Source organism: Thalassophryne amazonica, chromosome 22, assembly GCF_902500255.1.
Source record: "Thalassophryne amazonica chromosome 22, fThaAma1.1, whole genome shotgun sequence".
Classification (NCBI taxonomy): Eukaryota; Metazoa; Chordata; class Actinopteri; order Batrachoidiformes; family Batrachoididae; genus Thalassophryne; species Thalassophryne amazonica.
The window spans coordinates 21,200,180-21,272,268 of NC_047124.1; the positions used below are offsets into that span (position 1 = coordinate 21,200,180).

At 42.8% G+C, this 72,089-nt stretch overlaps 1 protein-coding gene across 1 annotated transcript; it reads left to right on the top strand.

Annotated features, from left to right (window-relative positions):
• Positions 1–17,203: 17,203 nt before the first annotated feature.
• LOC117503767 (leucine-rich repeat neuronal protein 3) lies at positions 17,204–47,244 on the top strand. Its single transcript, XM_034163006.1, has 2 exons — positions 17,204–17,352; positions 43,691–47,244. The coding sequence occupies exon 2, from the start codon at positions 44,104–44,106 to the stop codon at positions 46,231–46,233; it is 2,130 nt and encodes a 709-aa protein (XP_034018897.1). The 5' UTR covers positions 17,204–17,352; positions 43,691–44,103; the 3' UTR covers positions 46,234–47,244.
• Positions 47,245–72,089: the final 24,845 nt, after the last annotated feature.

The following is a 72,089-nucleotide window of genomic DNA, read 5'->3' on the forward strand; positions in this document are numbered from 1 at the left end:
CCTTGACTTGGGCAGTAAGCTATGATCTACTGGTGTCCCACCCAGAGGGAATTGTAGCCCATCAATTCATGCTACAGTATCTGCGGATAAGCACCAGCATCAATGGGCCTCAGGATCTATATAGGACTTATATGGTCAAGATTTACTATATCAACTTTGACGTTGTGTATTTATAAAGAATTGTGGTCAAAATTGTATATGTTGGAACAAGGTTTTACAAAATGGGCTCATGTATGAGTTATTTTGTGTAATATCACGTTGGCATACTCACTTTCTCATTTAGTAAAAGTGTCCACATTCTTCAGTTTTAAATCACTGCAAAGCCTCACAGCCTTGAAAGATGTTGCTTTGGTTGATTTACTGAACATTTCAACACAAAATATTAGCACTGAACAATCTGTGTATATTTAAAAGGATATGGTAAACAAATAGTAAGAAAATCATGCAGTATGAGCTGCATCTGTATCACTTCTTAGCTTTTGCCTATTTTGCAGTGATTTTATATTTAAATGTAAGCTGGCTCCGAGTGAATAACACAGTTGTTTACTTTGTGATTTTTCTATACAAAAGAAATAAACTTTCCGCAGACTATGCTCTTTTCTCCAACTGTTCCATTTTGCATTCAGCAAAGCTCACAGTGCACTTCAACTTGCCAAAACATGAGAACAAGAAGAAAGCATTTTCACCATTTACACACTGGATTTACAAAAGCAATGTAAACACACTCGCCAACTTAAAAGTGCACATGTAGCAGTTAGAAATGCACAGCAGAAATATAAAATGACTTCACTAACAAAGTGTGTTTTCTCAATCTTGACAAAAGGGTTTCTCAGTCTTAGTTAACAACACTTGGTCTTAGCTAACAAAATGGGTTTCTTGGTCTTAGCTAACAACTTCTTGGTCTTTGCTAACAAAATGGGTTTCTTGGTCTTAGCTAACAACTTCTTGGTCTTTGCTAACAAAATGGGTTTCTGTGCCTTAGCTAACAAAATGGGCTGCTCAAACTTTGCTAGCAAATAGGGATTCTGGGTCTGGGTAATACTAGGACTAGTGGACCCGTGGCCTAGTGGGGCCTTCCCTCTGGGTCTTAGCTAATAAAATGGACTTCTCTGTCTTAGCTAACAAAATGGGCTTCTCTGACTTTGCTAACAAACAGGGCTTCTGGGTGTTAGCTAACAAAATGGACTTCTCTGCCTTAGTTAACAAAATGGGCTTCTCAGACTTTGCTAACAAACAGGGCTTCTGGGTGTTAGCTAACAAAATGGGCTTCTCAGACTTTGTTAGCAAATAGGGCTTCTGGGTCTGGGTAATACTAGGACTAGAGGACCCGTGGACTAGTGGGGCCTTCCCTCTGGGTCTTAGCTAACAAAATGGGCTTCTCTGTCTTAACTAACAAAATGGGCTTCTCTGACTTAGCTAATAAAATGGACAAACTTTTTTGTTCAGTTTACTTCACTTATTTTGCCTAAGTGCCTAACTTGGAACTGTTCTCGTCAAACTTGGTCAAACTTGTTGTGTGATTCTCTTATCTCAGCAGTGCCATTCATGTCTCTGGTTCTTTGGCCTTTGAGGTTGAGAACTCGGAAGTTCTATATTACATAGGCCCTAAGGCCCATTGGTGCTGGAGCTTAATCACGAATTCTGCAGCATGAAGCATATGATAAGGATATCAAGAGGAGGTTGTTGGACAGAAGTGCGTGGCAATGCCTATACTTTTGAAGGATGACGAAGATCCAAGTCTTTAGGATCCTGGGGCTTCCTGTCTCACTGTATGATTGCAAGACTTTGATGTCAGCCAGTAAATCAAGCAATGACTATCCATATTTGTCTTTGGTATGAGGACCAAAAGATGTTTGGGTACCACTGGAATGATATCTTGCCAAATGAATAGTAGACTCAGATGAGATATTATTTTCATTGCAAGGGTACATCATCTACAACATTTTGGTATGTGGCACCCTTCTTTGGGTGTGATCCACACAAGGGCTTCAGCATTGAAGACCACAGCAAATTGAAATGGCCAAGGGGATCCCCATGTATTACCTGGCTGTGGCACTTAGATGTCTACCGTCAGAAGTGGAGATAAACCAGATGACTACCTGGGTGGTTGGCGGCATTCAAGATCTAGAGTGGTTCCGTGGGTTGGTGGGTACACTACAGGAATCTCTACTGCATGACCCAACCAGTTCACTTACGTTGCATTGCTATTTGTACATTGTTAAATTCTTGAAATTTTTTTCCATATTTGGAAAAATTTTAAAGATGTGGTTTGAAATATGAAATGAAATATGCTACTTTTGCTTTTGGAGAATGAGTCAATCTGGTGCACCTATACATCTGAGTATCTAAATTAACCCACCAATAGCCTACATAATTGACAACATCTGGAAGATGGAGAATAAATTTTATCTCTGTATGTTTGACTTTTTAAATCTTGAAATTCATGAATTCTTTCTGCTTCTTTTTTGGGGGGTCACCACAGTGGATCAGATATGGATCTACAGGTTGATAGGCCACAAGCGTTACACCGGACACCCTTCGTGACGCAACTCCACTTGACATGGAGAATGGGTGCAGGTGGTCTTGAATCAGGAAGCTTCTGTTTTGAGAAGAAGTGCACAAACTACTTGGCCGCCTGCCGCACTGCCACTCCTGTTCAATCTTGAAATTAATTATCCAACATAAATAAATATGTTAAATGTCCAAGCCGAGCACCCTTACCGCATTAATTTCCTGGATCCTACAGGACTGAAAGAACCTTCTCGAGATTCCTTGCAATGCAATTTTCTAAACCAATCTAGTTCATTTAGAAGGTAGCACATTTCTAAAGGCAGGATTCTTGAGAAACAAACATGCCTGTAAACTACCACAGAAACAGGTTTTTAATTATTCTCCGAGAGGTTAACTCTTGTGGGAATCATTTGAAATCCAGGGACAAATTTGTATGTTTGTGTATTTTGTCTATTTATTCATAAAGGTTATATGTTTCCATGGATACTTGATTCTAGTTGAAGATGATTTCATGCAATTTAAATAACATTAGAGATATGAAAAATAGCATGAGGTGATACCGATGCAGTAAATCTTTAAATTTCCACAGTGCTATATTGCAGACACCACGTAGAGAAGAACACGTGCCGGTGTTTAAAAAACACACACACAAATATAAATGAGATAGATGTAATGTCCAAAAATGTTCAGTAGCACAGTGTCTGAGAACCCTTTGGGCTGACAGATGGGGTATATATCTTTTCTCCAAGGTAGCGGATAACCCTGTCTGACCTCCAGGAACATCAGTTTGTAGAACATTGTGTTAGAAATCCTCCTGGGATCTGAGTCTGGAGCTGTGGAGGTAATAGGTACAGATATCCATTTTCTTTCCTCCCTCATTCCCCTGCACTGCAAAAAACTGTCCATCTCAGATGCACTTGCACATCCAAAGTGGCAGGGGACGGGCCGGGCTCCCGGTTTGCAATGAATTCAACTCCGTCCACTGCAGCAGTAAGCAAGTGGAACACCTGCACACCTGCAAGGAGTGCAACCGCCATGAAGTGGTGCCAAAAAAAATAAAAAAATACCCTTTCTTAATTTTTTCTAAGTCCTGTGCAAAATCGTACGACGGAGTTTTAGGGCCACATTGAATTTCTTTTTTTTGGACTTCGAGAATAAGGTCGTAATATTACAAGAAAAAAGTTGTAATATTACAAGAATAAAGTCGTAATATTACGAGAAAAAAGTCTAAATATTATGACTTTATTCTCGTAAAATTACGACTTTATTCTCGTAAAATTATGACTTTTTTCTCGTAATATTACAACTTTATTCTCGAAGTCTTAAAATTATGACTTTATTCTCATAATATTATGACTTTATTCTCGTAATATTACGACTTTATTCTCGAAGTAAAAAAAAAATTCTATGTGGCCCTAAAACACTGTCGTAAAATCGATATAGAGCAGAACAAAATCACAAATAGACAAAATGCTATGAATGTCCCTCCATCCCCAATCTTCAGCTTCATTCTTCATTGTGAGCAAAAGTTAAAATAATGTACGTGGCCATGTTTTACCGAGATTAAAGCTAATGTTGTGATGTCATGAATGCAGATCAGGTCTGGGAGCAGGTACTGGTATCACACTACCAAATCCTCTTAGGTCCATGTAGACAACCAACCCACCTCTCGAAAATAATTTTTGAGTATAATTTTGAGAGGTAAAGATGGGTTGGTTGTCAAGAAACACGCAACACTAAACAAAATTTCATATCTGATGTTTTGTCACGTCTGACACGTCTTCCTAAGTAACTGCTCATTTGACACAAAGTCATTCTAAAAATCACAAATAACAAATGCTATGAATGCCTCTCCTCCTCCAGTCTTTCTAAGATTCCAAGGATCCTCAGAACTGACCTAGTACCAGAGACAGCTCATCATTCCCTAGGGCAGTGATTACTCTCCAAGTCTCACAACTGTACAATGAGACAGGAAGTGCAAGGTCCCAACAGACCTGGACCTTCATTCTCCCACAAAGGTATTGGTATCGCCAAATGTCTGCCCAGCAACTTCATGACTCTTTAAGCTGTTCCAGACACATGAATGTCACTGAAAGTCAGGATCTTTGTCTTGATCCAGGATCATCTCCAGTGGAGGGCACAGCTAACCAAAAACTTAGCTTTGATAACCATTAATCCGATAACTGAAAAGTCATCTTTTATGACGCTAAACCGATAAACTACTAAAAAATGTATCTCTATTACAGATAACCGATAACTTTTAGTATTGATTTGGACGTGGCCACATCAGATTACACTGTCAGCTTCTGATAAACCAGTTTCATTCTAACCGCTGCAGGGGCTGCTGGGTAAATTCAAGGATCACAAACACAAAAAGAATGCACCTAAAATGAATGAATAAAAAAATAAAACCCCAAACAGTCATCATCTTTCAAAAGCAGTAAAACATAATATTAGAAGTCACAGTTTATCTCGTTATTATATACACGGTCATTTACGAACTAAAAGCTCCTGCTTTTTTCACACACTTTGAACCCTGCAGCTTAAACAACCGAAATAGGTCCATTAACGCATTGATTGGCAGAGTAAAAGACATGTAGTAAATATAAATTCTTACCTGTTAGTAGTGTCTAAACAGTGAAGAAAGGTCCCTCTGTACACAGCTGTGCCATGAGAGCTCCTTTCCCCCACCAAGTCTTGGCGATTAAATTATGCCATCAGCCACAAAGAAATAAAATAAAATAATGTTAAAATTAGTCTGTTTTGTTTCTGCATCGAGCAGATGGTAACACTTACTGTAACGTCCAAAGTAAACCTGAACTACACTACCCACAATGCTCCCTCCGTCGACTGGCCAATCACTTTTTGCACTTAATGATGATGTCATCAGCAAGCGACAGCCACAAACACACAACAGACGGACTAAAATGTTTTTGACTGTTAAATTTTGCTCACTTTACCAGCAAAAAAAAATGTTAGCGGACTGAAAGTGACCAGAACTAAATTTATCTGAAGATAATTGGTCCGCTGATGGTTTTAAAACTTATCCGAAAAGCTAATCCGCTAGCAAAAACATTAGCTTTGATAATTATCGTTATCGGATTAGCTGAACTGTGCCCACCACTGATAATCGCACACTCAGACACTCTGAGTCCTCACACAATTTTTCAAGTATTGCACTCAGGGTAGCCGTTGAATTGGCAAACATCAAAACATTGTCCGCAAAGTCAAGGTCAGGCAACCTTTGGTGCACAATCTGGGGACAGATGGTCAAAGTACAACTGTGGTACAGTGTGAACTGCTCATGACGGACAGTTATTTGACCTCTATTTAGGCCTGTCGTAGGCATGGATGGCCGAGACATCAGAAGCAGATATAGAGAGCGCAATCTGGAACAATTTCAATAAGTTTCTCTTATTAAATAAATAATGCCTTACAGTTCATTTGTCTGTGGTTGTCTGTAGCTATCAAAATGTAGGACATCACAATTTCATCAAGAAGAAAGGACACTGTGTACAAAATGCCTTACATGTTTGACACGTACCATGTAAATTATTTTTTTATGAATCAGGGTTCCTATAATATGGTTATGTGTGGCCATCAGTTCTGTCCAAAATTAACTCACTTTATCATTGACGAACACATAATGAGTTCACCATATTAAACCACATTGGCTCCAAAGTGTGTTAGTTAGAACTGTGATTTTTAGCTTTCTCACTAAAGGTAAAAGGTAATGTGACAGATAGATAGGTGATATATGACTTTCAATTTTAATTTATTTCATTTATATAGCACCAAATCACAACAAAGTTACCTCAAGGCACATCACACATGTAAGATCTAACCTTACCAACCCCCAGAGCAAGAACACAGGTGACGGTGGTAAGGAAAAACTCCCTCTGAGGAAGAAACCTCAAGCAGACCAGACTCAAAGGGGTGACCTTCTGCTTGGGCCATGCTACCGACACAAATTGCAAAACAATTCACAAAATGATAATACTTTCTATTAGTGTTTGTAGTAACCATATGTGTATCTTTGACCATTTCATTGGAATAGCCATTCTAAATAACCCCTCTATACTAGACAGTACACGTAGCAAAAAGAAGTTTATTCAAGTGTACTGAGTATACTCATTTTTTACTAAAATTGAGGAAGTATACCTGAAGGTGACTTCTTATAAACTATATTTTATATACTTAAGAATAGTATAGTGAAGTATACTTGGCTTATATTGAAAAGTATAAACAAAAGTCTAAGTATATTAATACTAAGACTTACACGTTAATACTAAAACTTATACTTTAGTATACTTTTTTATGTCTTTCTGCCACAAAGTACTAACACTTATTATGCACTTGGAGCAAGATATACTAAGTCAAGCCATTGACTCAAGTAACTGAAAAGAAGTCATAAAAGTACAGGTTTTTTTTTCTATGTACAAGCAGTTATTTATTTTTGGTTCCAAAGGTTCACACTTTTCTTTTACCTTTTTTTGACAAGGAAGGATTTTAGTTCTCAGTTGAAAAGGCTATGTTTACATTTTTACAAATAAGGACTTGATCTTGGAGAGACCATTATGTTTACATTTTACATGCACTTTTTCCTTTAATTTTCTCCACAAAGGAAGGACTTGATTTCATAGGTCTTTGTTTTTGAAATGTTTGGAAATATATCAAACTTGTTTTCAACATTCTGTCTTGTGATTTTTTTTAATGCATCACACGCTTGTGTACATACAGTATGAGTAAACTTTAAGAATACTTTAAGGAGTATATTTTCAGTATATATCCATGAATTGTTCTGTGAATTGTGTCTGTAATTTATGTTTGTAGCATGGCCCAAGCAGGGGGTCACCCCTTTGAGTCTGGTCTGCTTGAGGTTTCTTCCTCAGAGGGAGTTTTTCCTTACCACTGTTGCTCTGGGGATTGGTAAGGTTAGACCTTACCTGTGTGAAGCGCCTTGAGGCAACTGTGTTGTGATTTGGCGCTCTATAAAGAAAAATAAATTTAAATTTAAATAAATATAAATACCAAGCTCCAAGTAATATGCCAAGCAAAATTAAAGTATAAAAAGTAAAATAGTGAAATAACCAATGTGTATAAAAGTATACTTTAAGTATACAATAATAAACTAAAAATAGGGACTCAAAGTATACAACTAGTACAATGGCTGGATATCGATAAGTGCACTTGTGGTATACTTTAAGTATACAAGATGGATATAGCAAGTACATTGATAAGTGTACGTGTGGTATACTTTAAGCATATAAGAGGTATAGATGAGTGTACTTGTTGTATACTTTAAAGTGTACTTTTGCAAACTTAAAACGAACTTTAAAATACACTTTTATAAACTTGAAATGTTCCAATTTAGTCCGAAAAAGTATTAAATTTGTGTTGTTGGCAGTTTCCTCGCTTGTGAGGATAGTGGGAAGGCCCTTTTTTTTTTTTAGTTTATTTTCTACAAGCCCTCTGGTGGCTGAAAAGTCCGATGCGGGATGCACAAGACCTGTTACACTTGGGGCAAATGAACACTTGAGTAGGCTGGGCTTGTGCTGCTGCCCGCTCTTTCTGTCTTTGACGCTTCTGGCGTGAGGCCTCACTTCTTTCTGCCTCAAACTTCAGGCTGGCGGATTTGATGCTGGAATGCCAGCTGAGTCTATCTGCAGCTAGATGCTGCCATGACTGATGCTGAATGCCTGCAAGGGAGAGCTGTTTCTTCAGCTGGTGCTTATAGGGCCTTTGGGGAGGCCCCTTAGTTTCGTCTCCCTTCCTTGAGGTTGCCAAAGAGAATTCATTTCGGCATGCGTGTATCCTGGCTACGTGACCTGCCCTACGAAGCTGTTGTTTGAGTATAATAGACTCCATGCTGGGCAATTTGGCTCTAGTAAGGATGTCCTCATTTGAGACGTAGTCCTGCCACTTGATCCCAAAGATGTTTCGGAGACAACGCTGATGAAAGCGTTCCAGTAATCTGATCTGCTGGTGATACAGAACCCAGGTTTCAGCTCCATACAGGAGGGACCACAATGGCTCTGTAGACTTGCACTTTTGTGGAAAGGTGCAGTGCATGATTCTGCCAGACTTTCTTAGAGAGTCGACCAAAAGAACTGCTGGCCTTGGCAAGGCGACTGTCTAGGTCCTTGGCAACAGATGCGTCGTTTGAGATAACACTACTGAGATACGTGAAGTGCTCTACTGCATTCAGGCTGGTACCCATGATGTTGATTTGGGGTGGGGTATATGCTGTATAGGGGACCGGTTGATATAGCACTTCTGTCTTTCTCAGGCTGATGGTGAGGCCGAAGGCTCTTGCTGCTTCAGCAAAACAGTTGACAATGTGCTGCAAGGCTTGCTCCGTATGGGCGACGAGGGCGCAGTCATCTGCGAAGAGCAGCTCCATGATTAGCTGTTCTGTGATCTTAGTGTGGGACAGAAGGCGCCGCAAGTTAAACAGACTTCCGTCGGTTCTGAAGTGGATATAGATGCCGTCTGTCAAGTCTTCTTTGGCCTCACGAAGCATCATGCTGAAGAAGATGGAGAACAGAGTGGGCGCGAGGATGCAACCTTGTTTGACGCCATTTGAGATGAGGAAGCTGCCGGACAGAGTCCCGTTGTACTTCACTTGTCCCATCTGGCCTTCATGCAGCTGGCGGATGATGGTGAGGCGCTTTGGAGGGCAGCCAAGGCGTGCAAGAATCTTCCACAAACCCTCATGACTGACCGTGTCAAAAGCCTTCGTTAGGTCTATGAAGGCTGCATAAAGGGCCATGTTCTGTTCTCTGCACTTCTCCTGGATCTGTCTCAGGATGAAGATCATGTCGGTGGTTCCCCTGTTGGCCCGAAATCCGCACTGACTCTCAGGAGATTTTCATGCACTATGGTAGGGGTAAGCCTGTTGAGCAGCACTCGAGCCAAAATCTTACCTGCTATTGCGAGGAGAGTGATGCCCCGGTAATTAGAACAGTCGGACTTGTCGCCCTTGTTCTTGTACAGGGAGACAATGACCGCATCCCGAAGGTCATGTGGAACCATTCCCTTTTCCCAGCAACTGGAGAAGAGAATCTGAAGCTTGTCGAGGACTGCCTCACCTCCATTTTGGTACACCTCTGCTGGGATGCCATCTATGCCAGAAGACTTCCCTGGATTCAGCTGCGTGGTGGCCTTTCGGATCTCTTCAAGTGTTGGGGGGTCATCAAGTTCCCATTTCACCTCCACCTGGGGAATCTTCTCGATTGATGACTCTTGCACAGTGCGCTTGTCACTGAAGAGGTTTTCAAAGTGTTCTGACCAATGCTGCATAATGGTTTCCTTGTCCGTCAGAAGGGTGGAGCCGTCTGAGGAGCGCAGGGGTGCTTGCACTTGATGTGCTGGCCCATGGATGGTCTTAAGGGCTTCATAAAAGGAGCGCATGTCTCCGGCATCGGCATGTTGTTGTGTCTTCTCCGCAAAAGCTAGCCACCAGTCGTTCTGCAGTATGCAGAGCTTGCTTTGCAGTGTGGAGCAGGCATTTCTGTAAGCTGTCTTGGCAGAGTGGTCATCAGGTTTAGCTAAAAGAGTCTTGTGGCATGCACGTTTCTTTTCTAGTAGTTCCTGGATCTGTGCATCAGACTCATCAAACCAGTCTTTATTTTTCCTGGCTGAGAAGCCCACTACTTCTGCTGCCGTCTCCTGAAGGATGGTCTTTAATCTCATCCACTGTTGTTCAGGGTCGTCAGGCAGGCCTTCTTCTCCACCCAGTCTCTCCTCTAGTTTGGCCTGGAACTCCATTTTTGTGTCTATGTCTTGCAGCTTGTGGAGTTGTAGCTTCTTAAACTGTGAGCCTTTCTTCTTAGGAGGAGGCTTGAAAGTGAAAGCAATCTTGGAACAGACCAAGCAATGATCCGTATAGCAATCCGTGCTAGGCATCACCCTGGTATGTAGTATGTCTCTTCTATCACGCTGTCGTGTCAGAACGTAGTCCAGAAGGTGCCAGTGTTTGGAGCGTGGGTGTCTCCAGGTTGCTTTGAATCTCTCTTTCTGTTGGAACAGGCTGTTGGTGATCGTCAAGTCATGTGCAGAGCAGAACTCCAACAGCAGGTGGCCATTGTCGTCACAGTTGCCTATGCCATGTTTCCCTAGCACGTCCTTCCATACATCAGAGTCGCGGCCCACTCTGGCGTTGAAATCTCCCATGATGAGGAGCTTGTCCTGGGTGTCGACGCACTGTAGAAGGCTGTGTAGATCGCTATAGAAAGCCTCCTTAACTCTGATGTCGGTCTGCATAGTTGGGGCATACACACTAACAATAGTGGTAAAATCCTTGTTGTTGATGGGGAGCCGGAGTGACATAAGTTGGTCAGAATGTCCAACTGGCAAACTGTGTAACATATGTCCTATGGCGCTCTTAATCATGAACCCGACCCCTGAGAGTCGACGATCTTCTTTAGCCTTCCCTGACCAGAACAGTGTGTAGCCTGTGCCTTCCTTGGTCTGCAAAGCGCACCTCGCTGAGTGCAGCAATGTCTATGTCAAGCCTTGCTAGCTCTTTGGCGACTAAGGCTGAGCGTCTTCGAGGGCGATCACTATTGTCTGAGTCCATCATTGTGCGTACATTCCAGCACGCAATTTTCAGGTTCTTTGTTTTTCTTTTCGCACCGCGTGTAATGATGCCCGTTGGCAGCGGTGAGCCAACTGGGTCTAGTGAGACAAGCCATGTTTAGACCACCTTTTCTAGGTCTGTCTCCATGTGGAGCAAGCAGGGCTATCCCTAAACAGGGCTGCTTGGTCACCCAGGGCCCTGCCGGATGATGCTGTTTTCTCGGGTCAGCAATCAAACAACCATAGCTCCTGAGCCGCCTGCATGCAGGATCGAGACTGCAGCTCCCAGTGCCATCATGCACCTGCTGTTTTCGCCTCTTCCCATCGCTGCAGGACTTTCCTTCCCGCCTGTGCTCGTTGCTTAAAGTGGGGATCAGCTCGCGCACACCAGTTCCACTTTTTAGGCAAGGTGGCACTCCACAGTAGCACAGACAAGCTGAGATGGCTGTGGCAACCACCAGGCTGTAGGTTTTACATCAGAGTGACCTTCTCCTAGCCTCTGGCTAAAGAACCTTCCTCGGAGGCACGGGGGCAGTAACCCAGGCTGGGGGTTTAACATCAGGGTTTTCCTTCCCCTAGGTGGACCGCCTTAACAGGGCTAATGAGTCCCATCTACCCACTGCTATAACCCATTCAGCTGGGAGGCTCGTGATGGCGGGAACGCCTACATCCCGTGTAGGTCATGGACCTACCACTGCCATAAATTTAAATTTGTGTTAATTAAATTAAAAAAAAAATTAAATTTGTGTACTTTCTAGTATACTAACAGCACACGGTCTGTAGTATACTTGCTATACTTATATGTAAGCATTGAGCCAATGAGCTAATCTTGGGGCATGTGACCTTGGTTGGTAACTGAGGTGTCACTACATCGAATGACTTCAACCTTGGCTCACCCTCAAACATTTCACCAAGCTTGGTAGAAATCCGATGAAAACAATATATCTGCATTGTGCATTTTAATATCACATTTTAATATCAAACAGGCTGAAGGGGCCGGTTCCATTAGGAAGTCTCAATATGAGTTTGCAGCTACTTATTTACTGTCCGTGCGGAGCTCATCCACATCCAGAACTTGCATATCTGAAGGGAAGGGGGTGGGGTACTTACCTAATGCTAGCTAATGCTAGTTGAGCCAAATGGTTGCATTCGTAGCTAATGTTAATTAAAGCGTGACGTGAACAAATGCTAGTCATTAGCAAATCCATATAAGAGGCATGATGGCTCTGTGTTCAGACCACTGCATTCTGTGCAGAAGGTTGCCAGTTTGAGTCCCAGCTGGGTCTGGCACCTAATGCTCCCTATTGATCATCTAGGATACCTGCCTCATTGTGCCATGGCCCGGCACATGTGAAACTAACTACCACATCCCTGAAGCTTAGTAAAGAGAGTACTGGACTCACCTAGACACTTGGAGGGGGTGATGGTCTCGGGGTTAAGTGTTGGGCTTCAGACCAGAACATCCTTGGTTCAAACCCCCGTCTGGCTGGAAAATCACTAAGGGCCCTTGAGCAAGGTCCTTAATCCCTAACTTGCTCCCAGTATGTAGTGGGCACCTTGCATGGCAGCACCCTGACATCGGTGTGTGTGGTGGGGAATTTGAGGCATCAATGAAAAGCACTTTGCGCTTCCAATATGGATGGAAAAGCACTCTAGAAATGCAGTCCATTTACCATTTACTTGACAGAATGTCATTCAGAACCTCGAAATGTAAGAAAGTAAAGTATGTTAAGTTGCCTTCATTAACCTACTGTAGTATCGTTTGACTTGCGCCATGGATTAGACCACAGATGGCAAGAGTGGCACAGGTCAAGATGTTCAGCTCAGGTTAAGTAACACTTTATAGGTGTCTGAAATCGTATGACAAGGTTTTTACAGGCATGAATAAGAGAAATATATTGTAATATTTACAATTACATGCGAGGATATGTAAATATTTTGCCTCCACCCCACCAAAACTAATATTTTCACCTATTTTGAAGGACTCCAAGTATTAATGGGGTCAGAGCCCCGGTACTCCCTGGAATTTGAACCATGACCATAATGTAAGTTAAAGAAGATGAATGTCCTGGTCACACGGCACTTAACGAAGGCCAATGAAGCCCTAATGAAACAAGAAATCTGGTCTTTCATTGGCATCGTTTAACCTTCGCTCAGCTTCGTTCCTGCAGCGGGCGCTTCGTCAGAATTTTTAAACTGTCGAAAAATTTGAACAAATGCCACTGAAAACCTCAGTTCCTCCGTATTTCGTTTTGCTGTCATTATTGCCATTTTCTTATCGTTTGCTTAGTTTTTGTAACGTTAGCTTGGATTTTGTCTCATTCCTTTTGCACTCTTGATTCCCAGGCTATTCGGCGATGGGAATTCGTCGGCTCATTCATTGACGTTTTCTCGACGAATTGTGACTTTGTGGGGTTTTTTCCCCTTAGTTCAGGAATCATTCGGGAATCGTTCGGGAATAGTTTAGGAATCGTTCAGGAATCATTGTTGCTGTGTGACCGGGGCATTACGTTACTTTGTACTCTACAAAGAACGGTGTAGAAAAATGCTGATCAGGTAACTCAGCGGGACAGTAGTTGATCGACCAATATGCAAACCTGAATTCGATTCCCAGTCATTCCCTGTCTGTGTCATCGGACCGCACAATAGTGGCAATTTTTGTTTGTTTTTTGATGTCCTAAAAAAATTCAAACGTAAAAGCTCAAGGGGGCACTACTGGAGTCTCCGATCAGAGATTCTCCGAGTAGAATCTCCAATTCTACCAAATCGCAGACTCAGCTTTAACACATATATGTCCATTTTTTTGCATTACTCCATTGTTTACATTATATATATATATATATATATATATATATATATATATATATATATATATATATATATATATATATATATATATGCAGAGGGGAGGTGATGGTCTAGTGCAGGGGTAGGCAACCTGTTCCAGAAAGAGCCATGAGGGTGCAGGTTTTCTTTGCAGCCACTGACTCCACCAGGTGATTTCACTGATTAACTGATTCCATCTGCTCAAAGTGATATTAATCAGTAAAATCACCTGGTGGAGTCAGTGGCTGCAAAGAAAACCTGCACCCTCATGGCTCTTTCTGGAACAGGTTGCCTACCCCTGGTCTAGTGGTTAAGTGTTGGGCTTGAGTCCAGAGGATCCTCGGTTCAAATCCCAGTCTGACTGGAAAATCACTAAGGGCCCTTGGGCAAGGTTGCTCCCGGTGTGTAGTGGGCGCCTTGCATGGCAGCATCCTGACATCAGGGTGAATGTGAGGCATTATTGTAAAGCACTTTGAGCGTCGGATACAGATGGAAAAGCGCTATATAAATGCAGTCCATTTACACACACACACACACACACACACACACACACACACACACACACACACACACACACACACACACACACACACACACACACACACACACACACACACACATTAGCTGAGTTACCTGTTCTATGCACGGGTAATAGAGATGCAGTTCAGCCATGTCATTGTATATTTCATGTCACTTTAGTTGAGTTGTAGTAAGTTGCATTGCATTGTGTCTATTAATTTTCTTAGAGCAATTTGTGACATTTATGAGACTCAAGTGAATGATGATAAAAGGTGACAGGGTGTCATATCACTGCAATGCTCTGGCGTGCAGTACACAACAGGGACATTTTAAGGGAAAAAACGCACACCGTGTGCCAGTTAAAGCGTGCGTTTTTTTTTCAATGGTCCGTTCGGATTGTGACTAAAGTGCACCCTAGCCAGCCGCTACTACGTAGTAAGTAAAGCATTATGCTTGATACCTGACCAGAGTACCACATGAACTGTGAAAATAAGGGCTCCAGTGAGCGGGTCGTGATATATAAGCCTGACTTGTGTGTGTGTTCACACATACACTTTCAAACCTAAAGGCCCCAGTGACCTCCCTCTTACCCCTAGTCACCATAGTAAGTTTGGTGTGGATTGCTTCATTACTGTGGCTGTGTATAGCAAACACACACACGGTCAACTTCATATATTAGGTATATATATATATATTGGTATACAGTCCATATTTCATATTTAAAAATTTTGTGGTGTGCAACATGCCTTTTTCTCTTTTGTTGTGTACAGTAGCTCTGCGGGGGCACCCCCAATTTTGTTGCCCACCCCCACCCCCACCCCGGTACATTGACAACAACTATTTTATTGTACAAACTTTGGAAGAACAGTCTTTAAGCAGGCCTGATTGGAATCCCCAGCCACAATAAATGCTCCCTCTGGATGAGCCTCTCGCTCCCCGAGGATAGTGTCACAGCGCCCAGGGAGAACAATGCTAACATTAGCTTCAGGCGGCACGTACACAGCGGTGATTAGCACTGTTGTGATCTCTCTTGGTAGATAATAAGCCCGACGAGTTCGGGAGAGCAGTGGCTGTATATGACTCTGCTGTTGGAGCACCAGGCTTGGTGAATGTAGCTGCAGAGTCCTCCTCCTCTGCTCTTACCGGAGCCGTCGGTCTTGACGAAGCGGGACATAGTGCGGCTCGTTATCTGGACAGCCAAATCTTGATCGGGCAGATGGAGCCACGTTTCCGTTCTAATAGTGATGGTCAACCAAAGTGAAAACAAGGGAGCAGCCAAAGGGTCTTACTTCTTTATATGATCAAATTTATGAATGTGTAGGATTTAGTGTGGATCTGGGGTGAAATACCAGTTTACAGGGAGGCTAGGAAACACCTAAGAGTGCGGCTTTACTGCAGACTGTATACATATACTGGATAAACGCTATGTGACATCACTCATAGGTTTCCTGAAGACTCCAGCGGGCTCTAGATGTTCGCCATCTTGGCAGCGCCACACAATGCTAACTCCCAGGCAACCTAAAAGTGTGCAAAAACGTGCACCGTGGCCAACACTGGTGCAATCTGAATAAAGCCCAAACATGCTCTCTCACCTCAAAGTTACCAAACGAGTTAAGGCTAATAGGATAACAGGCTAATCATGATTCATTGTTTGAAAATTACATATTTTTACGTACTGGTCAGTGGATTGGGTGAGGGTGTAAAAACGACGAAAGGCATATTGTCTCAGTAAACGGCACCATCGATATAGCTAATGTGACTGAGTTATCAATACTGATTAGCGCCAATGCTAACATTTTACTCAACAGAAATACTGGAGCACAAACATCTTCTATGGTGTGTTACTGTAATTAACCACAATCAAGCCATATTATCCCAGCTATTCATAACAAAATGCTTAGAAAAAACAAACAGTTGAGTTCACAGCAGCTAGCAAGATCCCGAACCTGCGACTACATTAGCCATCACTCAAAGTGACCACACCCATAGTAACCTCCATACAGATGTCATGAATGGGAAACATTAATAGAGATGCAACCATTTATTTATTTATTTTGTACCAGGCTGTAACTGTTTATTTCTGCTGTAAAGCTGGAGATTTTAACATGGGCATCTACGGGGAGGGGCTTGATTTTGCAGCCAGCTTAAAGCGGCCATTCAAGGAAGTCATCAATTTGGCACTTCCGCTTTGGTTTCAGTGTTCTGCCCCTTGGTTTTTACATTTCGCAGAGGACTGCGCTTTCTGGTGCCATTCTAGTTCCTGTTTGATTTCCATGCAGATCACACCAGTGACATGCATAAGGGTTTTTTTTTTGTTTGCAGCATGCAGTAAACTATTTATTGTGGCGTCCTCAGATGTTTAATTTAAGACCTGCTGAAATTAAAAGCCTTGTTAGAAGCAGATGCTTTTTGCAGCGTGCGTTCCCTCCGACAGTAGACGCAGACGCGAACAGGCTGCTGCCACATAACTGACGGATCCTCTCAGCCAATCAGAGCGCGAAGGCTGCGAGCGCCTCGCCACCTTCTCTGACGCTATTGGCTGCTCTCTGGAGAGATTTGGGTGGGGGGGCTCGTTCTCATATTAATGACTGCCGAGGAGACGGCGGCGCGTCTATGTGGTCCGTCTTGGCACTCGATCGCGTGGAGAGATGCTGTGAAGAAGCCAATGGGAAAACAGCGCACGAACCTCTTTGCGCACTCCGGACGTTTGGTTTTCTTCCTATTTTTAGGGTCCCGGCACGACTGACTTGTGATCAGCTGGGAGAAAAAAAAAAAGAGAAACACAAAAATCAGAAGAAAACACGTTGTTGTTGTTGACGACTGATTTTGCGTTGCGCGCTGCGCGTTTGGAGCTGCGCACTTAAGGAGGAATACAGACGACGCGCACACACGCTTGGATCGGAATAGTACCATCAGGTAAGTTGGCTCTGTTTAATCCTGGCAAGGATGCGTCGGCGCAATTACGCATTTGCCAAATTGATGGATAACGTCACAATCCGGCGATCCGCGCGGCGCATTTTCTGTTATATTTGTATTGTAACCATGTCACGCGATAAATGCCTACAAGTCGTGCGCGTTTGCACAAATCAGGCACATGAAGTGTTTTTGTGTGGTAATTATGCTGATCACTGGCCTTGAGCACTTGCGTGGAGACGCGTTTTTGCGCAACTGTGCCAGATGCGCCTTCCGGTGAGGCTGTTCGACTTTTTGTTTTTCAAATAAAGAAAAATATTAAAGTATATTCTGTTTTTCTTTCTTTTGCACTGACAAGCTGCTAATTTCCCGTGCGCGCACGCCTGGTAATCCATAGAATAGTGGATACCCATCATCCATATATATAGATATCATTTTTTTTTTTTTTTTTTTTTGCTCCTCTTTCACGTTTGCTCCATTTCACACGCCACGAATTCGCATCCTCTGCTGCACCAGCACGTCGCCGCTTTAAAAGCGACGTGCACGCCCGGTCCTCGCCGCCGCCGCCATGACGGCGCGCTGCAACCGTTGGCGTTTTTGCGTAAAAGCGTTCTGGAGCGCGGCGCGCATTCGCCATCGTCGCCTTCACCTGCTCGTGCGTGCACGCCCACGCGACCTGGTGGTGGTGGTGGTCGGGAGAAAGTGGGGGGGGGGTGTGCACATGACGGGTATCAAGCCCCCTCCCCCTGTCGAAACACCCCCAAAAACATATGTCAACCAGCACATAATTACAGAAAATCACGGGGAATTTGGGCGGGGGGGGGGGGGCAGACTGCTGCACACACTGCGTGTGACTGGACACAATTCGACTTTTTAGACATGACTCATCCAAAGCAGCTGTTTAATATGAAAAGCACAACGTCAGATTCATATTGAACCCAAAAGCAGGCAGCCGAAGCTCTGTGCGCCACCCCCCCTCCCCATCAAGGTTATTTACCACTTTATTGTCATCTTTGAAGCCTTCAGTGAGGGTTCCATGTATGTTTCGCAGCAATTTATATGACAACATGGAAATATAGTTGCAGTTCAGGGGTGTAGCCACAATTTTCTGATATGGGTGCTGCCATTATATAATACATTAGATGTTGCATTTACATAGGTGCATGTTAATTATTAGGCGATATATCTGCACTGCAGGCATTTGAAGATCGATATGGATTGCCATGTGTCTTTGGCTCATGCCTCTTATCAGATCCATATTTTGTACGAAACCTGTTGGAATCAGGCAAAGACTTCAACTAGAAGTTGCCTAAACCAGAGTTAACAGCCAACAATTATGTCAACCAACTGGTGATCTTTGTGATGTCATAAGGCAGTTCTTGAAATACAGAAAGGGAAAAAAAAAGTGTGTGTGGGGGGAAGATTTTAAATTTCATAATTTATTCAGCATCCTTCGGCTCTGAGGGCTATAGCTTCTAAAGATAACTTTTTTTTTTTAGTTATGGTGTACATTTAGAGACATTCTGCACTCAGACAGAGGGCACAGTTCCATTATTACCTCCTCCAATCCACAGATGAGTGATTTCAAACTCAGCTCTACGGGGCTTTGTGACTTCACAGGGCAGGCTGAGATGAAAGGAATTCTGAATATCAGGATATATACCTGTGTGATGTCATAAGGGCAGTTCTTTAAATTCCGAAAGAGATGAAAGGATTGATGAAGGAAAATTTGGTGAAATGGACTCCTATCCTTAAAATGTATTCAAATTGTTACTACCCCGACTAACAGCCACCTCGTCACAAAACTAGAAGTTATAATGTATGATATAAAACAGACGCGTGATCACATAACAGTTCTGTTAGTTGGCAGAAGCAACAAACAAGATACTCTAATTTTGGGAAGAGGTGCATGCACAGTTTTCTGCCTTTTGTCCTTCTGGTTGACAGTGAGATCAAGGAGGTGCACTGGTTCCTTGTGTCCTTGCATTCATTCCACTATGCATCTACCTTGTCCTGGAATGCAACCATCCTCACCTCTTGAAAGTACCCATTTGCAGGTGAAATGTAGGTGTCCACTTGGGCTTCTTCAGTTATTGGGGTCCTTATGACTGAGGGACCTGAATTCTGGATCCAACTCAATTTCACGCCAGTTCGTGATGGCATTATGAAAAGTGATTTAATCTATTGGATCCTGATACTGTTACGAAATGAGGCACATTTTAGTGACTGACTCATCCAAAGTTTGGGATAGATTTTCTTTTTTTTGGGGGGGGGGGGGGGGGGGGGTCTCTGTATTATAGACCCAAAATATACCCAAAAATCTGTATGTATACCCAAAAATCCTCCGAAGGAGCTCTGACAGAGTGACCATCAGGTTCTTGGTCACCTCCGTAACTAAGATCCTTCTCCCTTGATTGCGCATTTTAGATGGGCGACCTGCTCTAGGAAGAGTCCCGGTAGATCGGAACATCTTTCATTTGCGGATGATGGAGGCCACTGTGCTCATTGGGGCCTTCAAAGCAGCAGAAATGTTTCTGTACCCTTCCCCAGATTTGTGCCTCCAGATAATTCTGTCTCCAAGGTCTACAGACAATTCCTTTGACTTCATTCTTGGTTTGTGCTCTGACATGCACTGTCAACTCTGGGACCTTATATGTAGACAAGTGTGTGTCTTTCTAAATCACGTGCAATCAACTGAATTTACCCCAGGTGGACTCCAGTTAAGCTTAGAAACATCTCAAGGATAATCAGTGGAAACAGGATGTATCTGAGCTTAATTTTGAGCTTCATGGCAAAGGCTGTGAACACTTACGTACATGTGATTTCTTAGTTATTTTATTTTTAATAAATCAGCAAAAATCCCAAACTTTTTTCGCTGTCATTATGGGGTGTTGTGTGTAGAAATTGTTAGGAAAAAAAGTGAATTTCATCCATTTTGGAATAAGTTTGTAACATAATATAATGTGGGAAAAGTGAAGCGCTGTGAATACTATCTGCATGCACCGTAAGTGCACCGTCATCGCACTACAAAGTGGCTACATTGCTGCAGAATTCCTACGGTGACAAAACAGTAAAGCAATGAGGTAATGAGTTCCTTCATTAATTTGGGCACATTTGTTCAAAACAAATCAATATGACATGTCCACAAGAAGTCATTCGCTTAAAGTGAGTGGCTTTGCGAATTGTTTATTGATCTGCGTGTGAAATGGGAGATGAAAAAGGTATTGTACCTGCAGTGGCCTTGCTGAGGCTTGGAGAGCACGACAGGCAGCAGAGTGTGGGTGTTCCATATTAATTTTACTATAGGCAGAGGGCAGCTTCTTCTTGTGTGGTGAGAGGATGAGTGGGTGTCGAACACTACTGCTGTTTCAATGTCAACACGAGTTCAGGGAGCCTACGACTGCGAAAACCAAATTAGTTTCAAGATTTTCTTCTCGTTTTCTACCATGATGGTAACAAGGTGCTTCTACAATCCCTGGCAAAAATTATGGAATCACCGGCCTCAGAGGATGTTCATTCAGTTGTTTAATTTTGTAGAAAAAAAGCAGATCACAGACATGACACAAAACTAAAGTCATTTCAAATGGCAACTTTCTGGCTTTAAGAAACACTATAAGAAATCAAGAAAAAAAAGATTGTGGCAGTCAGTAACGGTTACTTTTTTAGACCAAGCAGAGGGAAAAAATATGGAATCACTCAATTCTGAGGAAAAAATTATGGAATCACCCTGTAAATTTTCATCCCCAAAACTAACACCTGCATCATATCAGATCTGCTCGTTAGTCTGCATCTAAAAAGGAGTGATCACACCTTGGAGAGCTGTTGCACCAAGTGGACTGACATGAATCATGGCTCCAACACGAGAGATGTCAATTGAAACAAAGGAGAGGATTATCAAACTCTTAAAAGAGAGTAAATCATCATGCAATGTTGCAAAAGATGTTGGTTGTTCACAGTCAGCTGTGTCTAAACTCTGGACCAAATACAAACAACATGGGAAGGTTGTTAAAGGCAAACATACTGGTAGACCAAGGAAGACATCAAAGCGTCAAGACAGAAAACTTAAAGCAATATGTCTCAAAAATCGAAAAATGTACAACAAAACAAATGAGGAACGAATGGGAGGAAACTGGAGTCAACGTCTGTGACCGAACTGTAAGAAACCGCCTAAAGGAAATGGGATTTACATACAGAAAAGCTAAACGAAAGGCATCATTAACACCTAAACAGAAAAAAACAGTGATGAATCTCGAATCTGCATTGGGCAAGGTGATGATGCTGGAACTTTTGTTTGGTGCCTTTCCAATGAGATTTATAAAGATGACTGCCTGAAGAGAACGTAAATTTCCACAGTCATTGATGATATGGGGCTGCATGTCAGGTAAAGGCACTGGGGAGATGGCTGTCATTACATCATCAATAAATGCACAAGTTTACATTGATATTTTGGACAATTGAAAGGATGTTTGGGGATGATGAAATCATTTTTCAAGATGATAATGCATCTTGCCATAGAGCAAAAACTGAAAAAAACATTCCTTGCAAAAAGACACATAGGGTCAATGTCATGGCATAGGGTCAATGTCAATGAGCAGATCTGATTTGATTTAGGTGTTAATTTGGGGGATGAAAATTTACAGGGTGATTCCATAATTTTTTCCTCAGAATTGAGTGATTCCATATTTTTTTCCTGTGCTTGGTCTAAAAAAGTAACCGTTACTGACTGCCACAATCTTTTTTTCTTGATTTCTTATAGTGTTTCTTAAAGCCAGAAAGTTGCGATTTGAAATTACTTTAGTTTTGTGTCATGTCTGTGATCTGCTTTTTTTTTCTACAAAATTAAACAACTGAATGAACATCCTCTGAGGCCGGTGATTCCATAATTTTTGCCAGGGGTTGTAGATCTATCGCTGGGGGATGCGGGGGAGGTCCGTGAGTGAGATGTATGTATACATATTCACACGATGACTGAAGGGGATCAGCATGTGCAACTGAGCGGCTCTCCGATAGCATCCTGTTTCCAAACAAACACAGGCGCCCATTAAAATGGAGCGAACGGAGGCAGAGGGCAAAAGGAACATGGGAAAGAGACTGATGCACACGTTTTTTATAGTATGTGCTGTACAACGCCCAAGTCAGCTCAAAAGAAAAAAGTACTATGCTTTTCTTGTACCATTGGTCCCATGTTAAACATTCGGGTTGTCATCACCGCAGTATGCAACAGGTTACGTAAAACGTGATGGATCACATAGAACCGCAACGCCACGGTAGAAGGACACTCAGAGTGTGGACTGTGGGAAGTGTTGAGATTAAGGTGACAAATGAAACTCAAACACTGACTAGCTCAGCTAACAGGCTGACTTTGGTTTGGGTGTTCATTTTGGGGGCTGAGTGATGGTTCTCATAACTGTTTTATTTTGTTGTGGATATTAAACATATGACCCACTTATTTCCTTAGTTATCATGGATTAAGTCGACCCAACATGCTCAAGCTTCCGGTAAATTCTACAAGTGCTAATGCCATTAGCATCTTACTGACTAGCTCAGCTAACAGGCTGACTTTGGTTTGGGTGTTTATTTTGGGGGGCTGAGTGATGGTTCTCATAACTGTTTTATTTTGTTGTGGATATTAAAAAATCGACCCAACATGCTCAAGCTTCCGATAAATTCTACAAGTGCTAATGCCATTAGCATCTTACTGACTAGCTCAGCTAACAGGCTGACTTTGGTTTGGGTGTTTATTTGGGGGGCTGAGTGATGGTTCTCATAACTGTTTTATTTTGTTGTGGATATTAAACATATGACCCACTTATTTCCTTAGTTATCATGGATTAAGTCGACCCAACATGCTCAAGCTTCCGATAAATTCTACAAGTGCTAATGCCGTTAGCATCTTACTGACAAGCTCAGCTAACAGGCTGACTTTGGGTGTTTAATTTTGGGGGGGCTGAGTGATGGCTCTCATAACTGTTTTGTTGTGGATATTAAAAAATATGACCCACTTATGTCCTTAGTTATCATGGATTAAGTCGACCCAACATGCTCAAGCTTCCGATAAATTACTGACAAGCTCAGCTAACATGCTAACCTTGGTTGATCAGATTTTTTCAGGCAAAGCGGTGGTTCTCATAATTGTTTTGCTTTGATGTGGACATTACAAATTATGACCCGCTTATTTCCTCAGTAATTCAAATTCATATCAAATTTATTAATTTATATAGCGCCAAATCATGAGGATGCCGCCTCCATGCGCTTCACAAACATCATTTAAAAAGCAGAAGAAAATGAATGAAAAGTTTACAAACACAATAAAAAATTAAAACATAAGTAAAAAGAATAAAAGAAGACACACAGTAATATAAAATACTAGTGATAAAACAAGGAAAAAAGTGTCTTCAGTCTAGACTTTTTTTTGGTTAGCATGCTAGCTAACATGCAAACCTTGGTTCAGGTGTTAATTACATCAAATTTTGGGGGCAAAGTGATGGTTCTCATAATTGGTCTGCTTTGATATGGCTATTACAAATTATGACCTTCTTATTTCCTCAGTAATCGTCGCTTAACAACGTAACATCAGGAAGCAACCGATAGCTGCCACAAATGTTGACATGGTTAGCATCCGAAATTACGTCACACAATTTCACTCTATGCAAATACTGGCGCACACACTTCTTAGATGATCAGTTTTTAGTAATAATGACACAAGAAGCTGTATTATTACAGATATTTGCAACAAAATGCTCCAAAATAAGACAGGCCTTCACAGTGGCTGCAGCCTGACTCGGCCTCTCGCCGACTGCAGCATCAACACACGAACTGTCACTCAAAATGGCCACGCCCCTTATGTGTTCAGAGAAGTGGGCTTCAGTGAAGAGGATCATGAACACGAATGTCTGAAATACAATAAATTCATATTTAAATTATATCACATGCTTTGATCTCACATATATTTTGATCTAAGATGTTTTCATATGTTCAACTTCTTTTGGTTGCCAACAAAAAAGAAAGAAAGAAAAAATACAGTACTCATGGCCAGTATTTACAGGGTCTTTTACAAACAGTTCATTCTCGCAGTAACATCATATGACCACTGCATTCATTTACTGTATTTATGTTTTGATTTATGATTCTCATCAGTGGACATTTCTACTGGTATTATGAGATTAAAGAAATCATAAGAGATAAAACCTATCTCACAATTAAAGCTGAGTGGACAGGCGTAGAGCTGAAACAACTAATCAAGTGAATCAATTAAAATCGATTATTAAAATAGTTGTCAACTAATTTAGTCATCGATTAGTTGCTAAATAACTTTGTTTTACCGCAAATGTTTAATTTCTTCCATATAATCAACCGAGCTTTGCTTTGAATCTTGAACCAATGAAGGAGTGCTTCGAGCTGCTGCTTCGTTGGTTTCAATTGTTTTATTTCGCTTTATCTTAATTTTTCTCCACTAAAATCCTAAAGTGCATATGTCTGTGAGGAATATTTACCTTTTTTATGTTAAACTGACCTGATTTGGTCTTCTGAAACAGTTGATAGATGTATTTTATGCTATTGCTGATGCTAACGCCAATGCTAATGCATTAGCATGTCTATGGCGTTTTCAATGTTAAAATTAGCATTAAGCTGCTGGCATTTCAGCATGTTTGTGCATTTTTCTGTATAATAATTAATGGCTCAGCTTTTGTTGTCGTAAAAGAGTCAAATGTATTACAAATTATAATATTTTTAAATTATTTTTATTTATATATTAATAATAGCAACAATAATAATGGTAATAATACCTCTTTTTTCACCATATATTTTATAACATTTATATGTTTCATTGTTTTATGGCAACTCAGCACTTTGATAAAGCAATGTGATTTGAAATAATTATTTTTGTTCTTTATTATAAACTGTTTTATTCTTTATTATTTTATATTTCAACAGCCAAGGGACATTTGACGATTTGTTGATTTTCAAGTATTTTAAGTTTTCAAATAATGTTCTGTTGTTAAATAAAGTGATGGAAGGAGAGAAAAATTGTTTCCCTGGCACATTTTTAAAAAAATTGCCCGCTAATCCGATTAATCGATTAATCGTGTCAAAACCTCATCAGATTCATTGATGATCCAAATAATCGTTTGTTGCAGCCCTAGACAGAGCATTGTGATGTCATAAGCGCTAAAGGCAAAAAACTGTCACAATTAAAGTTTAGCAGATCGAATTTTTGACAAGTGATAAAGGAAAATCCTGTCTCACAATTGAAGTTGGGTACATAGACCTTTGTGACATCATAAGAGATCAAGGCCAAACCTATCTCAGTGTTGAAGAATTAGATAATGTAGGGAAATCTGGGGCAGATCCAGATTAGTACCAAAATTCTAGATTGAATCAACGCTCCTCTGAAACACGGGCCTCTATGAAACCCAAATGTTTTTAAAATGTGTCCGTTTTTGTCCAATGCGTTGTGAGGTACACTGTATTAGGGACCATAGAAGGGAATATGATCTGATAATATGCCCCCACTGGAGGTGATAATTAATATTACACAAAGACACAAAATAATACCAACACTATAATAATACTGACTATGATTTTTGAAATTTAATAGCATGTTTCTATGTATGTATCTAGGTAGGAATGAGCTTTATGTGAGGGTACTAATCAACTCAATATGTTTAAAATAGAAAATGAACAAGTTTATATATTTATCATGAAGAAATCTAATTTGTTTCAAACTGATAGCCACATATGCTGCACATTATGCTTATTAGTTTGTTTCTGTTAAAACTACATAATCCAATTGGATGGAAACTTTAAACTGCAATTAATATGCACAAATCTTAGTAGTCCCAAGGCTGAAATATTTTTTGAGTGAAATGTGAAGTTATAAGCGATGTATTCGAATGCCTGGTTTCCAAAAAGATTATCATTATACGCGATACGCGATGCAAACAAAAGAAACACATACAGAGAACAAGCTTTTTTTTTAGGCGATTAAATCAAATAATTGGCTGATTTCATGATAAAAGCATCAAATTACAGCTGATTGACAAATTTATTCCTTAAATGTGCATATAAATGTCGGCAATATGTGAAATAAAGTGTGATATAAGAATGGCATGGGGTGGGGGGGTATCAAAGGTGTTAGACATTTGTGTCCCCTGCCAGATATACATCAGAGCTGGACATGATGGGGGACATGCAATGTGTCCATATTGTGGTTTCAAAAGGGAGCAGAGAAAACAGGAACATCTAGGGCCTACTGCTGCGACGCCCATCTGTTCCCCATTCAGAATGTGACAGAGCGATTCAGCGCATTATTGAAAAGCTCGGTGAATGGGCGGCGCTGTGGCGGCGTGAGATGAAAGAAAATGCATCGATGACCCTACAGCCGACAGAAGCGCGGAAACAAGAACACACTCGTACACATGTGGTCGTGGCTGCTAAGCATGTATAAGGAATTGTATTCATGCAGGCAGAGATACTGCAGTCTCGTGTGCGCCTTATCTCTCCATCTGTTTTAGCTGAAGAAGAATGAAAACGCAAAACAAAAAGCCCACAATGAAGTAATCCAAGTCAGTTCAGCAGCATATAATGACTGATTCCATGTGCTGTGGGAACTTTTCCCCCTGCAGGCTTGTGGCCTCTAGATCAGCCATATATTATTCATATAAATACAGATAGCTGCGCATTTTGGAGGCAGCGCACAAGCCGCATTTGCACCTGCAGATTCAATTTAGCTCTGACTTTGAGGGATATGCTGCTGGCTCTGTTCCCCTGCCTGTCTCCCCACTCTTCACACCTCCCTCTTTCATTCCGGCTAGCAGTTATACACGTAGCATTATGCAGATTTTTGTCAAGAGCGAGCGCGATTACGAGGGAGAGAAATGATCATCGGAACGTTCTCTATCCCTTTGACCTTAGGAGCAGCAGCAACCTTAAACTGGATACCTTGGCTTAATTTTAATGGATGCAGCACAATGCGTCTTTCGAAGAACGTGCTCCGATCTTACATGCGCGCGTGTGCATGCACGAAGGCGGGTGTTTGAGTTAGTGTTCAATAACGTGGCATCTGTGTTCTCGCTCACTCAGCCCAAGGTCACGTCTTGTCCAGAAAAGGGCTGGAAAACCAAAGCAGAGTGTCCTGTGGTTAATTTGGAACATTGATTTTACGTTAACAGTCGACTTGACATTGATTCATGGACAGTGCAAGTGCAGATGTAAGCGGAAAGGTTTCCGTACAGTCCCACGTGAACAGACATTCGCATGCTTTCCACCCACATAGACAGGTATAGCTTAGACAAATATGGATTTATTTTTTACTTTGGGAAGAGGTGAGGTGGCAAGGTGCTACCAGTGTGCAGAGGTCACCCACAGAAATGTTTACCCAGAGTTCTTTGGCAAACTTTACTTGTGTCATTATAACAAGCATTTCAGAAATAAGACATCTCTCTTTTGTGTTTCTGCAGCAAGAATATTTAGATTTTATTAAAAAAAAAAGGGGGCTTATCAACAGTGTTTATTTTGACCAATGTATATGTTTGACAAACAGGTCTGCAATTACATGACGAAAAAAAAAAAACTACCTGCAATCCAAGATCCTTTTAAATGGTTTTATTTCATAAAACAAACCCTATTTTATATGCTTTTTAATCAATTCCACTTAATAGAACTAGAACATGCAGTGATATTGATTGCATGTCATGGAACTAAGACTGGTGGATGTTTTAGCTGTCAAAATAAATTAATCCCCATGTTGGTTATTATTATTATTTATACATTATTTAGAATTTTTATCATTTATATTGGAATGATTCATGAAAAAAAAAATCATGAATGGCATTTCCAAGCCAGTATTTTTTTTTTTAATATAAACTATCCATGTACAGAAACCACAATCTGAACAGTTTTAGTCTCTAATGGGAAAATGGAAATTTCTGCTTAGATAAAATGTTCTTGATATTGCATGAGCTTATGTTTATAGTTGAGTTTTGGGCACCAGCATGATATTAGGGATTTTTAATACATTTTCAATACAGATAAAAATGTTGATATGTACTGTACATAAAAACTGGCAATGATTCCTAACATTTCATTTTCAAACCCTCATTACAAAGAAATGTAACTAAGGCTTGGTGTTTAACAGTTTAATCATAAACTTCATCATAAATGACTACAAATACCAACCATGCACCCAACGTATATCACACTGCCTTCATTTGGCTTGGCAGTCACTCAGGATTTGCATAAAATGTCTTGTCTATTTTGGCCCTGCCCAGCTGGCAGCAAGGCCACTGACTGAAAACGAATGGCAGCTGGTCACTTTGCCTCTGTCTCTTGTATCTCATGTGACCAAGGAGGGATGGGGGTCCCAGCCATGCTTGACAGCATTGTAAACAATTCCATTGGTGCACCCTCTCCTGGACAAACTACATCATGCCACCATTTCTAACAGCCTAAGTGTTGTTCTGCATTGTTGAATTTGATAAGTAAAAGTTTTCATTAAAAAAGTAACATACTGAAATTTTCCCAAGAGGCTCATATCGGGTGATATGACTGATAATGAAATGTTTAAAAAGGGTCATATCAGCTGATATTATTACTGATAATGAAATGTTTACAAAAGGCTCATATCGCCCGATATTATCACTGATAACGAAATGTTTACAAAAGGCTCATATACGCCGATATTATCACTGATAACACTGACACTGAAATGTTTACAAAAGGCTTATATCGGCCGATATCACTGATAACACTGACACTGAAATGGTCACAGAAAGGCTCATATCAGCTAATATTATTGAACAACTGCTATATCAGGAAGGCTGTAGTTTATATATTACTTTAGTTAAGATCTACAAACCTTTCTGTTTGATGTCATTTTTATCTTCAAAGACATAACATTTTCACAGATTTCTACTTTAATGGTGTGCTTTAATACTTAACCAACAGACTTATGGAATGGTTGAAAATGACACTGTGACTTGGAACTGCAAAAAAGGTCCGGAGTCACATAATTTATTACTGCCACCACCTTATTTCAGTATTTCATAGAACTTTCATACTAGCACAGACCTCCCCAAGAACTAAACCATTCTGGACCAGTTTCCAACAAAGGGGTGGGGGCTTTTTTTGGCGCTATAAGAAAGGTTTTCTGATAAGAATCTTGATTGATGAATTGCGGTAATTGTAATTTGTGCTAATGGAGCTGATCATTTTGAGCATTACACATCCAGAAGTTACTTTCTGTCCTTTAAATTAAATTTGCGGTGCTCTGACAATTCAAGGTGACACAATTTGGTTTTGCAGCTGCACGAAACCCGTAACACGAGGCAGTCTCATGTGGTGGAAATTTGAGGATAAACCAAGCACTCAAATGCATCGAGCAATCTAAAACTCAGATAAGCATGGACACCGAAAAGCAAAGGGTCAGGCAGGTATGCGGGTAGCTAACTAGATTTAGAACAGCCGGGGTGACAAGCGGTGAGACGGCAGATTGGTCACAAGGAAAAGTAGCAAATGGGACACTTGGAATGACAGAAACTTGGAGAAGCGAAATAGGATGCCTGCTTCTTCTGTAGTTTGTTGCTTGGTTTGATCGTGACATTAATGGGGAATGTAAGGAGAGAGGTTTGCCGTCAGGGACTGAGCGGTAAAGAGGAATGCGAGAGCGAGCGATGAGAAGGCAAAGGTTTATCCAAAGAGATGTGGGAGCTGTAATATCACGGGAGGAAGTGAGTGAGAACATGTACAGGGAGGGAAAGAGAAGGAGCTGAAGAGAGGAGACGGGGAGTGAGGCGGAGGGGGTAACTCGAAGAAGAACACCTTGTGAGCCTTATTAACAGTGGATCAAGATTCCCACTGAACCATTTCTGCAATACATGGGCTACTCTCTTGAAAGAGGAGGCAATTCGACTGCGCCCTACATTCCACTTACGCCTGACCTTTATGTCTTCCGCCCACTTTCACCACAGCGAGCGTAATATCTACCTCTCAGCAGATGCAATACCACCTTGTCACCACTTAAACCCGCACAGTCCTTGTAATAATCTCCCCGAGGGCCAATATGTTCCCTCCAAAAATCTACATCCAGACATACTCTGCAGCTTCGATTGCACAAATTCCCTCTTTCCCCATCTGCGGCTGCCCGTGGAGGACTTGTTTTTCCGTGAATTCTGGGTCAACCTGTTCTACGCAGGACATGTTTGAGTACCCTACATGGAACAAAGCAATCATCTTTGCATCCCACACCGCTAAATCCCTGCCTAAGCCTTATGAGGTGAAGTAGGGGGGGAGATTTATAACTCATTTCAATAAGCGACATAAAACACAGAGTTCTGCCCGGCTGTTTGGATGCGCAGCCAGTTGAGTCAGGCTCATCTGAGTTAGCACCACCGAGCCACCTGGACCAAAAGCTTTCTGCCCCTACTGTGCACACTCATTAATTTAAAGTGGTCATATCTCACTGGTCTCTAATCAAACTGTATTTGTGCCATTACTGTCTGGAACAGCCACAGTGTTAGCATAATGGAGGTGGCCCGGTGGGAAAGGAAGTGTGAGATGATGCCAAGATACGAATGTGAAAGCTTTTCACCTTGACGGTGGGTGAACCTTTTAAATGTAACCTCATATCAATTCAGATGTATCATGATTAGTGTTGTGCCACTGCCAGATCAGAGGAAATTATCCCAAAATAGTACACCATGGCCTGATAGATCGTGGAATCCACTACGTCAGTGTGTGTCTATGCAAAAATGGTTAAAGATCAAAACTGAAGATGTAGGAAATTACATGGGCACTGGGTAGAGTGGTTACCTCTGCAAAGATGATAGCCATGACAGCAATGGTAACCCCAACCCGTAGGTCAACCCTTTGATTAAATGTATTGCATTTTATTTTGAGGAATTGTGCCAAGCGAGTGGTTTCTTGGAGTACTAGGACCACCAGCTATGACACCATGGGCCATGTTTGTGCAAGATCCAGCATGCAGGTTCCTCAATGTTGAGGACCCCAATGGCTGGAGAGCACCAAGGGAACACCTACGTCTCACCTGGCTGCGGTAGATCGATTGTTAGATTGATCTGAGAGGTGGGAAAGGACCTGGTCTGCTTGGATGGCTGCCATCCAGGACCCAAGGTAGTTCTGTGGTGTGATGGATGCCAGGATGCAAGGAACTAGGGCATCCTCCTGGACTTGACCTAAGCTCAAGGAATACGTTCATGAGAAACTGATGAAAATGCCTTTTGTACCCATACGACAGTGAAGAAAAATTTTAAAGAAAAATATCCCTCATTAGCCATTAAAATTTTATAGGTTCTTCCTTGAACTATGACATAACTTCTCATGGAGATTACCTGCTGCACCCACTGATAAGTAATTCAGGTGTGCTGAACTCATCAAGAGCGAAGAAATAATCAGGTATGCTTACAGCAGGTAGATGTGGACCATACACAGGGAAGGTAATCTCTTGGGTCTCTCTAGGGTTGGTGACTCCTGGTAGAAAGTGTTGTGTGGGCCGCTGAAGAGGAGGTACTGCTGGCCCACCACCACCAGAGGGCGCCCTGCCTGGAGTGCGGGCTCCAGGCACCAGAGGGCGCTGCCGCCGACGAAGGCTGTCAGGCTGACAGCTGTCACCCATTACTAGACACAGCTGACTGCACTCAGGACGGAGTATATCAGCAGGACAGCGTCTCCACCTCAGTGCCGAGATATCGCCTTGAGATTAAGGTAACCTACTCTGCTAGTATATATTTTGAGGACTCTGATAAACCTTGCTAAACTATTTCAGGACAGCTGATTACAGAAAGCACCTTGCTTGGATAAGTACTCACCTTCCTGCTTCATTATTTCAAGAGGTGGAGGCGGCTTCTCCCCTCTCCGTCTACTGGGTGCTGTCGCACCCATACCTGTGTGTTTGTGCTCTTTCCCGCCAGCAGTACCGGATCCGACGAGCGAAGGCAGTGGCCACCTGGGAATTCGGGACTTGGCGGTTCCAGTACTCCTGGTTTTCGGTGGCAGAGGAAATCTGGGTGGTTCCGGTTCGACGGGGACGGACGTCTCCTACCTTCGAGCCTGCCCACACAACACCAGCAGATTTCGACTTACAAAGTATTAATTGTTGTATTGGTTGTGCCCTGTTCACAACAGTAAAACTTGTTATTCACCTTTCTCTATTGTCCGTTCATTGCGCCCCCTGTTGTGGGTCCGTGTACCTACACTTTCACAACAAGAAAGGGTTCTTCCTTTGTACAAGCCCCACCCTTTTCACCAAGTTTCACGGAAGCTGTACCATAATGTCTGGCGTAATCCAGATGACAAATAAAAATATGACATCCTCATTGAAGGTAATTAGAGTCACGAGGGTTCCACCTCACAAGAAAACTGCCTCAAGGGCATTGAATGATTTTGTTGAAGCAAAAAACAAGCCCACATTTTCAAACCTTTGTCACAGTCAGTGCAGTCCTGTAACAAGTCAGACGCTAGCAGATTGTTTTCTGTAATGTTCACAGCTAGGATTAGCACTGGCAAAGTGAAAAGCCCATGGGCTAGACTGTCAGCCTGCTACTGTAATGGAGCTACTTTGGAGACTGCGGCGTGAGCGATTGCTCCTTCCGTCCAACACTTGGGAACTCGTGTTAACTCCATGAGTGAACGCCTTCGCCTGACCCATAAAAGACTTCCAATGGCTGTCTGAACAAATGTCAAGGCTTAAGCTTAATGTGTTCGTGCAGGTAGACATCAGTTTACAGACGAGCCAATTTCAAGACTTGGAGTTTATAGCACCAGCTGTTAATTGTTTACAAGGTCTTTTGCCTCACGTTTTCCAAAGGCTCTTCCAGGAAATGATTAGATTCATCCATTGCCCAATTCTGTTTACTCCGTGCAAAAATTAACAACATTTCTCTTTATCCAGTATTTTCCAAATAAAAGCTTGTGCTACGTAATATATATTCCAAGACTTTTACTTTCTGGTGGTTTTTCAAACTCCCGTACTTTATGGTTTTTGTTAAAATTAAGAACTGCAGCGACGCCGTCGTTCTTAGGGTCATCAGAGGTTAATACACCACTATTAATCTCATGACAAGTCCCATTTCTGCTTTTCTCTGCAGTAATTCTCTAGCTTTACCCACCCCCACCAATGCACCTCAATTACTGGCAACTGGGCAGTGCATTGTGGGAAATGAGCTTTACATGCTAACAGTGGGTAAGCGCAAGCTGGAGGGCAATTGTGTAGCTTGACTGACCCGTCTACTAATGGGTTATTGCAAGTGGTGGAGACACCATAGTGGCCCTACAGCCTTAGAATATATATAGTTCCTCTGCACTAGGCTTTGTATAACTCGATTGTACTTGTACTAATTTTTCTGTTAAATCAGCAGTGATGTATCGCCTTAATTTACACTGTGCAAAATCAGTTTTTTCTACCTTTCCCAATTAAATATCATTGGGGCATCTTGATAAATATCCTTGATAAAAGTCCTGTAATTCTGGGGTTGTGTGAAGCCTTTTGCTATAAGAACATTTTCAGCCTAATCCAGATTGTTTTATGCTTGAGACACACCAGAACACTCAAGTCGACTAGTGGAGACTCCGATCAACTGTGTGTTCGCGTCTGTCCAGCCGACACTGTCCACATAATTAGCATTCAAGCACACTGGAAAAACTACAAAAAAATGGCCATGTAGCATGTACACTCTCCGTATGCATAAACTCTCCATGCCAGGAGGTGGCGCTAGCCTGTGTAAGTAATTCAGAATGGAAAACCAGAAGCCATGGATGTATAAATTCTAAACAAAGCACTCTCACTTATCACTGACAACTTTGGCGGTCATCAAAATTTTGAGACGTGTCAACGACCGCTTCAAACTCTTTATAGACGATATGTGGTGTGTCCCCTCATAACGTCATCATTTGCTTGGTTTCATTACTTCTGCTTCACTTGACGTACTCTGATTCACTAAAAGATGAACAGTCAGAGTGGGCTTTTTCACCCAAGAGTGCAAATGCCGATTCAATAGTTTTCAAGGGGAAGGCCGCTAATAGTCAACTTCAACGACTGCACGGGGAACAGTGAGCCAATTCGGGTCATCGTCAATTGACAAGGCCATGGGGTTGGTGCTTTAGATGACAATGCAATGCCAATGCAAATGAATTCTTTGTGATTTTAGTGATGCTACATTATATATGACACCGTGATGTCTTGACCAGTTCCCTTGAAAATTAAACCACTTGATCTTTGGAGAACATACAACCCTTCCACAATGTATTGACTCCAAACCAGATTTTGTTTATTTTTTTCCTTTTTCCAGTGGGTGCAATCGGTATTGTAACATTTGCAGCTTTGTGTTCCACCTTAAAATCATTGTTCCCGAATCAGTTACAACCAAATGAAATACTGGTCACTAAAGTTCCACATCAGACTGTGTGACATAGCAATATGTCCCTTTTGGACATTATTAAAATGCTCATTGATTAACATTATATGCGACTCTGGCATCTTATTGTATGCCTTCATAGCCCATTAGGTAGAATTACACAAAAATATTTGATTGCGTTTTAAAATGTAACCAAAACTAATTAACCAAAATCACTGGATTAAAATTCTGATTTTTTTTAACCTAGTTTAACAAAAAGATATATTGCTACGAAAATACTTAGTCTTATCAATCTTAATTGTGATTAAAGTTTTGCGTGGTTCAGAGAAGATTTTCAGATTCCAAGTAGGTTGTCAATCGATGCTACAGTCTATCGCTAATGATATACTTGGGGAATAACCCTGTTGTGTTTGATGATTTGCGGACTTTAATGCTGGATTTTACGGTCACAAATTGAGTTTTACCGGCGACACGTTAGTGGAGCAAGTAAAACAGATTAACTCAACTAGTAACCCAACTGGATCAAAACTCAGATTTGTTGTGTGTAATAAAGCCATTAACTCACAGTCCATTTAGACTTCAAGCATGCTTGAAGATACAATTTGCCACACTAGTCACATTTCCACACAACATGTCACTTCCTGTTCGATGAGATTCTCCTTTCGCGAGAGCTGAGCTGACATCCACGACACCTCAGATTACGCACAACTGAGCAAACCCGATTTACATACCCCCCCCCCCCCCCCCCCCATTAGAAAGTATGCAATATCTGGTGACATGTTGGTGCAGCGGTTACCTGTGTTGCCTCACTGCAAGAAGGGGTTAAATGCAATCGGGGTCCTTCAAAATGTACAGTGATACACAGCCGCAGTATTAACAACAATGTGAGGAGAAATCTTCATTTGAATAAATTTACTGGTTGAGTTTAGAGATGTTTTTATAAAATTTACAGCTTGGTTATTCAAGTATGTTTTCTGCCATCTGCCATGTGATAAGATGGAATATGATAATTCTTTGTGTAATGTGATTCCCCCCCCACCCCATGATAAATAAGAATTTCCCAAAAGTGGCATTACTTACCTTCAAATACATATTTCTTGAAAGACCAGGGATCTTCTCAAGGTTTTTACTACTGTGGTGCAGCCTGTTGGTGCTGCGTCTGTGTACTCTCTGTTCACTGGGGGGGGCAGCACCACATACATCAGCAGAAAATTTAACTTAGGGAAAGCCCAAAAGAAGAAGTCAGCTGTTTGCCTGTTAATGTAGCATAAACAGTATAGCATAGCTTTCCTACGACAGCGTATTAGCACCCTTCAAAGGAAAAAGAATGGAGATTTTTGAGTTTAAAGTCACAAATATACGAGAATAAACATGCAAATTTACGAGAAATAACACGCAAATTTGCGAGATTAAAAACGTGCAAATCTGCAAGAAAAAAGTAGCAAATTTGCCACAATTAAATACGTAAATTTTTTGAGATTAGAAACATGCAAATATGTGAGAAAAAAGCAGCAATGTGAGTGTCCAATCGGAATTGGTTCACCGTCACATGGTTTTCCAAAATGCAATCGCAGGGCAGATTTACCTCACGTTAAAAGCCAAGGATCGTTTTCAGGAGTGATATGTTACTAGTTGACCCATGTGAATAGCCCCCTAGGTGCTCCAATGAGTACATACTATTAGTACATACTCACTGCGCCCTGCGCCTTAAAGCACAGCAATTAGTGAAAGCAGAGAGCCTCTGATGACAATATCACATGCTCAAACAAAGAGTGTGTAACTATCAGGATTGCTCCACTAGTTTGCAAGTGAATGTTACTGGATAACTCTGTTGCTTTCTCTGCATAAAGCACTGTTTACAATATCAATGGACAACAAAACGCATAGACCATTTTGTATATATTGTTCAAAATGTGCATTTGTGTTTATTGTTTGAACCTTTTTGTTGTACAGTCTTTCACACAAGACCTCAAATTACCTTTATAAAGTGTCAAAACAGTTGTTTATTATAGTTTGCTGTGTGTTTTGAATAAATGTGTGGAAAATTATTTTTCGCTTTATTTTTTTCCTTGCCTATTTTTGATTGTAAACCTTTATTACACTTATAAAACACAACAGAAACGAGGTCTATTAGATAATAAACCGACCCTTTTATTTTTTTTTAACTATATGGATTTGAATGATGTGCGATTACACCAATCATGCTTGAACCCTCGTGCGCATGCGTGAGTTCTTTCACGCGTGTCGGTGACGTTATTTCCCTGTGGGCAGGCCTTGAGTGAGATGTGGTCCCGCCCTCTCGGCTGAATTCCTTTGTTTCACACGCTGCTCGAGACGGCGCGCGTTGCTTTATCAACATTTTTTCTGGACCTGTGAGGAATATCCAAGTGGACACTATTCGAGAAATTAAGCTGGTTTTCGGTGAAAAGTTTAACGGCTGATGAGAGACTATGGGGTGTTTCTGTCGGTGTAAGGACTTCCCACAGAGCAGGACGTCGTGCAGTGCTTCCAGGCGCCATCGTCGGCCTGTTTCGACCTGAAAACATCCTAATTTAAGGTTTAATTCACCCAGGACATCGTGAGAGAACAGAGAAGATTCAGAAGAGGCCGGCATGAGGACTTTAAGCGGACATTCCACTGTTTAAGGACATTTTGTAATGAAAGACGTGCGCGCAAATTCGCCGAGTCCTTTCCATGATGACTCTGCAAATCTGTGTGCGCCGCGACAGGAAAAACACCTCCGTGTTGAAAACCATTTGTAAAATTCAGGCGGCTTTTGATGGCTTTCAACAAATGAGTAACTGAGAAATTGTTTAACAGCTTGGGCATGTTCCAACTTGCCCGTTAAGGTTTCCAACGGAGGTGTTTTTCCTGTCGCGACCCCCCTGCGGTCGGGTCCGGCCCGACACGCGACTCTGCCCACACGTTCTTTCATTACAAAATGTCCGTTAACAATGGAATGTCCGAATAAACTCCTCATGCCGACTTCTTCTGAAAGTTCTCTGTTCTCTGACGACTTCCTGGATCAACAGAGCCTGAAATGTGGAAGTTTTCAACTTGAAACAGCGAGACGCTGCCGCCTCGAAGCGCAGATCGCCGTCAGGCGCCGTGGGCCGTCCTTACGGCGACACTACCAGACCAAAATCTCTCATCAGCCATTAAATTTTTTACCGAAAACCAGCTGAATTTATCGAATGGTGTCCACTCAGTTGTGCCTTACAGTTTTGAAAAAATTTTTATCAAACAAAGCAGCAGTCTCTGAGCCATTCCTAAACAATGAAAAAATGACGAGAGGGTGGACGACTCCTCACTCAAAGACTGCCCACAGGCGAATGACGTAACCGACAGGCGTGAAAGAACTCTCGCATGCCCACGAGGGTTCAAGCATGTGTGATGTAATCACACGTGATTCAAATCCATATCGTTTTTGAAAAAAATAATAAGGTCGGATACTTTTCTATTAGACCTCGTATATTCTGAAAGCACAGGTTGTGCTGGAAAAAAAGAGACATAAAACTTGATTGTGGGATGCAGGGAGAGCTGTTAACAGCAATAATAAAACATTTATGCCAGGCGAGTGAACTGTCCAAAAAATGCCCTCGGACCGCAGAGCGTTAAATCTTGCAAATTTCCGTGTTATTTCTCGTAAATTTGCATGTTTATTCTCGTATATTTCTGACTTTAAACTCAAAGATGTAATCTCCATCCCCCCATCTTTGAATGGCCGTAATACGCCGTCGTACTTTCCTCTTTTGAGCTGGTATGACATTATTAAATTGTGAAACAAATGTAAAGTTCACATGTGCATACTGTAAAGATGAACTCAAGGAGCTACAAAGAAGCATCAGCACTGAGGGATTGAAATTAAATCCTGTTCTGTGGAAGCTGTCTGCTTTGCATCTTATTTAAATCTAGTGATCGTGTTAGGGAGAGCCACCCCTCCCCATGTCAGCCACCACCAAACAGCAGTGGTACGGTTTTACCACAGAGCCAAACGGCTAAGGTTCTTTATATATACTAGTGCAGAATTTCTTTAATTTATTTGTTCCATGTCTCCCCCGTGAACGCGCTAGAGGTAGGCATCTATTTAAGGCAGAGAGTGACTCGTCTTTGCCGATGATCTTTGTCAAAGCTGGCAAAGAGAACATTCCACTATGTGCCAATAATGATGATGATTTCAAAATAAAGGTTTTGAAAATTAATCCCCAAAATTTTCATGATAAATGATGCACATCATCGTGTATGCGCAAACAATATCCGAAAGCTGAGGCCAATCTGACAAATAGTCCGAGAGATGAGCGAGCCACATACACACACACAGACGCATCTTGCTTTATTGATTGATATGAAATTGCCCTTCTATCTTCCTTGTGTCCACTGAGGTGATGAAATAAAACCATAATTCTTAATTTCTAACCACCGTCACACTTCTTTTTTCAATTCTTTCCATTTTCATCCACTGTCTTTCTCTCGAATTTTCCATGATGTGGTTCATGCTCTTAGGCTCGAAATATCACAAGCACCATCAATCCCATCTGTTCAGTGAGAAGCAGTTACACAGAACAAATTGCACCGTACCCTTCAGACTGGAAGATTCTCTGATTGCAGGAGATGGGAGCAAAACTAATATTACAACCATATCAACAGTGCCCAGTGAGAACACTGAAGTCACGCCCACATTTCCAAGCATCAGGCATGTAGAGAAAATGGTTTTAACCCTCTGGGGTCCGAGGGCATTTTTTGGAGAGTTCACTCGTTTGGCATAAATGTTTTATTATTGCTGTTAACAGCTCTCCCTGCATCCCACAATCAAGTTCTATGTCTATTTTTTTCAGGACAACCTGTGCTTTCAGAATATATATGTTTGTGTTGTGTTTTACAAGCGTAATAAAGGTTTACATTCAAAAATAGGCAAGGAAAACAACAAGCGAAAAATAATTTTCCACACACATTTATTCAAAACACACAGCAAACTATAATAAACAGCTGTTTTGACACTTTATAAAGGTAATTTGAGGTCTTGTGTGAAAGTCTGTACAACAAAAAGGTTCAAACAATAAACACAAATGCACATTTTGAACAATATATACAAAATGGTCTATGCGTTTTGTTGTCCATTGATATTGTAAACAGTGCTTTACGCAGAGAAAGCAACAGAGTTATCCAGTAACATTCACATGCAAACTAGTGGAGCAATCCTGATAGTTACACACTCTTTGAGCACGTGGATTGTCATCAGAGGCTTTTCGTGTGCTCCTGCTTTCACTGATCGCTGTGCGTAATGGCGCAGGGCGCACTGAGTATATACTAATAGTATGTACTCATTGGAGCACCCAGGGGGCTATTCAAACGCGTCAACTAGTAACATATCACTCCTGAAAATGATCTTTGGCTTTTCACGTGAGGTAAATCTGCCCTACGACTGGATTTTGTAAAACCATGTGACGGTGAACCAATTCCGATTGGACACTCACATTGCACACGTCATCACACAGCTTCTGTGAGGAGTACAAAGATAGCTGGCTCAAACGTCCGCGGAGTTAACTTTTCAGCAAAAAAAACAAAAGTAAGTTTCTATCTCATATCATTCAAAAGTTATTTAGAATTTAGTAAAGCTTGGTCTTAGCTGTGGCATAAGACGGTGTCGGCCCCAGAGGGTTAAAGTGATGGGTTTGTCAATAAAAATGCATGGAAATTTGGCTGTGACCTCTGACCTTGATCAATGACCCATCCTAACCAAAATCAAATCACTTCTTCCAGTGGCGGTCCTAGAGTGATTTACTCCCCAGGCGAAACCCCCTGCGTGCCTCCCCGCGCACACTAACATGGCCACCACCTCCGCCCCACTACCCATGAAAATACTAACTTCGTCCAGAACACCCACAATCTCACAAATTAACAGCTATTTTCAAGAACAAATTTCCAGTTTTAATGACTACTGCAATAACAAACAAAGAAATTGGCACAGTCTAATGTGTCATCATCCATGGACTTATCTGGAATGATCATCTCAAAAGTTAGCAGGAGGGCATCATAATTGTTTGCCACAGTGCTCACTTATCCGTGATGTGAAATTCCATCGAGTAGGAGCATTTCTGGGCAACCTTGAGCAGCCTGCAGACTCAAGAAAAGACATCCTCTTTGTGGATTTTGAGAAAAATGTGGCAGTGAGGGGAAAGCCGCGTCGTTACCAGTGATAAGAAGCTAATTCTGAACAAACGTTGAGCGCGTTGTAACCCCCCCCCCCCCCCCAATCAGGACAACCCTCCCACCCCAGGTTTTTTTTTTTTTTTTTCCCCACACGGTCATGCCGCCCCCCCCCCCCCCCCCCCCCCCCCGCGATGCCCGGTCGGCCCGCCTCCAGGACCACCCCTGACTTCTTCCTCTCCATAGGCACAATGTACCTCACAAGTTTGATCAAAATTGGACCAGGTGTTCTCGAGATACCTTCTCAAATTCATGCAACCATAGCTGTCTTGAGAACAAGATGATCGCAAGAATGCACACCTACGGCCAAAAAAAAAACCCCACTGTAAAATAAAGGAGATGTTTGATTTACATGCAAAGCCATATATTACTGTAATTTTGCAATAAAGAGGCTGCATGAGTTATGAACAGCCCCCACCCACTGCTCACCCCCATAATTTGTGTAGATAATCAATATTTCTGTGTGGCCACAGACTATACCTGATTTGCTGACACTAAAATGGGAGAAAATTAAACCTATTTGTCATATTACTGAGACAAAGCCTGCACACTATGGATTTATTAGTCTTTACGAGTTTCAGCCTTTTAGACCTAAATGTGCTTCATTTCATAACGAGGCTAATCATTGTGGGCTGTCAAACGGCGCCCAGAAAATTACCCTAGATACTGTCATTCACTATTTCTGGCTCTTAACCTGCTAATAGCCACAAGATTATTGGTGATTCACTTAATTTAATTTCCATGTTGATGTGCACTTTTTGTAAAATCCCAAACATGCATTTTTTTTTATTTTATTTTTTTTGCCAGGGTTCAAATTTGTATTTTAGGTCATCATTTGTATCTTGGAACATCATGCTGGTATGGTTGTTGGTATTTTTCACTGAATATCTTCGTATTTATGGACCACAAACTAACAAAGTAATTACATTTTTCTAAAATGCATTCTAAGATTAAATAAAATGGACAACTTTATTTCTCATTGTTTAAAGGTATCATTTGGAAAGATGAACTAAGAAAGTCAAGTCATTAAAAAACACATTTACGTGGAAATACTATGCTCAGTGTTGTCTATCCTCAAAGAACACCACTGTAGGTACATTATATTTTGACTTTGTAAAGCGGTAGTTTGTTTTCTAATAGCTTATGTCTCTTACATCTACTACTATAAGCAACAGGTTTGTCGTGTCCCATTTCAGCCTGTACTCAAGGATCTTGAAATGGAGCAATAGGTCCACCTGGTGGACATTTACCATTAATGCAGATACAACAGAATTTTGCCAAGAGCTTGAGTCTACTATAAATAGCACAGTGCCCAGTGCTGGTGCAATAGTACTGTATGGCACCTAAAACCATCAGGAACATAGACCATTAACTAAAACCCTGCTATTAGCTGGTGTGTCCAATAGTCAGATCATCATAACACCATGAAAGCAAATTGTAACAGCAAAATGAAAGTACTTTGTACCTAAAGTAGATTGTTGTTAAACAAAATTACAGGCTACATTAATATCTCTTTGATGCAAAAAATGCATTGCAAACACTAATCACACACTGCAACCTCAGAGATAAAGAAAAATGTATTAATTCCATGTGTAATGCCTACTACCTGTCTGTGTCATTGGACAGGACACTTAATCTGCATGCTCTCAGTCCACCACGATGTAAACACGATGTAAATGGGTACCCACTTTGGCTGGGGAAATAAACTGCACTGGACTGTCTTATGGCCTATATACTACTTACTTTTGCTATTGAATCCATCTGTGTCAGCACACGTATAGAGAGCAACATAGTGTAAATGTGAACAGTTTTTACCTTACCGTTAATGCTGCTGCTTCCTAATCCTTCCATTAGTTCAATTAATTTAATGGTCAGTGAACAATATTCGCATAAAGTGATGGATGTGTCGGGTGATAATCCGGCCGTCATCACAGTCACTACATTTTGTGAGACTTTATGCCTGTTTTTCACAAAATTCATATGGTTGTCAGTAACAGCATGAAAGACGTTGGCGTACTCTGACTTAACAGTAATAACAGCTGCTATGCTGATTGGCTGATTTTACATTATGACTTCAGCATCCATGACTAATACTTTTTCCCATTGCTGTGTAGTTGCCCTGATGAAATTTCCCACTCCTTAAATAGCTATGTGTCGACAGGCATTCCCCAAAGGCACCCGGCACTTTCAGTTTCTTAACATGCACCACAGACTCTCAAGATAGGGGACTTTGGGCTTTTGCATACATGTACAGTAACATTACTCATAGCATTGTGTAGCAGCTAACATCTTGACCTCCATTTTCTAAAAATTAATAATCCCAAATTGTTAATCCAAGCATTGTCATGGCTGTTCATATCTTGTAACGGGTAAAAACTGCACACGGGTCGGACTGTGTCTGTGCTATTGGCTGAGCCATGACTTGTTGCTATAGCGACTGAAATGTGCCCGTTTGTTTAAACAGCTTGTCCTAAAGGCGATGCTTAAGCCCGAGGATATCTGTCTTTATCTCTGCTTTAGCTCATATTTGGCTCACGCTGCTATTATTAGCATCACATGGCAGATTGTAGGATCACATGTAATGTGTCTCCAGAATGACATCTGAAAAGTCGAGCTGATTTAAATCCATTCCGTTACGATCAAGGGGACATGTATAATAATAATACGCATGAGTCTACCTGGAACAAATATCATTATGTCTAAATTCTTTTTGTTTATCACCTAATTCTAACACGGTTTGCCTTTCTGTGTTGTTTGTCTACCAGGTCAGAATGGAGTGGACTGTAGAGACTGGAAGTTAGTAAAGACAATCAAGGAGGACATTCAGCTTTAAATAGAGACCATCCATGGATACCTACATGTGTGTCTACCACAAGTCCTTTGAGGTGTCATTTTCTGTTTTCACCTGTTACCTTCTTGGATCCGTCTGACTGCAGCATTGGCCCCCAACCTTCGTACCAGCAGGCCGCACTGATTGATTGGTCATTACATCCAAGGACGCCGACACACCAAGGAACATAAAAGGGGTGGAGGGGGGATCCTGCTGCAGGTGGTTGTACAGGGCAGTGACCCAAACACCTCAGTAACTCCAACAAATGACTTATTATTTGTGAAGATAACAGCTCTGACCGCTTAACCTACAAGAGGCCAATTTCCTGCTGGACGGAATCAGTTCAACATGAAAGACGTGTCATTTCTGGATTGGCTCTTTCTTGGCTTGGCCATGGGCTCAGTTGTTGGGGCCAGTGAAGAAAGGCTCGATTGCCCTAAACTGTGTGTGTGTGAGATTAGACCCTGGTTTTCACCCAGTTCGGTGTACATGGAGGCACAGACAGTTGACTGCAATGACTTGGGACTTTTTAGCCTACCAGAGAAGTTACCATTGGGCACTCAAGTACTATTGTTGCAAACAAACAATGTTGCCAAGATTGACAAACCTTTGGATTATCTGGCCAACATCACAGAAATTGATTTATCACAAAACAACTTATCTTCAATCAGCGACATCCACCTTGGACCTCTTTCTCAGTTGTTGTCCCTTCACTTGGAGGAGAATTGGATAGGAGAGTTGCCAGAAAACTGTCTACCAGACATGACAAACCTTCAGGAGCTCTACATGAATCACAACCTCATAACATCCATTTCCCCAATGGCTTTCCGCGGCCTCAGCAACCTCATTCGGCTCCACCTTAACTCAAACAAGTTGCAAGCAATTAACAAAGAGTGGTTTCAAGCAATGCCAAATTTGGAGATTCTGATGATTGGGGAGAATCCGGTCGTTTCTATTGATGATATGAATTTTAGACATCTTGGTAACCTCCGGAGTCTTGTGTTGACCAGAATGAACCTTTCTCAGCTTCCAGATGATGCATTGTCCGGTCTTGATAACTTAGAGAGTATCTCATTCTATGATAATATCTTCCCCGACGTGCCACATTCAGCTTTAAGAAATGTAAAGAATCTGAAGTTTTTGGATCTAAATAAAAATCCCATTACAAGGATACAGAGAGGGGACTTTGTGGATATGCTCCATCTTAAGGAGTTGGGGATTAATAGTATGCCAGATCTTGTGTCCATTGACAGCTTTGCCCTCAATAATCTCCCTGAGCTGACGAAAATAGAAGCTACCAACAACCCTAAACTCTCCTACATCCATCCTAATGCATTCTACAAACTACCACGGTTAGAAACCCTCATGCTAAATGGCAACGCACTCAGCGCCCTCCACAGGATAACAGTCGAGTCCCTTCCCAATCTTAGAGAGGTGAGCATGCACAGCAACCCGATCCGCTGTGACTGTGTCATCCGCTGGATGAACATGAACAAGACTAACATTCGCTTCATGGAGCCTGATTCGTTGTACTGCGTGGAGCCTCCAGAGTATGAAGGCCAACATGTTCGACAGGTGCACTTCAGGGAGATGATGGAGATTTGTCTGCCACTCATCTCACCTGAAAGCATGCCCGGGCACGTCAGCGCAAAGAATGGGAGCTCTGTGTCACTACATTGCCGTGCCTATGCTGAACCAGAGCCAGACATCTACTGGATCACACCATGTGGAACCAGAGTGCTGCCTAACACAGTGTCCGACAAATTCTACATGCACCCCGAGGGAACATTTGACATCTATGATGTAACCAAAAATGAAGCTGGTCTTTATACTTGTGTTGCTCATAATCTGGTGGGAGCAGATATGAAATCGGTTTCTGTGGTGGTGAATGGTTATTTTCCACAATCACTAAATGGAACACTGAATGTCACAGTCAAGTCAGTGGAGGCCAACTCCATACTGGTTTCGTGGAAGACTGGACCTGGCAGTTTAGTGCCAAAAATTAAATGGTATACGCTGTCAAACGTTCAACATCCCACCATGACATTTACAACCAGGGTTCCCTCCGATGTCCAAGTTTACAACCTCACTCATCTCAGCCCCGCCACCGAGTACAAGGTATGCGTGGATGTCCGCAGCATCCACTACAAGCATGACACCAAATGCATCAATGTCACCACGAAGGGATTAGAGTTGACAGACAAGGACACAGAAAAATGGGACGCAGCAGCAGTCACCGTCTACGGCGTGCTCTTGGCTTGGATTTCAGTGGCCTGCCTGCTTATTTATGGGTCTCTGAGGAACCGCAGCCTGTATGGGGATGTACGAAAATGTGAATCCAAAACTCTACTGCTGCCAGCTGAAGTTACCAGTATGCACTCTCCTTCCTTTACAAAGTTGTGGTTTTCGGGTAAGAGACTGCCAAGTGGAGAGGAGGTGAAAACCACAACCATAAATGCTTCTGACAACACCTTTTAAGAAGCTTTCTCGAGTGCCGCACAGCAACTACACTGACTGGACGAGGCCATGGATAGGGGTGGACAAACCCGTAGTACTGTGTCAAAGGCATACCCCCTTGGCTGGTCCCTGGAAATACTTTTGGACTGGGGTGGAACAGTTTAAAACAGACTCCATTCTCTCGCAGTTTCAATTCTATAGTTGAAGTGGTGGCTTTGTAAGAGGTACGGCTGACCAAGCCAACATCAAGAAGAAGGGGCACTTACTGCAAAAAGATATTTCGGTGTCATTCATACGTAAATGCAGGCATAGAAAAGTCAAGGCGATGATGATGATGATGATGACGGACAACTCTCTTGTAATTGACTGTTAAATGTGTTCTGAGTTGTGGAACTGTCCGTGTGGTCCTGAGCAATACCGTCTGTGCTTTGTCCAACATTCATAGACGAGTTAGAGATCCAGTAATAGCACCTGTCTATAATGGGAAGGGAAATTTAGTAGAATAGACAAATATCAGTGACTATGGTGTGCGCCTTTTGAGAAATATACCCCCTTTTTCTATATTTAAATTGACTCTTGATTTTTTTTTTATGGAAATATTGTTATATATTCTATTATGTTGATGTAATGACAAATCCTCTGTATCTGAACAATTTAAATGGGTCTTAAATTAAGGCAAGGAGCAGACTACTTCTGATTACAATGTCACATTAAGCTTAATGAAATTCAGCTCTAAAATGGGTATCTAGAGAGGACGTTTGCCAAATGGCTGCTTATGCTGTGCAGTTCTTATTAGAACAGTGGCTCGGAAAACTACAGGGATGATGCTGGGGGGAAAAAACAACAAAAACAAACATGACAGGTCGTTTAAAGTCCAGACGAGCAATGTATTATCTCCTTGAGAATGAAAGTGGTCTGTCACGCCCCGGTAAGTGCCTACAACAAGAACTACACGAGGTGTGCAGAAGAAACAGAAGATGTGCGCGAGCCATCATCCACCGCAAAACGCGGTCATGTCGTCATTGCAGAAAATCACAAGCTATTCTACGGTACTTTAGTGGAAATACTTTCTCAGTATTTTTTAGCATACATATTTTAAGAAAACATTTTGTTGTTGCTTTGGGTGTAACGTTAAAAAGCCATTTTTATATTAGCTGTACTATATGTGATTAATGGGCACAACAGACTAATTAAGTGCAAAGAGAAAAGAAATAAACGTCATTGTTTCTTTTACAAATGGTTGACTATTTTTCCTTAAAAAATCGTTTATTACAAACGAAAAATGTGTGGTATTTACAGTACTGTGCAAACATTTTAAGCATGAAGTAAAATGTGGGACCACTTTTCACATTAACTACTGTTCTCAAACTTAAGGATGCATGGCCCACTTTGAAATCTGAAAATCTTCTGCACCCATCCAAACCTTTGATTGACACATGGGATGAAGTCTTCTTTCAGCTACTCGATACAGCAGATCAACTGTCCCATCTCATCCTGTCCTCTGCATCTTTGTCTGTTAGATCAACCAGCTGCATTTCCTCCATCAGCACATCCATAAACCTTCTCTTTGACCTCCCTCTTCTCATGCTGGATGGCTGTGTCCTCAGCATCCTTCTCCTGATATACTCTGGGTCTCTCCTCTGCACATGTCAAAGCCATCTCAAGCTCACCTCTCTATCTCTAAACTGTCCCACCTGCGACAGTTGCTCTGTGCTCTGACTGGCTTTCATTCCCTTTCTCTCCAGAGCATACATCCACCTCTTCAGCCTAGTAGCCTCAATCTGTTGTCTATGCTCACTACAGATCACAATGTCATCTGCAAACATTACCATCCATGAAGACTCCTGTCTGATTTCATCCATCATCTTGTACGTCACCATTGCAAACAAGGAAGGACTCAGAGCTGATCCTTGATGTTATCTCACCTCCGCTTTGAATACATCTGTCATTCCTACTGCATATCTCACTATTTTAACACTGTCCTTGTTCATATCTTACACCACCCTCTCACACTTCACCACTACAGACTTCCCGAAACAATACGACAACTCTTCTTTTAGTACCCTGTCATAACCCGTGTACTGGGGCGGCATAGCAAAGTAATTGTTCATTTTGTGATAAAAGCATGGAATTTGGCACACATATTCTAAATAAACTAATGTTTATTTTCAGATATGGAGCCATCCTGACCTCTAATGAGCTACAGGGGTCAATAAAGAATTACACAGGGGTCAAAATTTAAAAATGGTCCAATCATGTTGAAAACTATCCCACATTATTTGTCTCATGATAATGATTCTAAAAAGGTACAGTTTGGACTATCTATGACTGAATGTTCTGGACTTATGGGGTAAAAATGGCAAAAATGGTGACAAAGATCAGTTTCAGTTTGTACAGGGGTCAAAAGTTAAAGTTGCTCCAATTTTGGCAAAAAGTGATGCAAATTATTGGTTGAAATAAAAGGATTAATAAATGGAATAGTTTTGACTGTGTTGAATGGTTGGTCTCCAAAGTAAAGGTCAAACAAGGTCGATGTCCATTGGATTCTATTACATATGACATATGTTACTATGTAACATGATAACTAAGAATTACAGATAGTACAAACTATTACTTTTTAAAATGCTATTAACCAATAATTTGCTTTTTTTTTTTTTTACCAAAATTGGAGCAGCTTTAACTTTTGACCCATGTACAAACTCAAAACTGACCATTTTTGCTGTTTTTACCACATAACTCCATGGAATTGAGTCATAGATAGTCCAAACTATACCTTTTTGGGATCATTATAATCAGACAAATAATGTGCTATAGTTTTCAACATGACTGGAGCTTTTTAAATTTTGACCCCTGTGTAATTCTTTATTGACCCCTGTAGCTCATTCGAGGTCAGATCCAGGATGACTCCAGATCTGAAAATAAACATTAGTTCATTTAGAATGTGTGCCAAATTCCATGCTTTTATCACAAAATGAACATTTTTTATGGAAATTTTAGCTAAGCTGCACCACTATTGCCTAAATCCACAAACATACAATCCAAGTTATTCTGGCTTTCTCTATACTTCTCCATCAACACTCTAAGAGCAAACATTGCATATGTAATGCTTTCTTGGCATGAAACTTTATTGCTGCTTGCAGATCATCTTTTTTCTAAGCATATCATCCACTGTTCTTTCTGTCACTGTGCTGTGACTGATCAACTTCATGACTCTGTAGTTATTACAGCTCTGTACATCACCCTGGTTCTTAAAAATCAGAACCAGCACACTTTTTCTACATTCAGGCATCCTGTCTTTCCAATATTTTATGAAACAATCTGCTTAAAAACTCTACTGCCATGTCTCCTAAACATCTCCATGCCTCCACTGGTATGTCATCAGCATCAACTGCCTTTCATGCTTAATCCTGTTCATAGCTATTCTCACTTCATTCTCACTAAACCTCTAGACTTCCTGATTTACTCTTTCAATATCATCCAGTCATACCTCACTCTCTCCAGCTCTTATTTTCTTCATTCATCAGCTCCTCAAAGTACTCCCTCCACCTTCTCAACACACTCCCCTTGCTTGTGACCACATTTCAGTCTGCATGCTTTGTCACCCTAATGTGCTGTATATCCTTTCCAGCTTGGTACCAGTTGGTACAAGTCCTTTTCTCCTTCTTTAGTGTTCAACATCATGTATCACTTGCTATATGTCCCTTCCTTAGCCTCTTCTCTTTTCACTTACTCTGTATTTCATTGTATTTCTGTCTACTTTCATCATCTTTCAGACCTTCCCAATTCTTTTTCCCCCAACCTCTTTCTCCTTATATCACAAGTGACAAACTGATTCCACAAAGGGCCAATAGGGTGCAGGTTTTCTCTGTAACAGCAACTCCTTCAGGTGATTTCTTCACTTTGAGCAGATGGGATGAGTTCATCAATGAAATCACCTGGTGGAGTTGGTGGTTACAAAGGAAACCTGCACCCTCTTGGCCCTTTGTGGGATCAGTTTGATGCCTATGCTTTATACATTCCTGTATTTCTTCCTGTATTCCATGACCAAGTCTCCTCGTCTTCCATCTTCCGTCCAAATGTCATACTCAGTACATTCCTAGCTGCCTCCCTCACTACATCTGCAGTTGCTGTCTCATTGTCCAGAATCATAATTTTTGGTAATTTTAAAATATATTACAAAATTGAAAATCAAAAATTTAGTTTGTTTTTAATGATTTCTCATGGCCCATTTGCAGTACGTTCACAGCCCTCCAGGTGGCTTCCTTTTTTTTTTATTAAAAAAAAGGGCTGTATTTTATAAAGTATTGAGGTATTGTGGTTTGGTGTCTTTTATGTTGTTACGAACCAGTTTGTTACGTACCTTTTGTACATAACACATTTTTTAAGTTAAAAACACTTTTAGGATTACATTTGGTCCCACTCCAAATAAACTCTGTTATAGTGTTGAATAAGCTTCATCATAGTGTTAAATCAAGCTGTTCAACAGCAATAACAACTACAGAATGATACAATGACAGACTTGATTTAACCATATGATAGAATTTATTTAATTAACTATTTAGTAGAGTGGGACCAAATGTTTGCATAATTTACAGATACAAATGAGCTTTTACAAGTCTTTTACAAAGCAGGGTACTTCATAGGCGTACCCCTCAGCGATTGATGATTCCATCAACTCTAGATTTTTAACACAGTAACACCAAAACTATCAATGCCTTCATCATGCAACACAAAAGACAAATAATCACGACAAAGAGATTAAATGTTAGTTAAAGTTTCTGCAACACATGAATGCAAAAATCACATTGTCTTGCTTGTGTAATGTACCATGTCTGGATTTGTTGCAGGGAATAATCTTATACATGGTGGAAATTAAGAGATGTGACTGACGTTACATGCATCTTGAAATTAGCTCATTTTTGTGTTATTTTTAGTTGCAAAGCCAAAATGAGGTTGCTTCCAAATCCACCGCAGCTTGTTCTTTTACACATGTTGATATTTTGCAATCAAAGATAGAGCGTGCCTAAAACTTTTGCACAATATATCATGGTTAGACGGGGACACATCGCCCCTGCGACAGCGGGATAAAGTAACGTACAAAAAAAGTCAAGCGAGGGCAGGATAGAGTAAAGTCGGCACTTTTATTTGTCTTAGTGAAGTATTCCGACACAAAGAACATTTCACATGAGAAAGTCGAGCCTGATGAATGGCTGTCAGAGGGGGAGTGACATGGCGGATTTATCAAACAGGGCCTAACGCTCGTACATCAGGCCTGCCTTCAGCACCGCGGACACAGGCTTTTAGAGCCGAGTCATCTGTCAAAGACACAAACTAGTTAAAATATGACGCGACGTGCTCCTCAAGTAATACTTGGGTCAGGATGTCTCTGCAAATGCTCCATGAAAAAACCAAGTCCTGTACGGCTACAGATGCACGCACAACATTTTTCTTTTAACAGGAAGGGACATATTCTAGGCCATGGAATGAGCCAGGCTGACATCATTTATGCAGGTGAACACAACCGCTAAATGAGTTCAGTGACCAAACAAAACGCTTTGCATCTATTACATATCTCATATTGGATGGTGATGGCTCCATCTTGCTTTGCTTGTCTTCCACCTTTTTTCCATGTAACAAGATATGTTGATGGTCTATACCCTTTTGGACCTTTTTTGGGTTTTAGGTATGCTTGAAGGAAAATATACTATCAATACAAGTAATACAAGCTCTGAAATGACCTTCCATGTATTCTAAGTGCCCCAAAACCAGCGTGAACCCCTTAGCTTGAAGTCAGCTATGCAAATATGTTGACATTGTGTTAATAAACCAATGAGTGGTACATGAAATTTATATAAATAGTTCACTTTATTTGTGCACAAAGATAAAAAAAAAATCCACGCATTGTGCTACAAAGTCAGTTCTCATGTAGCGGTGCAACAATGTGCTAGAAAACCACCATAAACCCTAGCATGCAGGCTATGACTGCATCAAGTGCCAACTATATTGAAATTCTACTGCCAAACTGACAAGTTGCGTATGAATTCTATGGTGGGAAGCTCCTCTACAATTTTGCAAATTTGCTCCCATGTATTGGCGTAACCATGGCGTTATCTCTTCTAGTGTAAAACCATTGCAACCATTTTGTGATTTCCATGCAATCTGGGTGTGAAGTACTAATTCTACTGTCAAACCAACAGTTTACACATTAAGCTCCTTTAGCGTGTTGCTAATCCCCTCTCGTGTAGCGGCATAACAGTGGTGTTAGTTCTGTTGTAGAACAAACTTAAACCTCGTTGAGCATAGCAGGCAGGCTAATGACCGCTCCAGATGCCAACTATATTGAAATTCTACTGACAAACTGGCAAGTTGCATATCAGTTCTACAGTGAGAAGCTCCTCTAGCATTTTGCTAATCCACACCCGTGCAGTGGTTTAACAGTGGCGCTAGTGTTGATGTAAAACCAACGTAACTGCTTTGCACATAGCATGGAGGCAATGAGTGCTCCAGGTGCCAACTACATTGACATTCTACTGCCAAACTGACAAGTTACATGTCAATTCTACAGTGGGAAGTTCCTTTAGCATTCTGCTAGTCCACTCCCTGTGTAGCGGCATAGCCGTGGGATTAGCTGTGTGATAATCCACTCCAGACCCTTTGTGCATAGCATGGAGGCTGTGACCGCTTCAGGTGCCAACTGCATTGAAATTCCGCTGCCAAACGGACACGTTATATATGAAATGTGTGGTGGGAAAATCCTCTAGCATTTTGCTAATCCACTCCCATGTAGCGGTCTAACCATGGCATTAGCTCTGTTGTAAAAGCGCCATAAACTCCTTCATACATAGCATGGAGGCTATGATTGCTCCAGGTGCCAACTAGATTGAAATTCTACTGCTAAATTGACAAGTTACATATTAAATCTATGGTGGGAAGCTTCTCTACCATTTTGCTAATCTGCTCCCATTTAGTGACATAACAGAGGCGTTAACTGTTGTAAAACCACGATAGACCCTTTTGTGCATGTCAAGCACTCTGGGCATCAACCACATTGAAAATCTCCTGCCAAACTGATAATTTACACATTAAATATGCAAGGCCGGCGAGGAGCGCTAATGTTTAAAATGGGGTAACTGCCGATGTTTCAGATGAACTCAGTATTCCATTTGTCTGGACTAACACAGTCAATCATGTTATTTTTCCAAATTTTAGATATTACAAATTTATAACCTGTATTCAAAAAAATGACTCATTGGATGAACTCAATTCAATTATGTGCAGGATTCCCATCTAATAAATATAAGTAGCACCAACACAAAAAAGCACATCCTTGGAAGATAATTTAATTTTATTTAGTTGGGACTACATATATTTATTAGATGTAAATCGAATCCAATAAGTCAGTTGCAAAAAAAGATAAATGTTATCCAGAAACGTATCTCTTCCTCTATCTCTCTCAATCTCTCAAATTTCTACAAACTCTTTCTTTTATGCCCTGTCTCCACTGCCGCTTTAGAAGATACCCCTTTCTTGGGTCAGAATATGCACATTTAAAGCGACCTATATTAGGGAGCGGGAAAAAACCTCTTCTGGATTTAACTTAAATCCCCACATGAAAAGAGGCAGCGAGCTGTCACCATTTAATCCGCAGAAAGGAAAGAAAAAATGTTTTTCTCACTGAAACGTCAAATATTTCAAATATTAAATCCACCTTGTTCTATTCAAAAAAGCCATCTGCACCCAGGCAGATATTAATGCACCCTTGTGAACGCTTATAGACGGCTATCCTGGAGAGTTACAGATTCATTTTCATTTTGCAAGGATCATTGTCAGATGACCTGAATTTTCATGGTGCAAGTCAATGAAGGGAGGTGCAACATCAACTGAGTGGTTATTTATTTTATTTAAGACAACAAGCATGCAGTATGTATTAATTAAATAGTATAAGTATAGTTTTACACCCATGTACAGCATTGGCCACAAATTGTATGTTTAATTACCAACCCCTCTGTGACATCACCCACATGTTTTCTAAAGAGTGGGTTTGAAAATGTAATGGGTTGGTTTTGGATGGTGACATCTTGGAAGCGCGTGACTCAGCAAAACTCCAAAACAACCCATAAATAAGTAAAAAGGTGGAGCTTGGACAAGACCATCATGATGGATGAGAAGAATAAAGCCCAAACATGTACAACTACACAGGGCGAAGTTACCTAGCTACCTAATGCTAATGTGCTAAGCGGTGGTTTTAAGAACATTTGGCTTGGTTTCTTGCATTAAAAGCTATACATGGCATATAGCCTGAACAATTATGGTACCATCAGCTTGCTTGCCTCTACTGGTGGTTGGCTCTCACTGCGGTATTGTATCACTTCCTGTTCCGGAACACAGCGGTGTTTTTCTGTATCTGTTAGCGGTTTAATCTGCGCAGTTAGATTGATCTAGTTATCTAGATTACGATTTGTTTCCCAGTGTAATCTTTACGTGCCTTAACTAAAGCACTCCTTCTGCTGAATCACCTCTAAATTATTTACACATTATTCACTTTGCGTGTTTTTAGGAATCCGCTAGCTTAGCGTAGCTACTAGCTCTTAGCCGATTTAGCATGGCGGCTTCTCCTGTCTCTCCCGCACTTTTCTGCTCTGGGTGTGAAATGTTTAGTTATTCCTCGGCCTCCTTTAGCAGTAATGGTACTTGTAATAAGTGTAGCTTATTCGTAGCTTTGGAGGCCAGGCTGGGCGAATTGGAGACTCGGCTCCGCACCGTGGAAAATTCTACAGCTAGCAAGGCCCCTGTAGTCGGTGCGGACCAAGGTAGCTTAGCCGCCGTTAGTTCCCCCCTGGCAGATCCCGAGCAGCCGGGAAAGCAGGCTGACTGGGTGACTGTGAGGAGGAAGCGTAGCCCTAAACAGAAGCCCCGTGTACACCGCCAACCCGTTCACATCTCTAACCATTTTTTCCCACTCGACGACACACCCGCCGAGGATCAAACTCTGGTTATTGGTGACTCTGTTTTGAGAAATGTGAAGTTAGCGACACCAGCAACCATAGTCAACTGTCTTCCGGGGGCCAGAGCAGGCGACATTGAAGGAAATTTGAAACTGCTGGCTAAGGCTAAGCGTAAATTTGGTAAGATTGTAATTCACGTCGGCAGTAATGACACCCGGTTACGCCAATCGGAGGTCACTAAAATTAACATTAAATCGGTGTGTAACTTTGCAAAAACAATGTCGGACTCTGTAGTTTTCTCTGGGCCCCTCCCCAATCGGACCGGGAGTGACATGTTTAGCCGCATGTTCTCCTTGAATTGCTGGCTGTCTGAGTGGTGTCCAAAAAATGAGGTGGGCTTCATAGATAATTGGCAAAGCTTCTGGGGAAAACCTGGTCTTGTTAGGAGAGACGGCATCCATCCCACTTTGGATGGAGCAGCTCTCATTTCTAGAAATCTGGCCAATTTTCTTAAATCCTCCAAACCGTGACTATCCAGGGTTGGGACCAGGAAGCAGAGTTGTAGTCTTACACACCTCTCTGCAGCTTCTCTCCCCCTGCCATCCCCTCATTACCCCATCCCCGTAGAGACAGTGCCTGCTCCCAGACTACCAATAACCAGCAAAAATCTATTTAAGCATAAAAATTCAAAAAGAAAAAATAATATAGCACCTTCAACTGCACCACAGACTAAAACAGTTAAATGTGGTCTATTAAACATTAGGTCTCTCTCTTCTAAGTCCCTGTTGGTAAATGATATAATAATTGATCAACATATTGATTTATTCTGCCTAACAGAAACCTGGTTACAGCAGGATGAATATATTAGTTTAAATGAGTCAACACCCCTGAGTCACACTAACTGTCAGAATGCTCGTAGCACGGGCCGGGGTGGAGGATTAGCAGCAATCTTCCATTCCATCTTATTAATTAATCCAAAACCCAGACAGAGCTTTAATTCATTTGAAGGCTTGTCTCTTAGTCTTGTCCATCCAAATTGGAAGTCCCAAAAACCAGTTTTATTTGTTATTATCTATCGTCCACCTGGTCGTTACTGTGAGTTTCTCTGTGAATTTTCAGACCTTTTGTTTGACTTAGTGCTTAGCTCAGATAAGATAATTATAGTGGGCGATTTTAACATCCACACAGATGCTGAGAATGACAGCCTCAACACTGCATTTAATCTATTATTAGACTCTATTGGCTTTGCTCAAAAAGTAAATGAGTCCACCCACCACTTTAATCATATCTTAGATCTTGTTCTGACTTATGGTATGGAAATAGAAGACTTAACAGTATTCCCTGAAAACTCCCTTCTGTCTGATCATTTCTTAATAACATTTACATTTACTCTGATGGACTACCCAGCAGTGGGGAATAAGTGTTGTGAAAGTGTAGGTACACGGACCCACAACAGGGGGCGCAATGAACGGACAATGGAGAAAGGTGAATAACAAGTTTTACTGTTGTGAAATTAGCACAACTGATACAATAATTCACAATTTGGAGGTGTAAGCCGAAATCTGCTGGTGTCCTGTGGGCAGGCCCGAAGGTAGGAGACGTCCGTCCTAGTCGAACCGGAACCACCCAGATTTCCTCTGCCACCGAAACCCAGAAGTACTGGAACCGCCAAGTCCCGAATTCCCAGGTGGCCACTGCCTTCGCTCGTCGGATCCGGTACTGCTGGCGGGAAAGAACACAAACACACAGGTTGGGATGCGACCGCACCCAGTAGATGAGAGGGGCAAGCCGCCTCCACCTCTTGTCACAATAAGCAGGAAGGTGAGTACTTATCCGATCACTCGGCTTTCGGTAGTCAGCTGTCCTGAAAGGTTTAACAAGTATTATAGTATTATACTTAAATAAGCTGCAGAGAAGATTACCTTAGGCTCAAGGCGATATCTCGGCACTGAGGTGGAGACGCTGTCCTGCTGATATACTCCGTCCTGAGTGCAGTCAGCTGTGTCCAGTAATGGGTGACAGCTGTCACCCTGACAGCCTTCGTCGGCGGCAGCGCCCTCTGGTGCCTGGAGCCCGCAGTACCTCCTCTTCAGCGGCCCACACAACAGGACCCCCCCCTCAACGGGCGCCTCCTGGCGCACGACCGGGCTTGTCCGGATGGCGTCGGTAGAAGTCGGCCAGGAGGGCCGGGTCCAGGATGAAGCCCTTCTTCACCCAGGAGCGCTCCTCGGGGCCGTACCCCTCCCAGTCCACCAGGTACTGAAAACCCCGGCCCATTCGACGGACATCGAGGAGCCGGCGCACGGTCCAAGCCGGTTCCCCGTCGATGATCCGGGCAGGAGGTGGTGCCGGACCCGGGGTGCAGAGGGGTGAGGTGTGATGGGGTTTTATCCGGGAGACGTGAAACACTGGGTGAATCCGCAGTGAGGCCGGAAGCTGAAGCCTCACTGCGGCGGGATTGATGACTTTGACGACCTTGAAGGGACCGATGTATCGTTCTTGGAGCTTGGGGGAGTCCACTTGAAGGGGAATGTCCTTGGTGGACAACCACACTTCCTGCCCAGGACGGTACGTGGGGGCCGGGGCCCGCCGCCGGTCTGCATGTGTCTTCGCCCTCGTCCGGGCCTTCAACAAAGCAGAGCGGGCAGCACGCCACACCCGACGGCACTTCCGTAGGTGGGCCTGGACCGAGGGCACACCGACCTCTCCCTCGACCACCGGAAACAAGGGGGGCTGATACCCCAAGCACACCTCAAACGGGGAGAGGCCGGTGGCTGACGACACTTGGCTGTTGTGGGCGTACTCGATCCAGGCCAGGTGGGTACTCCAGGCCGTCGGGTGCGCGGCTGTCACACAGCGTAGTGTCTGCTCCAATTCTTGGTTGGCCCGCTCTGCTTGCCCGTTGGTCTGGGGGTGGTACCCGGACGAAAGGCTGACCGAGGCCCCCAGTTCCCGGCAGAAGCTCCTCCAGACATGTGAGGTGAACTGGGGACCGCGATCGGAGACGATGTCTGATGGTATGCCATGCAGACGGACGACGTGGTGGACCAGGAGGTCCGCTGTCTCCTGGGCCGTAGGGAGCTTCGGGAGGGCCACGAAGTGGGCCGCCTTGGAGAAACGGTCCACTATCGTGAAGACGACGGTGTTTCCCTGGGACGGCGGGAGACCCGTGACGAAGTCCAGGCCGATGTGGGACCAGGGGCGATGAGGCACGGGCAGTGGCTGTAGCTGCCCTGAGGTCTTCTGGTGATTGGCCTTGCCCCTGGCGCAGGTGGTACAAGCCTGGACGTAGTCCCGGACGTCGGTCTCCAGGGATGCCCACCAGAAGCGTTGCCGGACGACTGCCACGGTCCTTCGCACCCCTGGGTGACAGGAGAGCTTAGAACCGTGACAGAAGTCTAGGACTGCGGCCCTGGCCTCTGGTGGGACGTATAGTTTGTTCTTTGGTCCGTTTCCGGGGTCCGGGACACGGGTCAGGGCCTCCCGGACGGTCTTCTCCACGTCCCAGGTGAGGGCGGCCACGATAGCGGACTCCGGGATGATGGGATCCGGGGGATCCGACGGTTCCGTTCTGACCTCCTCTTCGTGCACCCGGGACAATGCATCCGATCGCTGGTTCTTGGTCCCGGGGCGGTAGGTAATCCGGAAGTCAAAACGGCCAAAGAACAATGACCAGCGGGCTTGCCTGGGGTTCAGACGCTTAGCGGTCCTGATGTACTCCAGGTTCCGATGGTCAGTGAAAACCGTGAATGGCACGGCTGTTCCCTCCAACAGATGTCTCCACTCTTCGAGGGCCTCTTTCACAGCAAGGAGTTCCCGATTGCCGACGTCATAATTCCGTTCAGCGGGGGTCAACCTGCGAGAAAAATAGGCACACGGGTGAAGGACCTTATCGGTCTTCCCGCTCTGGGAGAGCACCGCTCCTATCCCTGAGTCCGAGGCATCCACTTCAACCACTAACTGGCGGCTAGGATCGGGCTGCACCAGAACTGGTGCAGACGAGAAGCGCCGTTTCAACTCCTTGAACGCGGCCTCGCACCGGTCCGACCAGGTGAAGGGAACTTTTGGAGAGGTCAGGGCTGTCAGGGGGCTAACTACCTGACTGTAGCCCTTAATGAACCTCCTGTAGAAATTAGCGAAGCCGAGGAACTGTTGCAGCTTCCTACGGCTAGTGGGTTGGGGCCAATCTCTCACCGCCGCAACCTTGGCCGGATCCGGGGCGACGGAGTTAGAGGAGATGATAAACCCCAGGAAGGACAAAGAAGTGCGGTGGAACTCACACTTCTCGCCCTTCACAAACAGACGGTTCTCCAACAACCGCTGCAGGACCTGACGGACATGCCGGACATGAGTCTCAGGATCCGGGGAAAAGATGAGTATATCGTCTAGATATACGAAGACAAACCGGTGCAGGAAGTCCCGCAAGACATCGTTTACCAACGCTTGGAAGGTCGCGGGAGCATTAGTGAGACCGAACGGCATGACCAGGTACTCAAAATGACCTAAGGGGGTGTTGAATGCCGTCTTCCATTCGTCTCCCTTCCGAATCCGAACCAAATGATACGCATTCCTAAGATCCAGCTTGGTGAACATCTTGGCTCCATGCAGGGGGGTGAACACCGAATCTAACAAGGGCAACGGGTATCGATTGCGAACCGTGATCTCGTTCAACCCCCTATAATCAATGCATGGACGAAGCCCGCCATCCTTTTTACCCACAAAAAAGAAACCTGCGCCCATCGGTGAGGTGGAATTCCGGATCAACCCGGCAGCTAATGAGTCCCGGATGTAGGTCTCCATGGATTCGCGTTCCGGCCGTGAGAGGTTGTACAGCCTACTGGACGGAAACTCACTGCCTGGAACCAAATCAATGGCACAATCATACGGGCGGTGGGGTGGTAGCGTGAGGGCCAGATCCTTGCTGAACACGTCAGCGAGGTCATGGTACTCCGCTGGCACCGCCTTCAGATTGGGCGGGACTCGGACCTCCTCCTTAGCTTGGGAGCCAGGAGGAACCGAGGAACCGAGACACTCCCGATGGCAGGTTTCGCTCCACTGTACCACTACCCCGGACGGCCAATCAATCCGGGGATTGTGCTTCAGCATCCATGGAAACCCTAAAACCACACGGGAGGTGGCCTGAGTCACGAAGAACTCGATCACCTCCCGGTGGTTACCTGACACCACCAGAGTTACTGGAGGTGTCTTGTGCGTGATTGGTGGGAGTAGGGAGCCGTCTAGTGCCCGAACCTGCACAGGCGAGGTAAGAGCCACCAGAGGGAGCCCTATCTCCCTGGCCCATCTGCTGTCAAGCAGATTCCCCTCAGAGCCCGTGTCCACCAGTGCTGGGGCCTTCAGGGTTGAATCCTCATACAGGATCGTGACTGGGAGTCGTGTAGCAATGTGGGTGTGTCCCACGTGCATGTTTTGGCCCACCCCTGGCCCAGTCTCTAGGGGCGGGCGTTGGAGTTTAACCGCTCGGGGCAGTCGTTTGCCATATGCTCACTCGAGCCACAAACATAACAAGCTCCGTGGGCCCGCCTCCTTTGTGCTTCAGGTGCCCTAAATGTTGCCCTGCTCGTGTCCATAGCTTCGTCAGCAGGGGGAGCCGTAAGCGCACGGAGCGCCGGAACAGAGGAGCGTGGGGACGGCGGAACTCGACCGGACCCGGAAGGGAGAGGGACGACCCGTGCCTGGCCACGCCCTTCGCCTCGCTCCCGGCGACGTTCTTCTAACCGGTTGTCAAGCCGTATGACCAGATCAATGAGCCCATCTAAATCCCGCGGTTCGTCTTTAGCCACCAGGTGCTCTTTTAGGACCAGAGACAATCCATTTACAAAGGCAGCGCGGAGGGCAGTGCTATTCCAGCCGGATCTCGCTGCCGCGATGCGGAAGGCGACTGCATAGGCAGCTGCGCTCCGACGTCCCTGTCGTATGGACAGTAATGCGGTTGAAGCGGACTCTCCTCTGTTGGGATGATCGAACACCGTTCTGAGCTCCCGTACAAACCCGTCGTATGACTGAAGGAGCCGTGAGCTCTGTTCCCAGAGCGCTGTAGCCCAAGCGCGTGCCTCCCCGCGAAGCAGATTTATCACATAAGCTACCCTGCTAGCATCAGCTGCGTACATCACGGGACGCTGAGCGAAGACGAGCGAACATTGCATAAGGAAGTCCGCGCACGTCTCCACACAGCCGTCGTACGGTTCTGGAGGGCTTATGTATGCTTCAGGGGACGGAGGAAGGGACCGTTGAACGACCAGTGGAACGTCATTCTCACACGCAGGGTCCTCGGGAGGGAGAGCCGCAGCGGCGCCCGGAGGGCGCGCTTCCACTTGTGCGGCGAGAGCCTCCACCCTGCGGTTTAGGAGAACGTGCTGCTCGGTCATGAAATCGATCCGAGTGGTGAAAGCGGTGAGGATCCGCTGCAACTCACCGACTACCCCTCCCGAAGCCGCCGCTGCGCCCTGTTCTTCCATTGGCCGTTCAACAGCCGGTTGACGCCCCTCGGGATCCATGACGCTGGCCGAGATATCCTGTTGTGAAAGTGTAGGTACACGGACCCACAACAGGGGGCGCAATGAACGGACAATGGAGAAAGGTGAATAACAAGTTTTACTGTTGTGAAATTAGCACAACTGATACAATAATTCACAATTTGGAGGTGTAAGCCGAAATCTGCTGGTGTCCTGTGGGCAGGCCCGAAGGTAGGAGACGTCCGTCCTAGTCGAACCGGAACCACCCAGATTTCCTCTGCCACCGAAACCCAGAAGTACTGGAACCGCCAAGTCCCGAATTCCCAGGTGGCCACTGCCTTCGCTCGTCGGATCCGGTACTGCTGGCGGGAAAGAACACAAACACACAGGTTGGGATGCGACCGCACCCAGTAGATGAGAGGGGCAAGCCGCCTCCACCTCTTGTCACAATAAGCAGGAAGGTGAGTACTTATCCGATCACTCGGCTTTCGGTAGTCAGCTGTCCTGAAAGGTTTAACAAGTATTATAGTATTATACTTAAATAAGCTGCAGAGAAGATTACCTTAGGCTCAAGGCGATATCTCGGCACTGAGGTGGAGACGCTGTCCTGCTGATATACTCCGTCCTGAGTGCAGTCAGCTGTGTCCAGTAATGGGTGACAGCTGTCACCCTGACAGCCTTCGTCGGCGGCAGCGCCCTCTGGTGCCTGGAGCCCGCAGTACCTCCTCTTCAGCGGCCCACACAACAATAAGTTTCATTACACTAGAAGTCTTTCAGAAAGCGCTGTAACTAGGTTTAAGGATATGATTCCTTCTTTATGTTCTCTAATGCCATATACCAACACAGTGCAGAGTAGCTACCTAAACTCTGTAAGGGAGATAGAGTATCTCGTCAATAGTTTTACATCCTCATTGAAGACAACTTTGGATGCTGTAGCTCCTCTGAAAAAGAGAGCTTTAAATCAGAAGTGTCTGACTCCGTGGTATAACTCACAAACTCGTAGCTTAAAGCAGATAACCCGTAAGTTGGAGAGGAAATGGCGTCTCACTAATTTAGAAGATCTTCACTTAGCCTGGAAAAAGAGTCTGTTGCTCTATAAAAAAGCCCTCCGTAAAGCTAGGACATCTTTCTACTCATCACTAATTGAAGAAAATAAGAACAACCCCAGGTTTCTTTTCAGCACTGTAGCCAGGCTGACAAAGAGTCAGAGCTCTATTGAGCTGAGTATTCCATTAACTTTAACTAGTAATGACTTCATGACTTTCTTTGCTAACAAAATTTTAACTATTAGAGAAAAAATTACTCATAACCATCCCAAAGACGTATCGTTATCTTTGGCTGCTTTCAGTGATGCCGGTATTTGGTTAGACTCTTTCTCTCCGATTGTTCTGTCTGAGTTATTCTCATTAGTTACTTCATCCAAACCATCAACATGTTTATTAGACCCCATTCCTACCAGGCTGCTCAAGGAAGCCCTACCATTATTTAATGCTTCGATCTTAAATATGATCAATCTATCTTTGTTAGTTGGCTATGTACCACAGGCTTTTAAGGTGGCAGTAATTAAACCATTACTTAAAAAGCCATCACTTGACCCAGCTATCTTAGCTAATTATAGGCCAATCTCCAACCTTCCTTTTCTCTCAAAAATTCTTGAAAGGGTAGTTGTAAAACAGCTAACTGATCATCTGCAGAGGAATGGTCTATTTGAAGAGTTTCAGTCAGGTTTTAGAATTCATCATAGTACAGAAACAGCATTAGTGAAGGTTACAAATGATCTTCTTATGGCCTCGGACAGTGGACTCATCTCTGTGCTTGTTCTGTTAGACCTCAGTGCTGCTTTTGATACTGTTGACCATAAAATTTTATTACAGAGATTAGAGCATGCCATAGGTATTAAAGGCACTGCGCTGCGGTGGTTTGAATCATATTTGTCTAATAGATTACAATTTGTTCATGTAAATGGGGAATCTTCTTCACAGACTAAAGTTAATTATGGAGTTCCACAAGGTTCTGTGCTAGGACCAATTTTATTTACTTTATACATGCTTCCCTTAGGCAGTATTATTAGACGGTATTGCTTAAATTTTCATTGTTACGCAGATGATACCCAGCTTTATCTATCCATGAAGCCAGAGGACACACACCAATTAGCTAAACTGCAGGATTGTCTTACAGACATAAAGACATGGATGACCTCTAATTTCCTGCTTTTAAACTCAGATAAAACTGAAGTTATTGTACTTGGCCCCACAAATCTTAGAAACATGGTGTCTAACCAGATCCTTACTCTGGATGGCATTACCCTGACCTCTAGTAATACTGTGAGAAATCTTGGAGTCATTTTTGATCAGGATATGTCATTCAAAGCGCATATTAAACAAATATGTAGGACTGCTTTTTTGCATTTACGCAATATCTCTAAAATCAGAAAGGTCTTGTCTCAGAGTGATGCTGAAAAACTAATTCATGCATTTATTTCCTCTAGGCTGGACTATTGTAATTCATTATTATCAGGTTGTCCTAAAAGTTCCCTAAAAAGCCTTCAGTTAATTCAAAATGCTGCAGCTAGAGTACTGACGGGGACTAGAAGGAGAGAGCATATCTCACCCATATTGGCCTCTCTTCATTGGCTTCCTGTTAATTCTAGAATAGAATTTAAAATTCTTCTTCTTACTTATAAGGTTTTGAATAATCAGGTCCCATCTTATCTTAGGGACCTCGTAGTACCATATCACCCCAATAGAGCGCTTCGCTCTCAGACTGCAGGCTTACTTGTAGTTCCTAGGGTTTGTAAGAGTAGAATGGGAGGCAGAGCCTTCAGCTTTCAGGCTCCTCTCCTGTGGAACCAGCTCCCAATTCAGATCAGGGAGACAGACACCCTCTCTACTTTTAAGATTAGGCTTAAAACTTTCCTTTTTGCTAAAGCTTATAGTTAGGGCTGGATCAGGTGACCCTGAACCATCCCTTAGTTATGCTGCTATAGACGTAGACTGCTGGGGGGTTCCCATGATGCACTGTTTCTTTCTCTTTTTGCTCTGTATGCACCACTCTGCATTTAATCATTAGTGATCGATCTCTGCTCCCCTCCACAGCATGTCTTTTTCTTGGTTCTCTCCCTCAGCCCCAACCAGTCCCAGCAGAAGACTGCCCCTCCCTGAGCCTGGTTCTGCTGGAGGTTTCTTCCTGTTAAAAGGGAGTTTTTCCTTCCCACTGTAGCCAAGTGCTTGCTCACAGGGGGTCGTTTTGACCGTTGGGGTTTTACATAATTATTGTATGGCCTTGCCTTACAATATAAAGCGCCTTGGGGCAACTGTTTGTTGTGATTTGGCGCTATATAAAAAAATTGATTGATTGATCAGTGCAGCTAACATCAGCAAACCTGCTGATACCTGCTAATTAGCGCTAATGGTGCCAACATACAAATTAATATGAAAATTTCACTCAATGGAAATACTGGTGCACAGATTTCATAGCTCGTCTGTTAGTACAATTAGCAACACAGCAAGCAATGTTATTGCCTTTGTATTAAATTACTCAAAGGAACTAGCAGCCTGTTAGCAAGTCACCCCTGGTGTCATGCAAATAGTTGACCGAATGGATGACAGGTATCACTCAAATCGACAATGCTTCTATCATGCACAATTGAATTAACAGTTGAACAATTTACACTAATTAACCCTCTGGGGTCCGAGGGATTTTTTGGACAGTTCACTCGCATGGCATAAATGTTTTATTATTGCTGTTAACAGCTCTCCCTGCATCCCACAATCAAGTTTTATGTCTCTTTTTTCCAGGACAACCTGTGCTTTCAGAATATATATGTTTCTGTTGTGTTTTATAAGTGTAATAAAGGTTTACAATCAAAAATAGGCAAGGAAAAAATAAAGCGAAAAATAATTTTCCACACATTTATTCAAAACACACAGCAAACTATAATAAACAACTGTTGTGACACTTTATAAAGGTAATTTGAGGTCTTGTGTGAAAGACTGTACAACAAAACGGTTCAAACAATAAACACAAATGCACATTTTGAACAATATATACAAAATGGTCTATGCGTTTTGTTGTCCATTGATATTGTAAACAGTGCTTTACGCAGATAAAGCAACAGAGTTATCCAGTAACATTCACAAGCAAACTAGTGGAGCAATCCTGATAGTTACACACTCTTTGTTTGAGCACGTGAGATTGACATCAGAGGCTGTCTGCTTTCACTAATCACTGTGTGTAATGGCGCATGGTGCACTGAGTATATACTAATAGTATGTACTCATTGGAGCACCCAGGGGGCTATTCAAACGGGTCAACCCGTAACATATCACTCCTGAAAATGATCTCTGGCTTTTCACGTGAGGTAAATTTGACCTACGATTGGCTTTTGGAAAACTATGTGACGGTGATCCAATTCCGAATGGACACTCACATTGCGCATGTCATCACACAGCTTCTATGAGGAGTACAAAGACGGCCAACAGTGACTCGAAAGTCAGCAGAGTTAACTTTTCAGCAAAAAAAAGTTTTTAAGTTTCTATCTCATATCATTAAAAAGTTATTTATGATTTAGTAAAACTTGGTCTTAGCCGTCGTATATGACCCCAGAGGGTTAATCAATTTGTTCATTCATAAATGGGCAACTTGCGAAAACACCAAAGCTTTTTTGTTTCAAGCTGAAAATGTGTATTTTTGCTATGAAGTTGGATATTTTAACACTGTGTTCTTTGGGAATGATATCAAGCCAATGTCAAGTGACCATTTGAGTAACTGCTGGTTTTAGCACTTCTATATTGGCTTTATTTTTCAGCACTGGAGGCTACCACTTGATGGCGGGACATGCGGTGGCATAGTTGTCGGCCATGCGTGTCCATCCTTCCATGTGTGTTAAAATAAGAGTTATGACCCAATTTAGAGCACGCTTGGTGGAATGGTTGCAGGTCCACCAAAGATAACAGATTTGATTTTGAGAAAAGTTGGTCAAACTTTTGGCACCATATGGCAGTTAATTGTGATCTGCTCGGGTTCTACGTATATAACGGAAAGCAATCCATTTAAGCCCCCCCCAAACAGTCCACATATGTTAATATTTTGACTCAGCAGTTAAACATAATTTTGAATTTTTTTCCAGTTAAAGTCTAAAGCTCTGAAATGGCCACAGACAACAAACAAATCTGCTACAGACTCTTTATATATAGTTATGTTTGAATTATCAACTTATTAAAGTGACACATTTCTACATAGGTCAAAAAAGGTGTCTGCAGGCAGACACATTCTAATGAAAAGCAAAATGTCAACATGCATTTACAATTCTGCTGCTAGCGCAATGTTTAATGCCACTGCTTGCCTTGAAGAGACCTTTATAACATACCGCTGAGGAAAAACAGCCAGGTGACCTATGAATCGCAATAACTGATTGCTTTCATGACAGAAAACGAGGTTGTTTCTTGGAGGAGTATGGTGTATTTTATTAGGAATATTATACATTATCACAGTGTGGAGGCCTTTACCGTTTAAGCCGTTTTGCGTCTTATCGCCGATCTATGAGTTGACACTGGAACGGACGTTTGTTTGCTTGACAGATGAATCTATCACAGTGCCGCCTTGAGCAAACGCATCATCGGCGAGCCAGAACTTGCAAAGCACTTCGAGATTCAGAGCACGTGTTTCTGTGTCGTTCCTGAAAAGAAGCCATTTATAGGTGTGTTTCTCTTCTGTGTTCTCTCCCCCCCGCATTTCCATAACTATCACTCCCAACCAATCTGTAGAGTGCAGCTGAAAACGTGATGTCCCTTTTTTATCCCTCTAACACCATCGCCGAGGTGCACAGGCACAGACGTGAGCACATGATAATCTGCACTCATCTGTAATACGCCATTAAAATGCAGGCAAAAAGCACAGCTGCTTTTAATCATTTTGAACATGATGGAACATTAAATGTGAACGCTGGCTTCATATTTGCATGCAAGCAGTTGCACACAATGCCACATTAGTAACAACCTATAGACTAGGTAAGAGGAACCATGTGCATGAAGGCCAGAAAGTTTAGGGAAATCTGAGAATTTGACTCTATGACCTTGATCTTTACTCAAGTGATTGACCTCTGGTGTGCCACATTTCTTCAAAACTGAGTCGGAAATCAAATTCTTCAACTAATTTATTTTTTAAGGCCTATGTGGGAGTCAACCATCACTGACCTAGGCCAACATGACCTTGGCCTCAGTGACTGACTTTGGGTAAACTTGACCTTGTTCACCATTTCTTGAACCCACCTCCATATGTGTACCAAATCTGGTGCAAATAAGAGTTTCAAAAACAAACTAGAGCACCATGCTCGTAGAGCGCAAACCTCCACCAACACTAGTTTCCAATTCTACAAAAATTTTACTATGGAAAAAATTTTCAAAGTACTGTTAGAAACTAAATTATCCCTTATAAACTAAATTTTTGTTTGTTTGTTTTTGCTTTTTTTTTTTTTTGGTTTCTGAATTCTTTTTCAGACAATTTTCACAGAACATTGGTTATCTTTGCTATGTACAATTTATCATTGCTTTTTGACACTTGGTTTCCAACTGGTAACTGGAAGATAGACAAACAGGTATAAAATTGGAACCTCCATCCAATTTTGGTGGTGTTGGTGAATCCATAACAGAAAAATGAGAGTGACTGACGTACATTTTACTGAGCGGTAATGCAAAATGTACACCAAATGGGCTTTTCAAAATAAAATTAAAATGTCCACAAAATCCACAATCCGTATCAGATCCAGATCAAACTTTGTCAGGTGATAGTGAGTGCCAGTCTGCACCTCACTTTCAAATATGACAGTGACTGGGGCATGTTTGATTAAGATATAATGTAAAATAAACATTAAATTGGGTTTTCAATGTTAAATTTACACTCAACAAAAATATAAATGCAACACTTTTGTTTTTGCTCCCATTTTGTATGAGATGAACTCAAAGATCTAAAACTTTTTCCACATACACGATATCACCATTTCCCTCAAATATTGTTCACAAACCAGTCTAAATCTGTGATAGTGAGCACTTCTCCTTTGCTGAGATAATCCATCCCACCTCACAGGTGTGCCATATCAAGATGCTGATTAGACACCATGATTAGTGCACAGGTGTGCCTTAGACTGCCCACAATAAAAGGCCACTCTGAAAGGTGCAGTTTTATCACACAGCACAATGCCACCGATGTCGCAAGATTTGAGGGAGCGTGCAATTGGCATGCTGACAGCAGGAATGTCAACCAGAGCTGTTGCTCGTGTATTGAATGTTCATTTCTCTACCATAAGCCATCTCCAACGGTGTTTCAGAGAATTTGGCAGTACATCCAACCAGCCTCACAACCGCAGACCACGTGTAACCACACCAGCCCAGGACCTCCACATCCAGCATGTTCACCTCCAAGATCATCTGAGACCAGCCACTCGGACAGCTGCTGAAACAATCGGTTTGCATAACCAAAGAATTTCTGCACAAACTGTCAGAAACCGTCTCAGGGAAGCTCATCTGCATGCTCGTCGTCCTCATCAGGGTCTCGACCTGACTCCAGTTCGTCGTCATAACCGACTTGAGTGGGCAAATGCTCACATTCGCTGGTGTTTGGCACGTTGGAGAGGTGTTCTCTTCACGGATGAATCCCGGTTCACACTGTCCAGGGCAGATGGCAGACAGCATGTGTGGCGTCGTGTGGGTGAGCGGTTTTCTGATGTCAATGTTGTGGATCGAGTGGCCCATGGTGGCGGTGGGGTTATGGTATGGGCAGGCGTCTGTTATGGACGAAGAACACAGGTGCATTTTATTGATGGCATTTTGAATGCACAGAGATACCGTGACGAGATCCTGAGGCCCATTGTTGTGCCATACATCCAAGAACATCACCTCATGTTGCAGCAGGATAATACACGGCCCCATGTTGCAAGGATCTGTACACAATTCTTGGAAGCTGAAAATGTCCCAGCGTGTACCAGTTCCTGCCAATATCCAGCAACTTCACACATCTATTGAAGAGGAGTGGACCAACATTCCACAGGCCACAATTGACAACCTGATCAACTCTATGCGAGGGAGATGTGTTGCACTGCATGAGGCAGCTGTCCAAGTGGCTGGTCTCAGACGATCTTGGAGGTGAACATGCTGGATGTGGAGGTCCTGGGCTGGTGTGGTTACACGTGGTCTGCGGTTGTGAGGCTGGTTGGACGTACTGCCAAATTCTCTGAAACGCCTTTGGAGACGGCTTATGGTCGAGAAATGAACATTCAATACACGAGCAACAGCTCTGGTTGACATTCCTGCTGTCAGCATGCCAATTGCACGCTCCCTCAAATCTTGCGACATCTGTGACATTGTGCCTGATCAACTCTATGCGAAGGAGATGTGTTGCACTACATGAGGCAAATGGTGGTCACACCAGATACTGACTGGTATCCCCCCCAATAAAACAAAACTTCACCTTTCAGAGTGGCCTTTTATTGTGGGCAGTCTAAGGCACACCTGTGCACTAATCATGGTGTCTAATCAGCATCTTGATATGGCACACCTGTGAGGTGGGATGGATTATCTCAGCAAAGGAGAAGTGCTCAATATCAAAGATTTAGACTGGTTTGTGAAGAATATTTGAGGGAAATGGTGATATTGTGTATGTGGAAAAGGTTTTAGATCTTTGAGTTCATCTCATACAAAATGGGAGCAAAACCAAAAGTGTTGCGTTTATATTTTTGTTGAAAGTACATACATACATGTAATCTGCATGTATTCTTTCAAAGTAATCCAACCCAACCTTACCCATACCACCATGACTCAGAGCCCTAGTCTTACCAACCCTGGATACGGAAGAAGACGGGTTGACCAGCTCAACCAAGTCACTAACTGTCCAGTCTGCACATCAAAACTCATGTTTACATCAGACTCAAACTCCAAGTAATAGAGCCAAGGAACGTTTTATCCATTTAAGATTGGTCAGGTCTTGTTGACATGTACTACCTACTAAGCATAAGTCCAGACATGACATCCAAACCCAACAATATCTCCGTTGCTCTAATTACCTTCAAAGGTAATTATTGACCTTGCAAGAGGTGAGTCATTAGTATGATTAGTCGCACAGAAAGTCTTATGTCAGATGCTTTGTTTTATGCTCAGAATAGACGAGCATGGTCACGTCTACATTAGCTTACTGCCTCCGTGTGCGGGTGGCCACCTATACCTGGCACATTAGCTGTCAACTGAAGTGACCATGTCCTTAATTATTCATTACTTCATGGCTTAAAATAGCATCAATGATTGAGTTTTATATGAAAAAAATACCACCGTCCCCAACAGTTGTAATCAATACAGAAATTACTATAGCTATAGGCAACACTGCCTCGACTAAGTCACCTGCATGCTGGATTATGCACAGAGAACTGCACCACACGGCCACCACATTGTAGCCGATGCACCTTCACAGTGTAAGTGATATTCCTCAATTAGTGATGCCAGAATCTTTTTAGGAACACAAAGGTCCACGTTTTTAGGTTCCTGGCCCTTCTCATTTTGCACATGTGCAAAAGGAAGGCAAAGGGCAAAGTGGTAGGGCAAAGGGAGAGTATTTAGATTGGGCTAATGTCTCTTCAGAGTGTGACCGCAGGACCTTTGTGGCCGGGACGACGGTGGAACCGAACCCAGGCGGCTTGCACTAAAGACCATTCCTCTACCAGATCAGCTAAAGGGGAATTCCCCTTTAGCCAAGCTAGCGGGAGCAACTTTTCAATCAGGACCCGGGACCTTCATCCCGCTACAAGAGGATCATTCTGTACCACTGCAGTAAGATGCAAAGTCAATGAAAATAATTTAGCCCTTCAACGAGCCTAGGGCTCATTGGTGCTGGTACTTTTGTCTCGATTGTGTAGTGTGAAGCAGTTGAGAGTCTAGACCTCCCCCTGGACAGGACACCAGTCTGACACAGGTTACTTCCCCAGCCAAGTGTGTACCCATTTCCAGTTGGGTGGCCTAGGACAATGCAGATGAAGTGTCTTGTCAATTGGGCCCATGGCATCATGCTGGTAGCCCAACTCTTGGGGAAAAACACTGCAGTTATAGAGTGAAGCTGAAAAAGTCAAAATGCATCATTTTAGTGAAGCACTTTATCTAGTAGATGGATGTCAAAGGCATGTCAGCAAAACTGCTCAACAACCCTGTACGTAAATGACTAAAAGCGGTCTATGTACTCTGTGTGTGACAAGCTGTATCATTTTTAAGCCTCATCTGAAATCCTTCAAAAAGAAAGCTTTCCTGTGTCTTCTGTAGCTCATCCAAAAGAACACGGGTGATAACGAGGGCTTGGCTCCACGATCTTATTCCTGCAGGCCATTATTGGAATAGGCTCTGCTTGCCGGATTACAGTTCACAAAAATGACTATTTCCGCCTTGATTGGCTTTTCATTTTTCAGCCGGAAGATATTTTGTGCAGA

Bases quoted from the DNA above. Each gene is read 5' to 3' on its own strand.
- LOC117503767 (XM_034163006.1), top strand. From the start codon at position 44,104: ATGAAAGACGTGTCATTTCTGGATTGGCTCTTTCTTGGCTTGGCCATG.